Genomic DNA, 60,948 nt, shown 5'->3' with positions numbered 1-60,948 from the left:
TTCTTTTAGAAAGCCAGGAAGCATGTGCCTTTCCACTAGGTTGGTGACCAGTCAGTAACTGTTTAATTATGAATAGAAGGCTGAAATGCTTCAAGATATGTTAGCCTCTTCACATTCAAGTTCATGTATTTGTACCAAATACGTCTAATTTCTCGCAAGTTCACCACTCAGAAGTGAAAATTGGTGTTATATGTTACATTCTTGAATTTCTACCAGAAATAAAATAACTAAAGGCATAAAAGAAGATAATAAAACATTAAAATACAAACATGTTGTAAAAGGTGACATAAATTTGAAATGTAACCACATGGAATTTACATAAAGAAATATATAATCAATGAAATTAAAAAGTGGCTAGGTGATTTTTTGACTTCTGTGTAGAAAACTCCTCTGGAGTCATGTGCAGGAGGTGGGTTGATAACTGCATGATTTAGCATTCCTGGATTGTGTCAGTGATGTGCATGAGTATATCAAAGAAGTCTCATTCAGATAGGCAGATTTGTGAAGTTGTGATTTAAGAATTGATTTAATGAATAACAGAATTATGATTCACAAAGACTTCTAGAGGCTTGAATCATAAACATATTTCATGAGATTAAAATGGAAATAATGGATATAGCAGTCTGTACTTCTACAAAAATGAAGAGAAGGGAAATTCAATGATGAATTGAATTGAGAAGGGAAATTCAATGATTCATCAATTAGAGGGAATTGATGAATAGAAAACTGATCTAGCTAAATAACATAGTATGTGGCACAGGATTAAAAATACACAATGTGAAATAAACCTAAATGATCCAGAATATAGGTGTTTGATATAAGTCCAGAAAGAGATCCAGAAAATAATTGAGGAGTTGTACTCTCAGAATACTAGCTATTGAGAATTACTTAGAATTTTAAAAACATGAATTCTTATACATAGAATAAAAAACCTAAATGAACAGCTATAAAACAGTAAAATTTTAATATTAGCTATCTACATAAAAAGATATGTAATTAATAGAAAATTCTTCAATAGCAAAAAGAGAATGAAGTATTGGCATATTCCATTTCCAGTGCTGTGGGGGAAAATTATAAATATTAATCTATAATTCTGTATTCAACTAAGCTTTCATTTGTGAATGATGGTTAAATAAGAACTGGGACTAGAACCCAGGGTGCCGGCACCGCAGGCGGAGGATTAGCCTATTGAGCCATGGCACCAGCCTACAAAAATATATTTTATACTTGATTATGGCTGACCCTTTTTGGAGATTATCAAATAGCATGATTTTCTTTGGAAATATATTTGAGAAAAAGGTACTGACAGAAGGAGGACAAACATATAGCACAATTTATATTGAACAAATAAATTTTGAGAATGCTTGAGGACTAACATGTGAATTAAGGGCTGTCATTGAGATGGGATGATGCTAATTGGAAAATCAAAATTCCTGGAGGGCAGGATGAGGAGTGTCTTTAAATTTTTGACAGAAGGGGATGTTTTTGTCTAAATTCCAAATCCTGAGATATTGAGGATATTGAGATGGGGTTGTTAGGGATGTATTATAGTGAAGAACAAATCATAAGAGGGTAGAACAGTGGAAAGAGGAGAGTAGAGAAAGAAAGAAAGGAAGAGTGAGACCATTAGGTTTAAGTGGTGGGTTAAGATGGCAAAAACATAGGCTAATCTTATCAACAACTTACACACGTTCAGTTAAGATCACTAATAACCTCCCTGGAGTCTTGTATTCCCTACCTTTGGAGACCATTAATTAGCTGTGATTATACATTAAAAAGCCTGGCAAAATGTAGCTTCAATCTGGGGAGATGAATTCATTTTTATTTTGTATTAGAATAATTAATTTTAAATTTATTTATTTTGAAAGAGCTACAAAGAGACAGACACAGAGAGAGAGAGAGAGAGAGAGAGATCTTCTAACTGCTGGTTCACTCTCCAGATGGCTGTACCAGCCAGGCTGGGGTCAGGTTGAAGCTAGCAGTCAGTCATATGGGTTTCCCATGTGGGTGGCAGGGGCCATCTTCCGCCATTCTTCTCCAGCTTATAGCAGGAAATTGGATCAGAAGTGGAGTATCCAGGACATGACCTGGTGCCCAGATTAGATACTGGTATTGCAGGTGGCGATTTTACTGACTACACCACTATGCTGGCCCCTTAGAATAATAATTTTTAAAATATCAAGGTGTTTTTTTTTTCTCTCAGGAGTCTATATTACCTTTCTACTTCCTACAAAGATCCTGGTTCTCGAACACCCTGTGATTTGCCTCGATCCACCATTTTCCTGTGGTGGAACAGAAATGATCTATTTCCACCACGCTGGCACGTCATTTCAGGCAACAGATCACACAACTTCTGTGTAGAAAACTCCTCTGGAGTCATGTGCAGGAGGTGGGTTGATAACTGCATGATTTAGCATTCCTGGATTGTGTCAGTGATGTGCATGAGTATATCAAAGAAGTCTCATTCAGATAGGCAGATTTGTGAAGTTGTGATTTAAGAATTGATTTAATGAATAACAGAATTATGATTCACAAAGACTTCTAGAGGCTTGAATCATAAACATATTTCATGAGATTAAAATGGAAATAATGGATATAGCAGTCTGTACTTCTACAAAAATGAAGAGAAGGGAAATTCAATGATGAACTGCAGAGAATTAAGGGCTTTTGATGACAATGAAGTCAAAAATACATAAACAATATAACTACTAAAAACAGTCACATTTTCATGTCTGCATTAGAAACAGTTTAGTATTTAGAATAAGAATTATTCTAGCCATCATTTCCACTATAACAATTGGACCATTCTACTTGAATGTAGTTTATTTTGTGAATATCACTTTCCAATAGGTCATTGGCATTTTATTTATAGGTCATTGGCATATATTCTGAGGAGGGCAGTCATGAAAAGGAAGGGACTTGAAATCTTACATCTATTGATTTGTTCATTCATTTGATCCTTCTTTTAACAAATATTTTTCAAATCTCCAGTACATGCCTAGAAACGTTTCTCATTTTGGTTGATTAACAGAGGAGCAAAAATCACAAAGTCCTTGCCCTCATTCGATTTAGGTTTTAATCTCAAAGACAGACAATAAACACATACATATACAATCTAAGAAACATTTTCAAATGAAAATAAAGCAAGAGAAGAGAATAGAGACTGGTCATAGATATTGGAGGACGAGTAGCTTACACATGGAAGAGCTGGGGTTAATTATTGAAGTTGTAGTAGTCTTTGCTAAAGGCACAAATAAGTTGGGTGGGAGAAAGCTCCACAATGGCACATCTTTCCTCCAATAAGGAGCACTCTTCCGAAAATCAGAACCATCCAAGTAACAACCAAAATCTTAGCTAGTTTGTGAGCTATTCAGCAAGAAGGATTTGGGTAGAGACTAAATTGTCTATCTGTGACGTTTCTGAGGAACTTACATACTGACTGGGATTTGGCCAAGTTAATCCATTTGCTCAGTTCCAACGCTGAGGCTTTTGTGATCCATTCTGTCTCTCGTAGTCATCACTACTGATCCTTTTTGCTCCCTTCCTCTTAAGCGCTGTCTTAGGCCTCCCCTCCTTTCCCACAGCACTCACTCTCTTTCATTCCTTTCTTCTTTCTTCTTAGACTTCCAAGGCCCTGTAAGTGTAATTGCTTCTATTATTTTCCTCTTTATTGTCTTTAGCTGATAATAAGGAATATTTTTAAATAAGTTTTTTTTGAATATGAATGTTATTGAGGCCTTAGTTGAGTGCAATGTATAATAGTTATTTAAAGGTTTGTTTTTTTTGTTGTTGTTGTTTTTTTTTTTTTTTTTTTTTTTTTGGCCAGGCAGAGTTAGACAGTGAGAGAGATAGAGACAGATAGATTTGAGAGTAATAAACAGTAAGAGATACAGAGAGAAAGGTCTTCCTTCCGTTGGTTCACCCCCCAAATGGCTGCTATGGCCAGTGCTGCACTGATCCGAAGCCAGCAGCCGGGTACTTCTTCCTGGTCTCCCATGTGGGTGCAGGGACCCAAGCGCTTGGGCCATCGTCCGCTGCCCTCCCAGGCCACAGCAGAGAGCTGGACTGGAAGAGGAGCAACCTGGACTAGTACCCAGCGCCTTAGCTGGCACTAGAACCCGGTGTGCTGGCACCGCAGGCAGAGGATTAGCCAAGTGAACCATGGTGCCGGCCAGTTATTTAAAGGTTTAAGCAACAGTAGTTTATGTCCAGTATAATGAAGTATAAATGTTTGTGTTTTGACATTCTTATCATTCACTTTACTAAAATAACCAAAAGTTTAGATCATCTGTATCAAATAGTACAATTTGCATTATGTCCTGTGTGCCTTAAAAGAGTTTTACTTTATTTTATTTGAAATATTTATTTATTTATTTGAAAGGCAGAATTACAGATTGAGGGAGAGACATCAATCTTCCATCTGCAGGGTCACTCCCTGTATGGCCAGGACTGTCACTGGGCCAAGCCGAAGCAGACAGCCTAGAACTCCAGCTCAGTCTCCCATGTTGGTGGCAGAGACCCAAATGCCCAAACAGCATCATTTTCTGCTTTCCCAGGTGTACTAGCAGGGAGCTGGATAGGAAGTGGAACAGCTTAATGTGCTGAACCACAATGCCAACCCCTGCCTTCATAATTTTAGTTAACCAGGTTACGGTCAATACTCTTCTCCAAGATGCTCCTCATTATTCAGATCAGCATTGCTGATAAGCATTTCCTTCGCACAAGTTATGACCAACTCTGTATCCTGTGATAATCTAATTTAGGAGATGTTTTCATTGAGCACTTCATGTGCTATATTATGAGCTGGTTACATTGTATTTATTTATATATAATCTTTATAACAAATGCCTGTAATTTGGCTCCTTTATCTTCAGATCACTAATGAAAACATTGTCCTCAGAGTTTAAAGGGACTGCTCAAGTTCACATAGTTTGCAAGAGCCAGGACTTGAACTCAAATCTAGGGCAGCTTGATTCCAAATCCCTGCCTTTTCCATTGCATCAGCCTCCTGGCTTGTTAGGCTTACAAACTAACTACTTTTGCCTTGAGAAAGGAGAACCCTGGTATTTAATTAACAATGGTTTATTAATGAGATATTGAGTCTCCTCTGAGTAATTTAAATCCAATGAAACTGTCTGTATCATTTCTTTCACTTTATAATCTCTACACAAAATTCCTGATTTGAACACTTACTGAGGTTCAAAATGTAGCTTTTTATAAACTTAAGACATCATTTTTAAAAGGATTTATTTGAAAGTCAAAGTTACAGAGAGAGAGAGAGAGAGAGAGAGAGAGAGAGCAGGGGCTGCACTGGGCAGAAGCCAGGAGTCAGGAGCTTCTTCCTGAGCTCCCATGTGGAAGTTTGGGCCCAAGCACTTGGGCCATTTTCTGCTGCTTGAACCAGCACCCACATGGGATGCTTGTTTTGCAGGTGGAGGCTTTACCTGCTATGCCACAATGCTGATCCCAAGACAACATCATGTCAAAGAAGAAAAAGAAATTTGATTTTAATACAGCAATAAATATTTATGTTCCACATAATTCATTCATATTTGAAAAGTTTTTGTACATATAAAATAAACTTGTAATGTCATGTTATTTGGCATATGGATATTAATGTTACCTTCACTGAATTATTTCTTTTACATAATAATATTCCTTTCTTCTCTTATTTTATATTTGTAATGAGTTACACATTGTGTGATGTCAATACAGCCATCCTTGCTCTAAAAATAGTATATATGTATAAGTCTGTAATTTTGTGTGTGTGTGTGTGTGTATTAAGCAAATAAGGCAAAATGTTAGAAACTGTTAAATTTATGCAAGAGCACAGCAGGTTAAACCACCACTTGCAACACCTTCATCCCATGTGAGAGTGACAGTTTACGACTCGGCCCCTCTTCTGATCCTGTTTCTTTCTTTTTTTTTTTTTTTTTAAGATTTACTTATGTATTTGAAAAGCAGAGTTACAGAAAGAGAGATAGAGATAGAGAGAGAGAGAGAGAGAGAGAGAGATAGAAAGAGAGAGAATCTTCCATCCCTGGTTTGTGGGGAGCAACTCGGACTAGACTAAGTTACTGGAATTAAGACTTATTCTATGCATCTGCTCTCCCACAATATGGCGCTGGGAGAGGAGTAAACAACTTTTACGCAGCTGCCTCCAGTTCGACCTGCAGGAGCTGATCCTGCTCCTGATTGGAGGAGAGCAGCATACTCGGCGTGTGGGTAGCAGAGTTGGGATTGGTGGAAGAGGACTATAAAGGAGGAGAGAGACAACATGCACCAGGAACATCTAAGGGGAACATCCGTATAACATCTGAACAGCCCCCGGGAGAGCCGGCCGGCGGTGTGCCGCTCCCCCGTGGAAGTGGGGAAAGTGGCAGGGGGCACCGCCCTTCCACGGAGGTGGAAGGATCGGTAGCCAACCCGGGAAGGACCAGCAGCAAACCCGGGAAGGGCCGAGCAGACAAAAGAACAGCGCAGGGTCCTGTGTCGTTCCTCTGCGAAGAGGGGGAGCGACACTGGTTCACTTCCCAGATGGCTGCAATGGCCAAAGCTGGGCCTGGCTGAAGCTAGGAGCCTGTAACTAACTCCATCTGGGTCTTCCATGTGGCTGTCAGGGTCCAAGCACATGGGTCACCCTCTATTGCTTTCCCAGTCTCATTAGTAATGGAACTAGATCAAAAGTGGGGCAGTTAGTATTTTTACAAGCACTCATATGGGATGCTGGCATCTCAGGCAGCAGCTTAACCCACTGTACAACAATGCTGGTCCCTCCGATACGGTTTTTTGCTGTTGCATCCTGAGAGGCAGCAGATGATACTTCAAGTGCTTGGGCCCCTGCCACCCACCAGGGAGATGAAGATGAGTTCCGTGCTCCCAGTTTTTCCTGAACCAGTCTTGGCTATGCAGGCATTTGAGGAAGTGAATCGTCTTTGTCTCTTGTCTCTGTCTCTGTCTGTGTCCCTCTCTGTCTCTCTGTGAGTGTATGTGTGTGTGTCTGTCTCTCCTATCACTGTGCCCTTCAAGTATACCCTTCAAATGTTGTTAAATTTGTTCCATTATCATTTAAGTCTTCATTGTTTTTTCCTGTATTTTTTGAAATATTTATGATAAAAATTATATAATTATATATTTTATAATAAAAATTACCAAATCTTGATCCACTAAAAGGTTTTCCAGAATCCTCTCTCTTTTCCAGAGGGGATATTACATTGCATGGTAAGTCATAAAAATGTATGTTTTATGACAGTTATAATGAAATAAAATTGAACATCAAATTAATTCTGTGAGATTGGAAAGATATTTTCACCAGTATATTCTACCCTCTTTGGGGATAAGTTGATTATTTATGGTATCTTTGTCACTTATGGACCCAGGAGCCTCGATAACATTTTCATCTCAGAGGTGTAAGTGCTGAAGACTTGAATCTGCCATTCTTGGATTTATATGTGAATATATGTTGATATTAATAAGAATTGAGTTTGGTGATGAGAATTTCAAGTTCAGTGAATCCTTAAATCCATAATTTATTAGCATAAGTACTTGAATAGAAGAACTTCAATATGAGAAAATGAAACCATGGCTTGTAATGTTGACTCTGTACAGTAATAGGCTCTCTCTGAGACATGTGCAACTTACAGAATCAAAGATGTCTGCAAAAGACATCTTTATCATTGGCAGTAGCATACATGTTAAAATGTGATAATATTATATAGAAAAGGTTTACCAATGATGGTATTTTAAAAATTGAAAATGAAGAAGTAGAACCGAATCACAAAGTCTTCTAATAAAAAGTCTTAGTGTTTGGGTATGGTGTTGACAGAGAGATGATGAAGGACAGGTTGGCAATGAATTAGTACTTACATTTGTAAAGGTGTGAGTGCAGCACGGGTGAGAATATCGCACCCAAGTACAGCACGGCATAGATAATCCAGAAGCAATTGAAAAACAGGGGCTGAGCGCAAAGAATGTTTGCTGAGAGATGAAAGTGAGAGTTTGGGTCTGCTCTGTTGCATCTATTTTGACAGCTTCTTTAGCACTCTGCAGAAAAACCTGGACATGAATTTAGAAATAATGGAATATGCAGTATAGACTATTTGTTAGAAACCTCTAAGATATGCCATGTGAACCACTGAAAATGAACCATCCTGATCTGGCGTAACTAGTTAGCTCTGTGCTTAGAGAAAGAGGCAGAGAGGAAAAAAATAGGAGAGCCAGAAGCGTGGCAGCTTTTTTTAATACAAGATCATGAACAGCGAGGGGGAGAGAATACCATTTTTGTTCGCTGATTTCAAGGGAAAATGCCTTTGCTCACTTGTAAAGATTAGCACTGAGTAGCCTCTGATCAAGGGTCAGTTCCTTGTCACTTGGAAGAAAGTAGATGAGTAAAGCTGTGGAGAGAGAAGCTAAATGCCCCATCTCCACGCACCCCTGCTCACTCCCGTGCTGCGTTCTCGTCCGGTGGGTTACAAGCACAGTCTGTGAAACAGGCTTGGCTGACACTGGCGCTGGAGGCAAAGGGCAGGCTGTCCCAGTCTGTAGTTCCTGACAGTCTTCCTTAGCTATTGGCCACTACTCTGTGGATGTTCTTGTGATCAAAAAGACAATTTATCCGGTGTGCACAGAAATTTTCAAAACATGAAAAAAATGATAATAATTTAAAGTCTTTTTTACGTAAGCTGAAAAAGTCACCTCATATTCTATTTTCCATTCATGCTACACCCAAACACATTATGTAGCATCAAGCAACAGAAATTGTACAATGAGTCCCAAACTTTAACATTTAGTTACAAAGGACTTATTATGCAAGACATACTAAATAATCCACCAAATTTGAAAAGTTTAAATGGAAAATTTCCATTAAGAATTAAAATTATTAATTATGGAGAGAGGAACTGAATAAATATAGCCCCAGTAGTTTCAAGGGGAAATTCTGCAAATCGTTCATGGAAAAAAATAGTGCTAAGGCTTAAAAAATTTTGAGAATAAAAATAAGGAAAAGGTTTCAATCCTCTTACAATAATATACTAGGATAACTAAACCTGATAAAAGTAACACAAAAAAAAAAGTTGAATAACATCACCACTAAGAATATCAAATCAAAAATGCTAAACACAGTGTTGATCAATGAATTCAGCACTGAACTAATATAAGGCACCCATATTGAAAAGGACTTATCATTTGAATACAAGGCTTTTCAATATTAAGATACTATAATATAATATTAATAAATTTAAAGATAAAAGAAAAATCTAAAAATGTCTACAAGCGATGAAGAAGCCATTGACAAAAATCATATTTTATTCCTTCTCACTAATGTGCTCTATCAAATAGAAGATAGATAACACTATAAAGATGCCTCCTTAACTATATGCATGTGTGTGTGTGTGTAGAGAGAGAATGAGTGTATACATTATATTTTTGTATATATAGTATATTATAGTATATATTATATATACAGATAAGGAACAGAGTGGTTATTTCCTCCTCTACTTCTTATTTTGAACAACTTAAAACTTACAGAACTGTTTCAAAAATGAAACAATGATCATTCACATATTATTCAACTGAATTTACCAGTTATTACACTTTGCCACCTTGGTTTCAGCATTTTTGCTTATACTACACCAGATGCATGCACACATACACATGCTATATATATATGCTGTACCACGTGGGAGATGTCTATACATCGTGACACTTCATCTCTAAGATTTTCAACACCATCTAAGAGTGCAGATATTTTCCTTCAAAGCCACAATACAACTACCACACTTAGTAAGTTTAACATTGATTCAAATGTATTATTGAACATATAATCCACATTTAAATGTCATCAATGATCCCAATAATGTAGGTCATAGGTTCTTTTTCTTTTCTTCTTTTTTATTATTTTAAAGAATTTATTAATACATTGGATTCAGAGTCACAGTAAATGCATAATTACTACAGCACAGTTCTCATCAGTTCTAAAGTTAATGTGTTACTAATACAAAGAGACTAGATTCGGTGCAGTTCATAGACACAATTCTAAGACTATAATGATACTTTCATTCCTCTCTCCTTCTTTCCTCTCCTTCCATAATCCCTCTCCTTCCTTCTTTTCTTCCTCCCTCCCCCCTCTTCCACCCCTCATTTTTATTTACATCTAACTATCTGGACAATGACTATCAATTTTCTTTAGTATGCATTAACCTAGAATTTTTCCTCTGTCTTATAATATTTTTAAAGATTTAATTATTTATTTGAAAGTTAGAGTTACACACAAAAGAGAGAAGGAGAAGCAAAGAGAGAGAGGTCTTCCATCCGCTAGTTCATTTCCCAATTGACCATAACAACCAGAGCTGCACCAAACAGAAGCCAGGAGCCAGGAGCTTCTTCAAGGTCTCCCACGTAGGTGCAGGGACCCAAGGACTTGGACCATCTTCTGTTGCTTTCCCAGGCCACAGCAGAGAGCTGAATCTGAAGTAGAGCAGCCAGGACTTGAATGAGCATCCCTATGGGATGCTGGCACTGCAGGCAGTGGCTTTACCCACTACGCCACAAAGCCGGCCCAAATACTGGTATTTTTAAATAATCATGTTAATTATACAGATTACCTCTCAGTTTTTTCTCTTTTGTTAAAATAACTAATGTTTTTTTTAAGTTTCAGAATAATTTTAGATTTACAAAACAAAAGTTGTGAAGTTTTACAAAGGGTTCCCACATACTGCACCCCCAATTCCCATTGTTAGCATCTGCTTTAGCTTATTTGTTGCAATCTATAAGCCACGCCCAGTTTCCCTTATATTTTTTAATCCAGATTCCTTCTGTCTTTCCCATCCCACCAAGTCTCTGCTTATCAACATTCTGTGTTCATATTGAAGTTTTTTTTTTTTAATTAAGCTCCTACATATAAGGGAGAACATACAGTATTTGTCTTTCTATATCTGACATTTCATTCAACAGGGTGTCCTCTAGTCCCGTCCACTTTGCTGCAAATGATAAGATTTTATTCTTTTTATTGCTGACCAATATTCAGATTTGTATATTTATCACATTATCTTTATCCACTCAACTGATGATGGACACCTTTGTTGAGTCTATGTCTTGGTTACTGTGAAAAGTGCTGCAATAAACATGGAAGAGTAGGCATCTCTTTGATGCAATGATTTCGTGTATTTGGATATATATCTTATTTATCTACTTTTTTCCTCATGGTTAGATGTAGTTTGATATGATATGTTATGATATACTGTGATATGATATTTAATCTTTCTCTAGTGGATATAGGAGTATTCTGAGGAGAATGAGAGTGCTCTAGGTTGAGAGTAAGGCCCTCAATGAAGAAGTGAAGGTTACCAAAAATAAACCTTCAAACATCTTAATTTAATATGGAATTTATTTGAAACTAGCTACTCTTACAAACAGAAATGAAAGATAAATTCTGTTTTAAAAGTGCTAACCATTGAAAGTGTCATTTTTTACACAGACTCAGAAAATATTCTACTACTGAGAAATTTCTGTTGAGCTTCCTTGACATCCTTATTCCTAAGGCTATAGATAAGGGGGTTAATCATGGGAATCACTGTGGTGTAAAATACAGAGGCCACCTTCTCCTGGATTGTGTCGCTGGTAGATGGTTTAAAATACATGAAGATGATGGAGCCATAGAAAACCCCAACAGCTGCAAGATGGGAGCTGCATGTACTGAAGGCCTTGGACCTACCTTCAGCTGAACGAATTTGCAGAATGCTGGAAAGGATGAAGGTGTAAGAGATGAAGATGGGTAACACACATGCAAATACGTTAAATCCAACCAGAATCATCACTAAAAGCTCCTTAGTGTTGTCTCTTGAGCAAGATATATTCAGAAGAGGAAGGATGTCACAAAAGTAGTGATGGATGACATTAGTCCCACAGAAGGAACGGCTAGATATATAGCTGGTATGGACAAAAGCCCCCAAAGCTCCCATTGTATACACACTGGTGACCAGTAGAAAACAGATACGGGGGGACATGGTGACATTGTAGAGCAAGGGCTTACAGATGGCAACATAACGATCATATGCCATGGCTGTCAGCATGTAGGAGTATCAATGCCAAAGAAGCAAAAGAAAAAGAGCTGGGCCATGCACTCAGGAAAAGACAAGGAGTTCTTCTCTGAAACAAAGTTCATTAACATCTTGGGAATTATGACAGATGAATAACAGAGATCTATGAAGGACAAGTTACTGAGAAAATAGTACATAGGAGTGTGGAGCTGTGAACTGATCCTGATTAAAAAGACCAAGCCCAAGTTTCCCACAATGGAGACCATGTAAATCAGTAGAAAGAGTAGTAAGAGAGGGAGCTGGAGCCCTGGCTCATCTGTCAACCCCTCAAGGATAAAATAGGCTACTGAAGAATGATTTCCTGCATCCATTCATCTCCCAGTTGTGATAGTTAAATCATCTGGAGAAGTTCCCATTAGAAAAACATTGTCATCCTATAGGAATTGGTGGCTTAGGGTGATGAATGAAGTAATTTCCAACTGATCCAGAATTTGAATCATAAACCAAGTGACTCAAATATACTTTCGATTGAATCTTTATCAAGACGGTGTTAACTATTTTGGGTTCAGTGTTTATAACTCTCATGGAATTTAGAAGTGAAAATTATTTTGTTTCCAATAGATCAAGCTTTAGATTTTTACCATAAAAGAAAAATAACTCTTCTTATTTGATAACCTTCAAAGAGGATCTTACAGAGCTGCTATCTTCTTCTTTGGTTTTCTATCTGAACACTGCTCTCCTCTGACTTGGAACTTGAACACTTCCTCACTGATGTCCCTTCAGTTTCTCCCGACCTCAGTACCTTCAAGGAATTGATTTGGCTCTTGACTTCAATCACAGGAGATTTTGTCTCCCCAGCTTTGGTCCTTCCACTCCTCTCCGTTACTGGTTTTGAATTTGCTTTGAGAGGAATAAAGCTGTGCTCTAGATGGTAGAAAGAATGGAATACCAGAAAGGGAAGTCATTGTCCTGTACTGAAAGAATATGAGGAGAAGGAAAAGCAACAACAGAACAAGGTGCAACCATTATTGAGCCCCTATCAGTTTCCATGAACAATGTTAAGAACATTACATTTATGGCCTCATTACATCTCGTGTGATGCCATGATGATGATATATTTGCTATTCCTTTTTTTGTTTTTTAATCTTAATACAAGGAGAACAGACTTCATGTATTTATAGATATAATTCTGAGACGATAACCATATATCCCTTCCTCCTTCTCCCCCATCCTTTCTTTTTTCCCTTTGATTTTTGCAATAGCATAATTTCAATTTACTTTATAATTATAGGCTTAATGCACCACTTGCCATAATGTTACAGAAGTGATAATTAGAAAGACTACTGCACCACAGGAATATAGATAAGCAATAAAAACAAGAATCAAATCTTAAAATATCAGTTGCATTCTTATATGTTGTGTGGGTTTTTTTTTTATATTCTATATTAAGACTGAGATACAGAAAAGGTTAAGAAAACACATTCTCTGAGTTACAAATCTCAAAGCAAGATAATTTCCACTATCTTAAAAATGTTTATGTGAATATTCTTAGGGCATCCATTAAGATATAGAAATAGAACTCTTTTTTTTTTTTTTTTGACAGGCAGAGTGGACAGTGAGAGAGAGAGACAGAGAGAAAGGTCTTCCTTTGCCGTTGGTTCACCCTCCAATGGCCGCCGCGGCCGGCGCGCTGCGGCCAGCGCACCGCGCTGATCCGATGGCAGGAGCCAGGTGCTTTTCCTGTTCTCCCATGGGGTGCAGGGCCCAAGCACCTGGGCCATCCTCCACTGCACTCCCTGGCCACAGCAGAGAGCTGGCCTGGAAGAGGGGCAACCGGGAAAGAATCCGGTTCCCCGACCTGGACAAGAACCCGGTGTGCCGGCGCCGCTAGGCGGAGGACTAGCCTAGTGAGCCGCGGCGCCAGCCCGAAATAGAACTCTTAAATTTGACTGTTTAATCAAAAAAATAATGTCCCCTAAACATCAACATTTTTTATTGAACCTGAGCATTGAATAGTAACTTCTGCAGAGCTGTAGATATTATGCTACTCTTACTGTCACTTCAATATCATTTCCTCTATATTTTATTCTTGTTAGACAGAGTAGTTTTTATATACTTTTATAAGCACTGAAAACATATCTTGTGTCTAAGAAAGAGCATATTATCTCTTCAATAACCTTAAGGTGGAAAATAAACATAAGAGGAAGATATTAAGGTATATACATACACACATTTCTTCCTGTGAAAATAAATGAGCCTAAAATCTACATACACTACAACTGAGTATGCAAACCCTTACTTTGAGCTCTTTATTTATGGAGCAAGCAGTAAAATAAAACATTCTCTCTTTGCAGACAGTAAGAAAATTCATAAGAAAACAGGCTTCTTGTTCAAGATAGAATATACCAATACTAAGTGGATGAGGAGGTCAGTGAAATATTGTAGCAAGTTCACAGAATGCCTATCATGAATAATATTTTGTTTCCAGGTTCCTTGTATATTATCTAAATAGTCTTACCTAGAACATTTCCTAAATACAACTCTTCTTTGTCAAATCAAACCAGGATAACACATATTTCCTAGAAGTCCCATTTTTCTTTCTGTAAATTTTCCCTTATTCTTATGTCTACACTCATTTCTCCCGATAGTCCAACTTGTGTCTAACTATTTAAAATGTCTCTACCCAAGTAACTTCTCTTTCCACATGACCTCATTTGCTTTGATTTCTTCCCTTCTCCTAAAGACATTTTAATCCTTTAAGGACATATATAGTGCAATTTCTTATATTTGGGGTTTTTCTTTTCTTTTCTTTTTTTTTTACTGGTCATTGTGAGATGATAAACAGTTCAGTCTTTTATTTCAAATCAAAGTGGTTCATTTTCAGGCATGCATACTTTCTAGCTGTGTTAACCTGAAGGACTTACTTCTGTATAAACTCCAGTAACTTCACTAATGTAAGATGAATAATTCCTCCCATATGTCCTTATTTATCCCGGATGTTATTGGAAGTCAGTCTTCTGTTGCTGAGAATACAATATCGTAGAGACAAATTCATAAATTTTATGAGACAGTCTCATAAAACCTATATTCTAACAGGTGACATCAATAAACTAACAGATATATGTGGCATTTAGAATCAAATAGTGAGCAAAACTACAAGGAAAATAATGTAAAAGAAAGTGATTGATAATTAGCGATAGCAGTGGAAGGAGGACTGCATAGGGGGTGACCACTGAGGTGAGTTCTGAATGAACTGAGAGAGGAAGCCATGGAAGTACCAGGTTGAAAGATGGTTTCAGACAGACGGAGCACCAAGTTTATAGTCTGTGACATAAAGCATGCTTGGCACATTTTGAGCAGCATCCAATAGACCAAGATGGCTGTAGCAGACAGAGCAGGGAAGAGAATTATATAGGTGAAGGTTTTTGGTGGAACCAGGTGCCAGATGCTGGCCCATCCAGAAAATGGGACTGTTACTCTAGATGTGATGGGACAGCTTCATAGAGTTTGCAGAAAGTGGAATGTAAAGATTCAACCAGGCTCATTGTTCTGTAAGAATATTCATTAAAGAGTCACCTAGGAGTGCATTCAAGAAGTCACAGAGGAGGCAAAGTGTGCCAGTTGAGAAATGATGGCTTTTGTCATTCTGTCAATGACAGTAATATTGAAAAATGAATCAGGTTAATTTGGGATGGATGATACTTGTTGGATATGGGTGTATGAGATTAGGAATTTTGGGACCTAAGATATTGGATTGAGAAGTATCAATGGTATTATGAGGGTAGGTTGGGGATTTTTTCTGTTTGTTTTGTTTTACACATACATAATTTGATGCCTATATCATTACCAAGTGGGTATATTGAATAGGAAACTCAATGCATGACTCTGAAAGTCAGAGAAAAGGCATGACTGTGAAATGGTTTTCTGAGCCACCACTGTGTGGACTTATTTAGAGCCAGGAGGTCTGATGAGATCAACCAAGCATGATGTGTGCAAAGACTTAACATGAAAAGTTGTCAAAAATTTTAGGTATTGTCATTTTTACTGTTATTATCAGAAATTGTGTTAGATAGTATTTTGAAAATCTCCTTCCATTCTATTTTTGTATTCCTTTTCACTTCTTTATTAAAGTTAATTAATCTCCATTACCATATATCCAAGGCAGTAGTCCATCTGTGCATCTGTCATATGAATCAGAAGCGTCTAGCGCACAACCTAGGACCGAGTGGAGACCTTGCATCTATTCTCTTTCCTCCCTTTCTTCAGATTCTGTCTACACATTGACTCCTGCCCACTTCTCAATTCTACTTTTCCATAATATGCCAATAAAGCAACACATCCAGAGATACATAAAAACGTCTTATTTTTCCTTTCACTTCTTTTGCTTTTCTTGTGATTGTATTCACATGCTTTGCATATCTGTTTTTTTCAGAAAAATTTACATAATGAGCACCAGATTTAATTCAGTCATGCTTCCAACTTGATTCCCTTATGATAAATAGTCTTGCGTTGATTGGGTCATTAAAATTGACTTAACCTTTCTGTGTAGGGCAATGTATTAGATAAAATGATTCTTTAACATCTCCAAATACTGTATGAACCCTGGGGAACAGTGTCTCTCAAAAATATGGGTGTTTGAAGAAATTGGTTTGAAGACTGAGATTTTCAATCCTCAATAAATAATTATTAATGTTTTTATTAGAAATATTTGATTTAATTACATCTGGAATAGGTTTCTTCTCCAGAATTATAGCCAGGGGAGAAAGGAGCAGGCAGAAAGTTGATTATCTGGGATAAAAATGTCAGAGATAACATCAGGAGTTGCTTCCTTTCATTTTCAAGGTGGGTTTGAGAACAATTCTGAATTCACTGTTTGAAAAGCATAAAGTAGAGGAGGGCATAACTTTAAAAAATTGAAGATATATATATATATATCTTTATATATACATCAGTATTTATGTATACATGTATAGATATAAAGATAGATAGATAGATAGATAGATAGATAGATAGATAGAGACAGAGCTATTATCTGCTGCTTCACTTTCTAAATACTCATCAGCTGAGGTTGAGCCAGCCTGAAACCAGGAGCAAGGAATGCAATCCAGGTTTCCCACATGGGAGACAAATATCCAATCACTGGAGCCATCACCTGCTCCCTCTCAGGATGTGCATTTAGGACTTAACTCTGGCACTGTAATATGATTTACATACATATTAACCATGAAACTAAATGCCTGATTCAAGAAGGGCATAATTTTTGGCCCTAAACATAGCAGTTTTTGATGTGGGCTAGGAGAGAAGAGCTTGAGACATTTATATGAATATGGATGGATGGATGGATGGATGGATGGGAAGGTGGGACTATCACTTCCACAAGTTTATTTCCCAAATGCCCAGAATGATAGAAGCTGAGATCTAGGAGTTCAATCCGAGTTTCCCACATAGGTTTCAGGGAATTAGTTACATGAGTCATCACTTCTGCTCCCAGGGCCTGAGTCAGGAGCCCCGGACATTCATTGACACCAGACAATCCAATGTGTGACACAGGCGACTAAACTGTTAGGACACATACTTATTCCAGGAGCTCGAGTCTTTCTTCATATATTAGGTAATTATTTACTTAGCAATGTTGTATAAGTAGGCCAATGTTAGTATTCTTTCAATAAAAGGAATTTCTGACCTGATCAAATATTGCAATAATATGCTATTCAGTACAACTGAGAATGCTCTATAAACTGAAAAGTTCAGTACAAATGAGAGTTGTGATTGTGAATGGCCTTTCCATGGGAGGATAGACAAGAGTTTGAGGTCAGAGATAGAGGAAAGGGAAGGCTAATTGTTCTGTCCACATAACAAGTGTGCCCACAACAGGTCTGTCATGGAGCAGACCCTGCCAGCTTGGTGTGTCTCACCCAGTGGGTATAAAACACCAGCTCCATCAGCATAGCTATTAAAAAGGTTTAACCACCTCCCAAAGTTAAATTACTACAATATTTCATCAAAGCTAGGTAGGAATTTGTGACTTACCTGAGTATTATCATCAAGGAAAATGCTGTTGAGTTAGAACTTTAGTTTTCTAAATTACATGCATGTGCGCGCACACACACACAGAGTCACTCACAAGATACTTTTATCCTCAAACACTAACAGCCCAGCATCTTTCACACTCAGCCACAACAGTGGAGCTGATTCTGTATGAGAATTCAAGGAATATCTTTGAACAATAGCAGTTTAAGAGACACAAACAGAGCATGAAAAAGTAATCTCAGTGACCACTATTGTTCAACTGTTAAGGGGAAGTTTTATTTATAGAGGAGGGGCTGAACCTCAGAACTCACTAGGATCTTGAGGAAGTTGGTAGATGCTAGGCACTATGGAACCAAGTGCCACAGATGGCACCCTACACATGAGTCTGGCACAATTTCAGGTCCATCTTGGGCTTGGGTCACTTCAGGATGGGTGAATGAGACAGACACTGGGCATCCAGCTTGCTAGATCATCTGCCTTTTGGGAACCCCCAGGATGCACACATCTGCAGGTTGCAGGCTTGTTCTCTGGGACTCCTGACTGTTGCATCACTTCTTCAGCTAAGTGCTGAAGAAAGCAAATGGTGGGAAAATGGTGAAGGAAAAACTATGAGAGCGCAAAAAGTGGAAATTTAAAAAAAAAAAAAAAAGAAAGAAAAGAAGGCTCTGTATGATCTTGGCAAGAGAGTCAAATATTAATCAGGACAACAAAACTTCTTCCTTCTTCAGTTTCGTTCTGTACTCCTCCTTTGACAACTCTTAACTTGTAGCCTGAAGGCAAAGAAGAAATATTTTAAATCTTTGGCTTCATTTTCTAAAATCATTAAAAAAGGTGGGTAAAAGAGAACTGAGAGATGAAAAATCAAATATTGACAGAAGAAATACTCAGTGCTTGGCCACTAGACATGATGCTAGCCATTGACCTTACAAAATGACCTTTTACAGGTTGAGTAAGGGCTACTCTATTTTAAATTTCCTGAAAGTTTTTTTGTTTTTAAGATTTATTTATTTCACTTGAAAGTCACAGTTACAGGCCAGCGCCATGGCTCGCTAGGCTAATCCTCCGCCTTGTGGCGCCAGCACACCGGGTTCTAGTCCTGGTCGGGGCACCAGATTCTGTCCCCGTTGCCCCTCTTCCAGGCCAGCTCTCTGCTGTGGCCCAGGAAGGCAGTGGAGGATGGCCCGAGTGCTTAGACCCTGCACCCCATGGGAGACCAGGATAAGCACCTTGCTCCTGCCTTCGGATCAGTGCAGTGCGCTGGTTGCAGCGCGCCAGCGGCGGCCATTGGAGGGTGAACCAACAGTAAAAGGAAGACCTTTCTCTCAGTCTCTCTCTCTCACTGTCCACTCTGCCTGTCAAAAAAATAATAATAAAAAGTCACAGTTACACAGAGAGAGAAGGAGAGGCAGAGTGAAAGAGAGGGAGAGGGAGAGGGAGAGGGAGAGGGAGAGGGAGAGGGAGAGGGAGAGGGAGAGGGAGAGGGAGATTGTCCATCTGCTGGTTCACTCCCCAGATGGCCACAACGGTTGGAGCTGTGCCAATCCGAAGCCAGGAGCTAGGGGTTTCTTCCGGGTCATCTTCTACTATGGCCTGGAAAAGCCATAGCAGAGAGCTGGTTTGGAATTGCAGCTGCCAGGACTTGAACTGGCACCCACTGGCACCCAGTTCACCTGCTACACCACAGGGCCGGCACCCTGATTGAGTTTTATGGAATGCTTTCTTTTTTTTCTTTTTCTTTCATTTTTTTTTTTTTGACAGGCAGAGTGGACAGTGAGAGAGAGAGAGAGACAGAGAGAAAGGTCTTCCTTTTTCCATTGGTTCACCCCACAGTGGCCACTGCTGCCAGCGCACTGTGCTGATCTGAAGCCAGGAGCCAGGTGCTTCTCCTGGTCTCCCATGTGGGTGCAGGGCCCTCCACTGCCCTCCCGGGCCACAGCAGAGAGCTAGACTGGAAGAGGGGCAACCAGGACAGAATCCGGTGCCCCAAGCAGGACTAGAACCCGGGGTACCGCGCCGCAGGTGGAAGATTAGCCTATTGAGCCACGGCGCCGGCTGGAATGCTTTCTTGTCAGAAGACTACCTGAATTATTCTTGTTTATATGATAAATTATATGATTGACTTTTGAATCATAAATGAATATTATTTCTGGTATAATCCTGTTTCTAATGATATATTAGCTTTTTAAGTTATTGTGGGATTCAATTAACCAAAATTTTATTATGACTTCTCTACATATTTTTCATGGGAGATATTAGCCTTTAATTTTATATTCCTCCAGTATTCTAGCCTAGTGCTTGTCTAGTGCTTGTTTTAAGATAACGTTGGTCTTACTTTATGAATTGTGAAGTACTCTTCTTGTTTTATATTACATAAGAATTTGTGTTTTGTAAGGAACAGTAGAGACTATGCTAAATATTTGTGGACATATCTGTATATGACAATTGGCTTTACACATGTTAATTTTGATTTTTTTAAATTTAACTTTCCTATATTTTGGTACACTGATTTTTAAGATAATAATTATCACTCCATAGAATATTTAAATGAGATATTTAGAATATTCCATAGAATATTTAGATGAGAAAAACATTACATTAGATAGAGTGCTTAACGTTGATTGTCAGAGTATTAAATCAATTCCTCTTTTATTTAAAATTTTCTAACTGTAAAATAATATATATCTATCCAACTATCTATCTATCTATCTTCCTTATGCTCATCACCTAAGACACGGACTTACATAACACATAATTTATTTAATTTTATTTTGATATTGCCTATTCACTTCAGAACTCTTAAGAAGTTTGACTTTAGAGCCGGCTCTCTGACATAGTGTTTTAAGCCTCCAGCTGCAGCAGCAGTATCCCATATGGGCACTGTTTTGGGACCAGATACTCCACTTCTAATCCTGCTCCCTGCTAATGGCCTGGGAAAACAGTGGAAGATGGACCAAGTCCTTGGGCCCCTGCACCCATGTAACAGACCCAGAAAAAAGCTCCTGGATCCCGGCTTTGGATCAGCCCAGCTCCAGCCATTGTGGCCATTGCAGTAGTGAACCAGCAAATGGAAGACCTCTCTCTACGTCTCTCCCTCTGTCTGTGGCTCTGTCTCCCTGATGAAAAGGTTGACCTCATAGAATTATATAAATAAGAAATTGGTGAAAAGATTTATGACATTTATTCTGGCTTCAGTTTCATTTGATGCATGCATTAGTGTTTCAGATATAATCAGTAAATTCCTAAGAAGAAAAGCTTGAATTTGAATGAGAAAGATTCCATCTTTAATTATAGTTCCATTGACATAAGATTTTGGGGGACATTACTTAACATAGACTCAGCTGCCACATCTGGAAGAAATTTGGATTAAAATACACTTTTTGGTTATGTAGTGGTTTAATATGAAAGCGTATATGAAAGTCTGAGGGAGAACTTTTGGTACGTTTTCAGAAACTAAATAATAGGATTTATTTTGTCCCTGTCCTCTATAGAATTGGTTATAATAGTAATAATCATACCATTACTCTATTTTACATATTACTTTTTGAGTTTAACATGCCTCATTTAACAAATTCTGTTAACTACTTTATTTATTTATAACAAAATAAGCTCTCTTGATAGGTAAAATCAGTAAGAGAATAAGAGCGATCTACTAGTTTGGAGCAAGTATTTTAAATAATCTTAGGAGCGAGTACTAAGGAGATTTCAAATAGGTAGATGAGCAATGATAGTGATGGATGATGGGTTCAAATGGATGTCTGAGAAGACAGATGGCATTATGGCTACAAGAGTTTGGCTCCAAGAGTTAATTAATTAAGACTTCATGTCAAGGAAGAGAGTGAAGATAATGCCAACTAATGGAGTCTGGAGATAAGTGTTGGGAGTGTAGTCCCTTGAAGTTCTGGTGCAGAAGAAAGAATTCTAGTTTATAAAGAGTTGGAGCTGAAAATGAAGATAAACACTTAAGTCTAGGTATACAGTACAGAGTGGCCCTATCTACAAAGAAGAGGATAACAGGAAGTTGCTTTTGTCATAAGAAAGAAGACAAGAATGCAATTACAGAAATTTACATCTTTTTGGTGGCTTCTAAAAACAAAAAGCTAACACTACAGGTTCTCTAGGCACAGGAATAAGACAGGAGAAACTCCTATCTTGGGGCAAATGTGTTAGAGACACAAGCCACAAATAATTACACATACATAATAAATTTTCCACTAATGACAGGTATTAAAAACAAAAAAAAATGTATGGCAAGATAAATGGAAAAGGTGTGATGGAGGGTGGATGTTTTGACAGTATGGTTGGAGCAGGGATTAGACAGAGGAGCTTGATAGGTCAGGGTCTTTAGAATGTGCCTATTACTGATTGATTTATGCTGTTGCTCTACTTCCCTGCCTACTTCTCTTTACTGGATTTTACCTAAATCAGAGCTCCATCCAAAAGTTTTTGTTGAATGAATAGAGAACATGACTACTACTACATTTTCTTTATTTAAAATTTTCATTTATTTATTTTCAATTTATTTGAAAGGCAGAGAGACAGATGGAGAAAGATCTTCCATCCAGTGGTTTACTCCCCAAATGTGCACAACATTCAGGGCTGGAGTAGGCCACGTGTAGTAGCCCAGAACTTCATCTGGGTCTCCCATGTGGGTGGCAGGGACACAAGTACTTCAGCTATCATCTGCTGCCTCTCAGGGTGTTTGTTAACAGGAAGCTGGATCAGAAGCTGAGTACCCAGGACTGAAACACACACTCTTACATAGGATGTGAGACTCCCAAGAGTTGACTTACCAGCTTGTACCAAACACCTTCCACATGTTTTCTCTATTTCACAAATTCCCATTAAATGACATATATTGTGACTATTAAAGTAGTTTCACATGAATGGTTATAAGAAAAACATGCTCTCAAAATTCTGGAGATTTTTAAAAGGTACAAAATAACTGAAAGATACAAGGAGACTGAGGTTCTGCTTCATCAACTGCAACAACAACAACAAAGCATCTGGGTTCCAGACCTTCAGCTGTGCAGTAAAAGAACTGTCAACTCTACTTTCAGTCCCGGTTGAGTCTATTTTGTCCTTACCCTTCCTGAGTCTACCTAATTTTTGCTTTTGGAAAATGATTTGCCAAAACTAATTCTGCCACTGTGGAATGGAGGCTGTCAAGTCTTATTCAAAGGATAGAGAAGTGAGAACCTGACTGCTTGAAATAAGAAGTTTTCTCATAGAAATTTATATTTGATGTGGGTCTTGAATGTTAGGAATGCTGTTGTCTAGCTAAAAGAGAATGTAAACTGAGAGAATAAAAGGAACAGAGCTTAAGATTAGAGAGTAGGAAGCAGCGTTCTCTTCAGAAGTTTGCATGGCTCACTAGTCCAATCCGAGACTCAGACACAATATTGTCATCAGTTCAGTCTGGCAGATCCCCTGGCTGAACTCTGATTCTGCAAAGAACCAAGTGAGGGGACACTCACCTCTGACTGCCCCTTCCCTCCCTGTCTGCACCCTTTCTTCCTACCACTCTTTCCTTCCCCATCATGTCTTTTTCTCCCCATCATGCTCTTCTCATCAGCCTTTTTTCTTCCTGTCTTCACCTTTTCTTCCTAATCTCCTTCCTTGTCGTCACTCCCTTGTTTCTCATCATTCCCTTCTGACTCTGTGTTTTTTCCCATCAAATTGTGCTCTAGATTTTAATGGCACGCTTCTTATGGCAAACTCAAGTGGAAAAGACAAAGGAATGTGAAGGAGAAGAAACTAAAGTCAAAGTCTTTCTGTGAGCAGAACCCACAAAACTGTAAAATAGTAGCTTTGACTTCACCATGACACTTGGCTGTACTAGAGATCACAAAGCCAAACAAAATTTTCTAATACTGAAAGAAAGATAAAAACAGAGTAAGTCACCTCTTCACGTATTCTACATATCTACTTTCTCCACATTCTGCCTTTCTCTCGCTCTTTTTCTGTTGCCACAGTATCCAGCTGGACTTGCTTCCAGGTCCAAGACCAACAGACACCTTTTGTAGGTGACATAGAACACTAGCTCCTCTGATTCATTCATTAGAGATCTTAGCTTCCTTGCATAAATCCTTTTCGTTTACATAACTTTGTTGTGTTTCAGAAGTCACAGGATACAACCTGAAGCCATTTGCTTGTCACTCTATTAAGTAATTGCATGCCATCAAATGAGGACTCATTCAATGCAGACATTTGAGGGGATAATTCCTTAATACTGCCAGTGAAGATTAGGAAGTGAAACACTAAGGAGAAAGAAACAAAAGAGAGAATGTAGGAGTAGGAATATACATAAGGAAAATGAAGAGACGGTTCAGTATATTTCCACAACTGGGGAGAAATAATCATTCTTCTGTACAAGTATTTATTAGTTATGTGATTGTAATTTATGTCTTTAAGTCTTACCTTCCTCACTGTCAAAGGAGGCAGTGGTAATATCTGTGCTCTCTATTGCAAAAAGGAAACATCTTTTGTAAGCGAAATGGCATATTAATGTGTTAAGTACTGATCCTCTCTCCATCACTTGTCAGAAAAGGATGCCGCCTCCCGTAGCACCTTTCTCAGAGAATATTTTACTTCCTTGTTTCTTAAGCTATAGATCAAAGGGTTCAGCATGGGAGTAACCAGGTTATTCAGTATCTGAACAGTTGCATTAAGCCAGGGATTAGGAGTGGGTTGCAGGTAGATAAGGACCACTGGCATGAAGGAGAGAAGGATGGCGGTGAGGTGGGCACTGCAGGTGGAGAAGGCACGGCGTCGGCCCTCTTTAGATCGAATTCGAAGAATTGAGGCAACAATGCAGCTGTAGGAGGTGAGGATGAGAAGGAAGCAGCTGAGGGGCATGAGGCCCACGCTGATGAACCCCACCATCTCCAGGGATGAGGTATCTGCACAAGCCAGCTTCAGCATCACTGGGATATCACAGAAGTAATAGTCCACATCATTGGGGCCACAGTAGGGCAATTGGAAGGTGAGAGTGGTTAGAAAGGTGGCCTGAACACAGCCAAACAATGAGGTCCCAGTGGCCAGGATGGCACACACTCTGTGACTCATGATGATCGTGTATCGCAGAGGGTAACATATGGCAACAAAGCGGTCGTAGGCCATCACTGTGTACAGGAAACACTCGGTGCAGCCCAGGAAATGGTAGAAGAAGAGCTGGGACACACAGCCTGCATAGGAGATGGTGCGGCTGTTCCCTGAGAGGTAGAACAACATCTTGGGGGAACTCACAGAAGGGAAAAATATATCGCATACAGACAGTTTGCACAGGAAGAAGTACATAGGAGTGTGAAGCCGAGTGGAGGAAACAATTGCTAGTAGGATGAGCAAGTTCCCCAGAAGGGTGAAGATGTAGAAGGACAAAAACAGGACAAACAGCATGGTCTCCAGACCCTCTGTGTGTGGGATGCCCAGCAGGATAAACTCGGCCACCATCGAGACATTCCTCATTTTTGTCAGAATGTTGGACTTCAAAAGAGAGCACAAGATTCCGTAATGTGAGGCCTTATGTCATACTGAGGAGCAATCTGTTGGATGTGTTGGTTTCATATTTTAGCAATCAACAGTCAACCTTCTGATGTAGGGACAGATCTATATAAAAACACAAGGACAATGCAAACTTAACTAGATTCTGGAAATTTGATTTTGACCAAACTGGATAAGGATATAAAAATCTATCTTTCATGCACATTATAATTAACACACATTTTTCTCAAGGGAATCTGACAGAAGGTGCTTCTGTCATCAAAGAGTATGAGAGAATCTCTATTTTATTTCTATGTTTCTAAAATTCCAGATGTGCCTCAACAGTAGGACCCATTTAGGAACTATGTGATAGCTGTAAGATAAATGAAAATCTGGAGAAAAAGTTTCAGTTTTTGGAGAAAGAATTCATGCATGGAATGGTGTGTTTGTGTACAACTGTGTATTTTGAGAGTGTGTATATGTCTGTAGACTAAGGAGAGAGTTGTGGAAGGGAACAAAGCCAGGCTCACTGCTCGACTGTACATATGCAATGGACCCAAAGGCGTATCACAAAGCTTTTGAGCAATGAACTGAAATTCAAAATATCAAATAGGTCTTCTACTAACATCTGAGTGGCGCATTTGAAGGACAAAAACAGTGCAGGCTTTGGGAATTGAATTGACATTGGAAATGTTACCCACAGAAGGTAATAAAAACTACTTGTCTGATGCTAACTGAATTGACAGTTTGTTAAAGTAAACACAAACACAGACACACACATACACACACACACGCACACACATGTAAATAAAATCAAATTTCTCCCAGTAATTTTAACAGGATCCAAGGTCTAATATCATAACATGAAACATGTCCAGATTAAAATCTGAAATTATTCAACAAGTAACAAGAACACACAAGAAATATAATCCATTCTCAAGAGAAAAGATTCAACAGATACTAACTCTAAGAGGAGCCAGATATTGGAAATTGCCAAAAATTTTGTATCATCTACTACAACTACGTTCCATGAGGTATAGCTAAGTCCATTTGAAATGAATGGAAATATGGTAGTTTTTGGCAGAGAAATGTAAAGTTACGAAACATGAAGGAGATAGAAATTTTAGTGCTGAAAAATGTTGTTCATGCTTAGAAAAGTAGATATATTTAATACCACCTCCTGGGCATTTCTTGTGATTCAGTCACTGGTAGCTCTGAGGGAGCAATTAAAGTTAAACACATTTACCATGCAAAATACTATATCCCCTTTTTAAGTCTGCTTTCTAAAGAATGGACACTAATCCTGATCTCAATGCTTCATGTTAAGGACTATCTTTATTTTCCTATTGCTTACATGTTTAAGTCTTTTCAGGTGGGACATCCTAACACCTTCACTCGGTTATATAAACGTTTCAAGTACTATGTAGATATGAACAATGAGCATCATTATTTAAGAAGTTAATAACTATTACACTTAGTGAAATAAGCCAGTTCCAAAAAGACAACTACCCTATGTTTCCCCTGATCTCTGGCAACTAATAGAGAACCTAAAATGTAATGTATAGGAGTGAAATTGACATTTTGAAATTCAGTGATTGTTTACAGCCCTTGTTTCTATTTTCAGGAATAGTCTTTTTTTTATTTCACACTATTTGATCAACACATTGCTTAGTATAGGGGTAAACTTATGAATGTAAACTGAAAATAGATCTTTGTAAAAATTAGGAGTGGGAATGGGAGAGAGAGGGGAAGAGGGTGGGAGCATGAGTGAGAGGGAGGGTAGGGTGGGAAGAATCACTGTGTAAATCCATATATATGAAATTTGTATACCTTAAATAAAATTTTAAAATAATTTAACGAATAATAAATTATTCCTTAATTGTGTCCATATTGTAAATGCATCTTAAAAGTATCATTAATAAACTATGCTCATTAAAAGAAAGATTATAAATTGGCTAAGTAGCAAGACACCCCATGTGGAAATGATTTAATACAAATAATAGTTCATATTGACTGAATATATGCAAGGTACTATAAAAAAATTTAGAGTCTCTTTTTTTTTAAACCAGGTCTCAGAAAAATCTTGCTAATTAGGAGAGGAAACTCAGGCAGAAAGTGATTTAATAACTTGATCATACATCTGCAAAAAGACTGAGCTATGATTCCAATCCAGTTCTGATTCCAGGAACAATAATTCTAACACTTCTTCTGTAAGAGCACCATAGCAATTTTGTTTGGAGAGGCAAAGACATCATACCCAGTTTCTAATACTTGAAAAGCTATTATGTGGATTTGTTGTGTGCTTTTCCATGGTTAATGAACAGTGAAAAGTTGTGGGAGATAATTTTTTAAGAAACAGTTTTATATCAGTATAGGAAAAAATTTCTATGAGGTAAATTACCTTGCGAAGATTTCACAATGATACAGATATCTTTAAAACAATAAAAAATCATGACTATAGCTATAGTAACCACAATAATGGCAATTTGATACCATTTTTAATATTTTTCTTAAAAAAGAGAGGTGTATAGCATAGAGAAGTCCAGAATGTTGCTGAAGGAAACTGCCTTAGGATGGTAGGAACTTGTTGGGATGCTTCTATATAAAGTTCATAGTTAAGGAACATATATAAAAAAATTAAGTTATATTGAAAAATATGTCTAGATATTGAATGCTTTATGTACACTAATTCTTTTAATTCTCACTACAGCTCCATGAGACAAGTAGTCTTACTTTCCATTTTACATTGGGCCGGCAGTGTGGCGCAGTGGGTTAACACCCTGGCCTGAAGTGCTGGCATCCCATTTGGGTGCCTGTTCGAGTCCCAGCTGTTCCTCTTCCAATCCAGCTCTCTGCTATGGCCTGAGAAAGCAGTAGAAGATGGCCCAAGTCCTTGGGCCCCTGCAACCACTTGGGAGACCCAGAAGAAGATCCTGGCTCCTGGCTTCGGATTGGCACAGCTCTGGCCATTGTGGCCAATAGGGGAGTGAACCAAAATGGAAGATCTCTCTTTCTCTCTCTCTGCCTCTCCTCTTTCTGTGTAACTCTGATTTTCAAATAATTAAACAAATCTTTAAAAAAATAAAATTGAAAAAGAGAGGTGTATAGCATACAGAAGTCCAGAATGTTGCTGAAGGAAACTGCCTTAGGATGGTAGGAGCTTGTTGGGAGCTTTTATATAAAGTTCATAGTTAAGGAACATATATAAAAAATTGAGTTATATTGAAAAGTATATCCAGATATTGAATGATTTATGTACACTAATTCTTTTAGTTCTTACTACAGCTCCATATTTTCCATTTTACATTAGAAAACTAAGGCATTGTGGCTTAGAGGGCTTATCTGCCACTTTGGATGCCTATAACCACAGCATAGTGTTCGGGGTCAAGTCCCATCTCAGCATCCAATTAGGCTCCTGTTAACATGCTTGAGAGGCAGCAGATGATGGCCCAGGTACTTAGGTTCCTGTCACCTATGTGGGAGACCTGGATGGAGTTGCTGGTTCCTGGCTTTGACCTGGCCCAGCTTTGGTTCTTGTAGGCATTTGGAGAGTGAATCAAAGGAGGTTAGATTCTGTCACTCTCTCTCTCCCACTCTCTGTCACTCTACCTTTCAAATAACTCATAAAAATCAATCAATAAATAAAAAGTTTATAAAAGGAAACTAAGGCACAAAAATTTAAGTCAACTGATCGAATTCTTATACATCTTAGTGGTTGGAATTGGGTCCCAAACATAGAAAAGTAGGAGTGCTTTTCTGGTTAGTTATTAATTCTAACTCTTAGTACTTATAAATAATGTTGCATCAATTAATTTTTATAATGCCTTATTCTTACAATGGACTTTTGTGCTATTGTAATTCTCACAAAATCCTTATAGAATTATACTTACTGCCTCCATATTTCAGATGTGTATGCTGAAACTTAGTGTATTAAAAACTCCTTAAACAATATAGTGAAAAAGAAGTCATACCCAAATCTCCTGACTCCAAACTCAGCTTTCTTTACACTTCACTTTCACAGCTACCAAAAATTCTTCACACATGAAGGAATTATTCCTATGTGAGGGGAAAAATCACTTTCTCCAGATTTGGGGAAGTCTTTCTGGCACCATCACAGCCAAATAACTGTCTTTATTTTCTGTTTACTGAACAGTTTATGGCACCAAATTGTAACTCAAGAAAGGGAAGCAAATCTCCCAAGATCATATTACATTGGATTCAATAGGTCCCAGAGCCACAGAGTAATTTCACAGCATGAAGGTGATTCCCAAGAGCATATCTCAGAGTATGGTGTAATGTGAAGGAAAATTTCCATCATACCTGCTTCATTCAGAAGTAGAAGCGTCGACCCTTGTTTAATTTCAAATTTAGAGTTCTGACATTCATCAAGCTTGTAGACCAACATGGCTAGACCAAAACTTCACACCAAGTGATAGATTCCACTTCTTTAAAGGGAAGATGAAATTGTATTCCTTTAAGTCCATGTATGAGTATTTTTAGTAACATAAAAGCATTCATATAAAAATAGCTTTTCACAGACTACTTGTGCCTGTGTTGGTAGAGGACTGGAATAATAAATGATCATTTTCCTAAAGAAATCAAAGAGGAAAAGAGGTAAGCATGACCTTTAGAACTCCAATAGCAAACATGAAAGAATGGAATGTAAGTCAAGGTGGAAAGATAATTTTTACAAGATTCAGTAGATCCATAGGAAAATACTCCAAAAGCTTAGATTTAGATTAAGTGCTTAATTTAGGTATTGTGGTTGGTGGTAGATTTCCAAGTCATTCTGCATAAAGAAAGACCCTTTTAGATGCTGGACTCATACCCTGGTTCTCCTTTACTTGGGTTAATAAAGAATCTCTGAATAACAAAAAGAAGACTGAGACTGATTGGACATGATCATCTTAGGAGATACTATTTCATTCTGGATGCAATTTATAGTAGTTAAATGCAATATCTATTGCACAGTTCAGAAAAAAAACACATGTCAATTATTATTACATTAACCCATCTTTCCCAAATGCCTCCCGTTCTTTAATAATAAAAAATAAATAGCTAACATCATTGACAAAAGAAGGAGAAGAGACAACTTCTGGTGTTCACCCTTTTTCTACTTTTCACATTTCATAACCTGTAATACCTCACATTTAACAACATATCCAATAATTTCAAATATAATAGATCGATAATAATTTTAATATACAATCACTAGTACAACCTTTTAATAGAAAATGCTATCAATTATATTTTTCATATATGAATTAGAGGTCAATTAGTTTATTCTCAAAAGACTCAATATGTATTCCAAAAATTTTTGAAGTTCACAGAGATTTCATTACATAATAAAAATTTGCGATGAATATGATTGACCTAACACAATTCCTTTGTTGGAATGGGAAAATTGAAAAAATGTTCAAAATCTCACATCCACTAGTGCATTTTAGTTCACTTTTATCAGAATATTAAAGTTACCATCTCATCACATAAAATTTTGGGGGGCCCCTTCAATTTGTTAAGATTTATTTATTTCCTTAAAAGGCAGAGAGACACAGAGAAAGGGAGAGACATAGAGAGACAGATCTTTCATTTGCTTGTTCACTCCCTAAATGGCCATGACAGCTAGAGCTGGGCCAGGTAGAAGCCAGGAGCCAAGTACTCCATCTCGTATTCCATACAAGTGACAGGTACCAAGCACTCGGGCTTTCATCCCCTACCTTTCCAATGAAATTGTCCAGAAGGCAGGTGGGAATTGTAATAGCCAGGACTGTCACTCTGATATGCAATGCTGGTATCATAAATATCAGCTTAACCCATTGCACCACAATGCTGGTCCCATTCTTCATTGCTTTTGGATACCACTGAGTTATCAGTAAACAAAGAAATTACATATGTTAGTCTGCGTAACTTTCAGAGTTGTAACAGACTTCATGGAATCCATGATGATTTCTGCATCACAAGAAGTAAGAAAACACAAGCCCAGTATCAGGAAACACATTTTCAAAACATTTTATGTTAGTTAATCCTCTTCATATATCAAAACCCCCTTCAAAATTCACTTACAGTTCATCTCTTTCTCATAACAGCAAGTAATTAACCCTCAAAAGTCCAATGGAGACTTCTGATTCCTTGTCCAGCTCATAGAAAATTCAAGTAATTACTCTATCCTAACAACAGGTAAAAACTTAAATAAACTGAAAAATTAACAGCTTTTCTTTGATCCACCAGAGAGGTAAGATTACAGAGCAAATTGTTGCTCCTGAGATTAGAGATACAGACATGTGAATACACAGAATGTCAACTTACTGGAGCAGAAATCTGTAAGTAGAAACTTCCATAGGAACCAGTGCAAGAGTAGAAAAAGTAAGTAGTAATTGATAAATTGGTGAAAGCTCAGTGTGGACAAGTCTAAGAATAAAAACTCAAGAACCAGTTTTAGAAGGGTTCCCACACCTGTGAGTTTTGCTTTCAGGGTTTTCCTTAGCTTCAGAGAAAAATCTTCTCAGACTTCCATTAATTGGAGAGAAAAAGGAACCGATTAAAAACTACACCACAGCATTCTATTCTTAGTAAGTCTGTTCTCAGCAGATATTATTGAACCAGAACCCAACTTGCCACAGTTTACCAGAACCTAACTGACTTGGAGGAAAGAAAATACCCAATTCCAGTTGGCTTTAGACTTCTGTAATAGAAAGGAAAAAATCTCAGTTCTCATTGCCTTGATCCATTCCGTCCTTCCTGGGCAGAATCTCACTACAGATTCAGACTTAATCATAGGAATATGGAATGGTTCCCTTCCCCCTACATCAATGATTATTAATAGCCTGTTCCCAAAATGTTTCTTTTTTTCTATATCATTATGTCCAGCTATCAAGTAAATAAAATACCAGTCATATCAAAAATTATATTTAAAAAAGAGCCAGAATCAGTCCAGACTCAGATATGGCAGGGATGCCATTTGTTTATTTATTTTGACTATTACTCATTTTTATTGGCAGTGATTATATACAATCATGGGGTGCAGTGCAAAATTTCAGTACCTGTATATAATGTGTACTGATCAAATCATGGTGATCTATGTTTTATCTCTTCGACTTATATTGTGATTGAAGCATTGGAACTCCTCTCCATTTGCTCATAAAACACTCCGTAGGACATTTTGTGGGATAGGTAGCTTGCAAATATTTTTTCCCATTCTGTTGGGATGTCTCTTCATTTTATTGACCATTTCCTTTATGGTGCAGAAGCTTCTGAGTTTTATATAATTTCATGTATCTAGTTTGGTTTATTTGCCTGTACATTAGGGGTCTTATCCAAGAAGTCATCACCTACACCAATGTCTTGACGTGTTTCTCCTGCATTTTCTTTCAGTAACTTTATAGTCTCAAGTCTTAAATTCATGTCTTTGATCCATCTTGAGTTGATAGTATAGGTCTAATTTCATTCTTCTACAAATATACATGCAGTTTTGCCAGAACCATTTATTGAAGAGATTATCTTATTCCCATTTATTTTCTGGGCACTTTTGTCAACAATCAGTTGGCTGTATTTACACAGATCTGGGCTCTGTATTCTGTTCCATTGATCTATGTGTTGGTTTTTATGCCAGGACCATGTTGTTTTAATTAGAATAGCTTTGTAGTATGGTTTCAACTCAAATATTACGTTTTTTTCTTTCTTTCACCTTTCTCTTTCTTTTTTCTTTTGTATTCCTTTGGGTCATTTTGGCTATTCTTGGTCTTTTGTGGTTCCATATGAATCTTAACATTGTTTTTTTCTGATTCTGGAAAAAATGCCATTGCTACCTTGATAGAGACTGCATTCTATGCATAGAAAGCTTTGGGTCTCATGGGTTTTTAAACAATATTATTTTTTTCAAACCATGCATATGGAATTGATCCACTTTTGTAAACGCTTTGTGACTTCTTTTATCTGCATTTTGTAATTTTCATTGCAGAGATCTTTCACTTGTTTCATTAAGTTTATTCCCAAATATTTTATTTTTGTGGATATTGAAGCAATCATCTCTTTCTTGACTTCTCTTTCAGTAACTTCATAACTGGTGGATAAAAATGTTACCATTTCTCAAACATCAATTTTTTGATATTTAACTTTCTTTATCTGTTTTAAAAGCTTTTAAGTATAGTATTTAGACTTTTTCATGTATTTAATTATGTCATCAGCAAATATGAATATTTAGACTTCCTTCTTTTCAATTTGGGTATTGTTTATTTCTTTCTCTTCCCTAATTGTATAATAATACTTTTAATACTTTATTGAATAAAAATGGTGAAATGGACATCTGACTTGGTCCCTATCTTAGGGGAAATGCTCTTAGTTTTTGCCAATTCATTATGATTTTGACTATGGGCTTGTTGTATGTAGCCTTTTTATTTTGAGGTATGATCTTTCTATTCCTAATTTGCTGAGAGTTCTTTTACCATGGTGGGATATTGAATGTTAATCAGAGCTTTTTATGCATCTATTGAGATTTTCATATGCTTTTAGTCCTTCATTCTATTTGATTTATGCTTATGGATTTGAAAATGCCAAATCATTTTTGCATTCCTTGGATAAATCCCATTTTATCTTGGTGGGACTTGGTTTGATAATATTTTATTAAAAATTTTTACTAGAATGTTCATCAAGAATATTGGTCTATAGTTGCGTTTTTGTATAGTGTCTTCATTTGGTTTTGGAATCGTGTATTTCTAGCTCATAAAATGAATCTGGCAGAGTGCTATCCTTTTCCTGTTTCTGTTCAGATTAGTTCTTCCATAAGTATTTTTTAGAATTCAGTTTTAAAGTCATCAGACACTGGACTTTTCTTTGATGTGAATTATTTTAATTTTTAAAAATGTATATAAAGGAATTTTAAAAATCATATATACAGTTTTAAAAACATGCTAATTCTTACCCTAATTTCCATTCCTCCCTCACTTCCACCTTTCCTCCTCCTTCCTTCCTCATTTTTCTTTTAATTTTTATAATTACATACTTTAATTTACTTTATAATCACAAGCTTAATAAATGATTACTGCTTTATTGTGAATCCTTTTTTGATTTTTCATATCTTCTTGATTTAATCTTGGCAAATCGCATATGTTCAGGAATTTATCCATTTCTTAAGGATGTTCGAACTCATTAGCACATAATTCTTCATAGTAGTATCTTATGATTCTTTGAAATGTCTTTTCCATCTCTAAATTTATTTCTTTAATTTTTCTTCTCCTCTTCTTTGTTAGTTTGTTTAAAGGTTTGTCTATTCAATCCTTCCAAAAAATGAACCTCGTATTTTGTTGATCACATAGTTGATTTAGTTGAAATTTCATTTATTTCTGCTCTGTATATTTTACTGCATCCTGATAATTTGGGATTTGATTTGATCATGTTTTCTAAGTCTGTGAGTATGTAGTTAAATTTATTTAAAATATTACTTTTAAATGAATAACATTTTATGAAAGTCCCTCTTGTTACTGTTTTTCCTATATTCCACAATTTTGACATGTTGTGATTGTGTTTTCATTCAAGAATTTTTTTTTATTTCTGTTTAAATTTCTTCAATAGTTCACTGGACATCCTAGAGCATGTTGTTCAGTTTCCATGAATTTGTAAAGTTTCTAGTGGTCTTTTACTTTCATTCCACTGTGGTCTTAGAAGACATATGGTACTATTTTGATTTTTAAAATGTAGCCAGATTTGGCAGGTGCCACGGCTCACTAGGCTAATCCTCCTCCTTGCGGCGCTGGCACACCGGGTTCTAGTCCCAGTCGGGGCGCTGGATTCTTTTCCGGTTGCCCCTCTTCCAGGCCAGCTCTCTGCTGTGGCCAGGGAGTGCAATGGAGGATGGCCCAAGTCCTTGGGCCCTGCACCCCATGGGAGACCAGGATAAGTACCTGGCTCCTGCCATCGGATCAGCGCAGTGCTGTGGCCGCGCGCCGGCCACGGTGTCCATTGGAGGGTGAACCAACGGCAAAGGAAAACCTTTGTCTCTGTCTCTCTCTCTCACTGTCCACTCTGCCTGTCAAAAATAATAAATAAGTAAATAAAAAATAAAAATAAGTAAAAAAAATATGTAGCCGGATTTGATTTGTGGACTACCATCTGTTTTAAAAACTTTTTCATGTGCTGATGAGAAGATATGTATTCGTAACTGTTGGCTCAAATGCCTCCTAAACACCTTGTTTATTTTATGACATGGTTCCACATGATGTGTCTGTGCTGATTCACTGTGTGAATGATGTGTCTATTGATGATATTTGTGTTTTGAAGCTCTCAACTATCATTGTATTAGAGTTTATCTCTGCTTTTACTTTTTTTTTAACTGAATACAAAGACTTTATTAAGAAGGCTTTGAACTCAAAAAATAAAACTCTGAATACACTTTTAATCCTTAAATCTGATCAGCAAATATATAATCAGTAATTTAGCTGTGTAAGATTAAACGTCCATTATTTATTTAAAATAAAATATATTTTAGTTCTCAAAATTTATTCCTAAAGTACATATTTCCCTATAAATTTCCTACATATATACAAGAGGTAAAAAGTAAAAAAAAATTAATTTTTTTTAAAAATGACAACAGAAACCACAGCAGGAAAGGGAGGGTTAATTAAAAGATAAAAGGGGGGTCAGAAACCCCGAGTGGGCGCCCTAGCCTTGCGGCCCCCCGGGAGGAGCGGAATAAAAAGTGTACGCGAGGCTTTTCCTGCGGTTTATTGTCAGGGGCTCTCAGCTCTGCTGCTGGCCGCGCCCCGCGCTCCCGCCGGGCCTCCGCGCCGCGTCCACTCCTGGTAGTGAGTTAAAGCTCCTGACGGTGCGCGGCCCGACCCGGACCAGCCCTGGCCCCGGCCCCCGCCCGGCCCGGCCCGGCCCGCGCTAGGAAAAGATATGGATGGCCTGCGTGGCCGGCGTGGGGCACGCGGGCACTCGGGCGCGCTGGTGCCGCAGGTGCGCACGGCCCAGTCCCTGCAGAAGAGGTTGTGGCCGCAGGGCACCAACGTCGCCACGCCCTCGCCCTGGGCGCACACCTCGCAATCGCCCGCCGCAGCGGCGGGAGCCGGGGCCGCGGCCCCCGAGGACGAGGACGCGGACGCAGAGGAAGCCGGGCCGGCGCGGCAGGCTTGCGGCTGTTGTCGCAGGCGCCAGAGCCCGTCGTAGGGGCTGGCGGGGCCTGGGGCCGGCCCGGGAGCGCCCCCGCGGCTGCTCGTGTAGAACGGCTGGGAGGCGCCTTGGCCTAGAGGCTGGCCGCCGTCCCCAGCAGGTCCAGGCACAAGTCCAGGCGGTTGGCTTGGAAGTCGCTGTCGGCGCCCGCGTCCGGGAGCGCGCGCGTACGCAGCGTGATGTGCGCCTCGATCTCCTCGCACGAGCGGTCCACGTTCTCGGGCATGCCCGTGACAGTCAACACGGGCCCCTGTCGCACCCCGGCGTCACGATGTACGTGTGCGTCTGCTGTTGGATGCGCTTGATGGTGGCGCCCTTGGGCCCCACCACCAGCCCCACCACGCGGTAGGGCACGCGCACTTGGATGGTGGTCTGTCCCGGCAGGTGGGGCGGGCCCCGGGACAGCGCCATGCAGTCAGCCGGCCTTGCTGCGCGTGGCGCGGATCAGCGAGAAGTGCTCGGCGGCCGACAGGATCTCGCGCTTGGCAGTGTCCACGTCCTCCTTGCGGCCGGTCACGGTGAACCTGGGCTCCTCGCCGCGCACTGGCGTCTTGATGTACCTGTTGGGCTTGGCGTGCAGGGCCTTGAACTTACACCCTGCGGGGCGAGGGAAGACTGCAGGGGGGGGGGGGGTGTCGCAGGGGTGCCGGCCACTGCCCAGCCCCCGCGGGCCGCTCCTGGCCGTGGCCCCAGCTTCTTCTTCTGTGCCCCGAGCTGTGGTCAGCCTGCCATGCAAGGCCTCTGCTGTCCCTGCCTTACCTCCGCCCCCTCCAAACGCGGGGTCCAGTGCCCAAGGAGGGGAGGGACTAGGCTCCAGGGCCAGGCCTGGGGCCCAGCTGAGAGCCCCCGAGCCACCTGCGCCCTACCCGGGTTCCAGCCCAGCAGCTTCCTGCTAATGCAGGCCTCCAAGGCAGCAAAAGCAGGCGCCAGGGACCACTGGGGTGCCCAGGACCCTCCTCCGTAGCCGGGCGCGGGAGCACAGCCCTGCCCACACCCCTGCTCAGGTTCCCATGGTGCAGACCCCACAAGTCGCTCAGCCAGGGCGGCCCCAGGCCCATGCTCGGCACCCCCCACGCCAGATCAGGGTGCCCCGGCTCCCGCCCAGCTCCCCTCGGCCCGGCCCTCCCCACCTACTGCCGCTGGGGGAGGCAGACTGAGCTGGGACTGGGTGTACAGAGCCCCCTGGGGAGGGTAACACTGTTGCTAATGTTGGGGGGGGGGGGGACCAAATCAGCTGCCTCAGCACTTCTGACAGCCAGTCCCAGGGACTGGGGCCAGGCAGGAGGCTGGGGTGTGGCAGCCAAGGATCTGGGGGTGGCAGGTGCAGAATCCACCCCAGGAGGAGGCAGCGGCCCCCAGCTGGGCTCTGCACATCGCCAGTGGATCTCCTGGGAGGCAGCGAGGGTGCACCTGGCAGCCAACCACACCCCAGCCGCCGCTTCCTCCCAGCCTGGGGCTGCCCAGAGCCAGCCTGGCGAGGGTCCCGGTGGGGGTCTTCATCTACCTTGTCCCTGCTATGTGCGATGATCTCCCCGCCCCCCCCCCAACTCAGACCCCTCCGCATTCCCCTGTGCTGTGCTGCAGCCTGGTGCTGCCTCCTACAGGAAGCCCATCTTGACTGCAGAGCTGAGTCCACACTTCTCCAAGCTCCTCCTCACTCTCCTGCGCTGTGCTCTGGGGAGTTCCTGGACGGGCTCTCCTGTGCCTCAGTTTCTTCACCCATAGACAGGGAGCGGCCCCACAGGCTGGGGAGGGCCACTCACCCCACTGCAGCCCCAAGTGCTGGCTCTAGGCAGACCCTGCAGCGGGAGGTGGCACCAAGCCCTGGCTCCCATGGACCCCCAGGTCACAGGTGTCAGGGCGGGGGCGCCCCCTCCCCGGAATGGCTGCGGGACCTCAGGAGAGTGGGGGGTGTGCAGCCATTGCCCCTCGGCTGGGCGCTCCCGTCTCTGCCCCTGCTTGGGCTCTGACCTCAGAAGTCCACGTGGTGGGGGAGGGCAGGAGAGAGGCAGAGGCCCAGGAGCAGGTGGGTGGCCCACAGGTGCCGTCCCCAGAGGGACCCACGTAGGGGAGGGGCGCCAGACTGGGGTCCACTGTGTGGGCAAGACGAGGTCCTCCGCCCCCGACAGCAGCACAGTCACCCCCATCCACTCCATCACTCACTCACTCATCTCTTCCACCTGTCCATCTGTCCAGCTCTCTCCCCCTCCCTGCCTGGATCTTTCCTGAGAGCCAGCTGGGAGACGGCCCCTGGAGTGGCGCTGCAGTGCCCCCCCCCCCCCCCGGTGACCAAGCAAGCACTGGCCCTGGTCCCTGTTTCCGGGGGCCTGCAGGGTGTGGGAAGGGAGTGGCCGTGCAGTCACACCCACAGCACAGGAGCCTCGCAGTCCAGCTGGGGGACGCCCCTGCAGCCTTTCAGGGTTCAGATCCCAGCCCTGCTTCCCCAGGCTCTGGCCCTGTCCATCACATCCCAGGTTCCTCCTCCCCACCAGGACCCGGGAGCCAGAGGCCCAGCACACAGGAGCTGGGGGCCAGCACAACGGGGTGGGGCCCAGCACACAGTAGGGCTGCACTCCGGGAGGGGACGCCTGCCCCCCCCAGGACAGCTCCCAGGCCTCAGGAGAACACACAGGGCTGGTGAACCGCCAGGCCACGCCCCAGCACCCCAGAACCACTCTGGGCTGGAAGACGGAGGTGCAGGGGCCAGCTAGGGGTGCCAAGGACGGGGCTGGCACTGGGTCTGTGCAGCGTCAGTCGGGCGCGGGGCCCAGGCCAGGGTCTCTCTCCCACCCTCCCTGCACACACGGGGGAAGCTCAGGGGGACCCCAGGGTGGGGCGCAGGGTGCACGTCCCCAAGAAGACAGCAGGCAGGGCTGTGGCACATGGAAGCTGCCTGCCAGTTCTACAGCCGAGCCCCTACCATAGGCACCGGGGGCCAGCGGTGAGCCGTGACCCGGCCCCCCGAGACGGAGCCCACCTGTCCAGCCGCTCTCTGCCAGCCCCCACCACCAGGCAGTGCCGGGACCGCTGCCCTCACAGAGGTCTGGATGACCCCTGTGTCCCCATGCTGCCCTGGGACACAGGGTGGAGTCGCACCACAATCCAGGCCTGCCACTCCCACTGGAGAAGACAGGGCCCCCAGCCGCGCCACGCCTGCTCCGCCCTGTGACCAGGCAGAGGACACAGGGGCCAGTCAGGGCCCGAGAAGCCAGGGCGCTGGCGGCCGCTGCCCCTCCCACCAGAGCATCCCTGGGGCCTCACTTGGTGGCATGCAGGACAGCAACAGGTGACCTGGCCACTCTGGCCAACCACGCCTCTCTCTGCCTCCTGCTTCTGATCATTTTGTCCCCTCCTCCCTCTCTCTCCCTTTTTTTCTTTTACAACTTTCATACTGGGATGTATAACTAGGATTAGTATGCTAAGGTTTGTGGTGGCTAGAGTAGATGGGAAATGTGAACAGATGGGCAATGTTAGCAGAGAGATGCAAATTCGTAGAAAGAGTGAAACTGAAATGTTAAAAATAAAAATATCATTGTGCAAATAAACAGTGCCTATGATAGTGTATTCATAGATTGCACACAGCTGAGGTAAGAATCTCTGAGACTGAGTATATCTCAATAAAGACCTCCAAACTGAAAGCCACCAGGAATATAAAACAAATGCACAGAACAGAATATCCCAGAACTGTGGGACAATTTTGGAAGCTGCACAATGGAAATGCTAGGGAGAGAAGAATGAGATAAAGGAGCAGAGAAATGTTAAAATAGTAATGACTGAGAATTTCACAGAAATAATGTCATCCATGAAACCACAGATCTTGGAACTCAGTAAACTCTAAGCCAGATAAATTGTAAAAACAAACATCAAAACACATTAGTAAATGATTCACTGACATATCATAATCCAAAGTACTGAAAAATTAAATGCAAAGAAAAATTATGGGGGCAGGTGTTCATCTTAGACATTAAGTTACCAAGTTTTGGGTGTGAGGCTGCATTGTAGCATAATGATTAAAGCTGCCCTCTATGTGCCAGCACCCCATATGGGTGCCAGTGCCTGTTCCAGCTGCTCCACTTCAGATCCAGCTCCCTGTCAATAGTCTGGGAAAAGCCGCAGGAGCTGACCCAAGCGTTTGGGCCTCTGACTACCATGTGGGAGACTTAGATGAAGCTCCTGGCTCTTTGCTTCAGCCAGGCCCAGCACGGGCTGTTGTGGCCATCTGGAGAATGAAACAGCAGATGGAAGAAAGCAAATGTCTGTGAACACAAACTTTACACGCTTAACAAAAAATAACTCAAAATGGGTTATAAACCTGTATGCTAAGTGCAAAGCACGCCCAAACACCTTGATTTTGGTGTTTTCTTTTTAGATAAAACAACAAATTCATGATCCATGGAAGAATTAATTGATGAGCTGGATGTTTTAATCAAAACATTTCTGCCCTGCAAAAGATTGTGTTAAGGGTTTGACACTGTGGTGAAGTGGATTAAGCATTCCCCTGCGGCACCAGCATCCCATCTGGGCACCTATTTGAGCACCAGCTGCTCCACTTCCAATCCAGCTCCTTGCTGATGGCCTGGAAAAGCAGTGGAAGATGGATCACGTGCTCAGGCCCCTCCATCCTTGTGGGAGACCTGGAGGAAGCTCCTGGCTCCCAGCTTCAGATCAGTGCAGCTCTGGTCGTTGATGACATTTGAGAAGTGAACCAGTGGGTGGAAGACCTCTCCCTGTACCTCCCTCTGTCTGTAACTCTGCCTCTCAGTAAATAAATAAATAAAAATATTTAAAAAGAAAGTGTCAGGAGAATCAAACTACAAGCTACAGTCTTGGAGGAAATATTTGCAAAAGATAATATCTGATATCTGATAATGGACTGTTATCCAAAATATACCTAAAATTCTTAAATCTCAACAATAAGAAAATAAATGACACAGTTAAAAAGTGGACCAAAGAACTTAACATAAGACTCAGTAGAGGAAACATGCAGACATAAAGTAGCATGTGAACGATTCTGTTCATCTTATGTCATCAGAGAAATGCAAATAAAAACAGCAATAGGAAACCATTACATAGCTACTTGAGTAGTTACAATCCATAACATTAGCCAAAACGAAAGATAGGATGTGCAGCAACAGGAACTCTCATTGATTGCTGGTTGGGTGGTAAAACAGTACAACTACTTCGGAAGGCAGTTTGTCCCAAAACTAAAATATACTCACCATATGATCCAGCAATTGCACTCTTGATATTTACCCAAAGGAGTCAAAAACTGATGTCTATACCAAAACCTACACATGGACGTTTATAGCAGCTTTTTCCATAACTGCCAAAACTTGGAAACAAATGAAGAGATAAACAAACCATTTTACATGCCAACTGTGGGGTATTATTCAATACTAAAGATAAAATAAGCACTTTTGAATCTTATTCAACACTAAAGACGAAATGAACCATGAAGCCACAAAAAATGCAGGAAACTTAAATGTGTATAACTAAGTGAAATGAAGTAAATTGAAAAGGCTACATACAATATGATTCCAAATCTATGACATTATGGAAAAGGGAACATTATAAGGAAGTAAATAGATAAGTAATTGCCAAGGGTTAGAGAGGAGGAAGAGATGAAGTAGTGGAACATGGGATTTTTCAAGCAGTGAGATTATTCTTCATGGTACTAATGACGGATCTACCTCTTTGGACATTCCCTTAAGCCATGGAATGTACAACATCAAGAGTGAACCCTAATGTAAACTCCAGGCATTGGTGACAATGATGTATCAATGCTGTTTCATCAACTGTTACAAGTGTACCAGTCTTGTGGGGAGACTACCCATGTGCAGGGATAGAGGGTACATGGGAAATCATTGTACCTTCCACTGAATTGTGCTATGAGTCTGAAACTGATATAAAAAAGTAAAACCTCTTAAACACAAAAAGCAATTAGAGTTATTCTCAAGTGTCATATAATCAGTAAAATTAATGCTTCTCTCTCTTTTTTAAAATGAATTATTCATTTGAAAGTCAGTTACAGAGAGAGAGGAGACACAGAGAAAAATCTTCCATATACGGGTTCACTCCCTAGATGGCCACAAACAGGAGTCAAAAGCTTTTTCCTGGTCTCCCATGTCGTTAGCAGGGGCCCAAGAACTTGGGTCATCTCCCGCTGCTTTTCCAGCAGGAAACTGGATCAGAAGTGGAGCAGCTGGAGCATAAACCAGTGCCTATATGAGGTGCCAGCATCACAGATGGCAGCCTTACCTGATATGCCATAAGACCAGCCCTTTCATGTTCCCCTTTGGGGTCTAATGCCTTGATGGTGATAGCAACTTCATTGTGTAAGCCCTGAACCATACTTGGCTTGCCATACACACTAATGCAGCTTTGCTTTGGAACTTTGTTCTTTCATTATTTTTGGTGTTCAAAACTCAGATTACAATGATTCACATTTGTTTTTCTAGAATATACTGAAGTTGCCTGTAAAAATTAAGCAAATGCTTAATTTGGCTTAACAAAGCCCAAAACTGAGAAGGATGAAGGAAATCACTAAATTTGAGTGATGATAATAAAATAATTCTTGGTATTTATAAAAAATTCCACCCAGGAAACCAAAACAGGAGATATGAGCATAGGTATAGTTGTAATATTCTCTGAATATACTCTTACCCTGTAAGTTGGCACGCCACATATCTGATCCCAGTTTCATTTTTCACTCTTCTTTATAAAGGTTCAGAGTATGACATCCTTGAGAGAATGATTTAGAATGCAACTGACAGGTGGTTTGGAAGAGGCTAGGACAGTGGAGGAGATACACAGTGCTTGCATAGAGAAGAAAGGCTACTTGCACAGGCTGTGTCATGGAAACTAAGCAGGAGAAGGGCCTCTACGTGACATTGACATTTGAATTTTGGAAGCCATTAGGAAGGATATTTAACTAACTTTGGCTTCAAACCCAGCCCAAATGACTGCATAGATGCTGCACCACTAGGTGGAGAAATGAGGTAGCTGGAGAAAACTCCATGGCAATGATAATTTGGACCTGCGGACAAATGACCTAGAGGTCATCAGCACTTTATTTGTCATGGGTCCAATAGTCTTGTAGTTTATGAGCAAGAGCATCAGTCTTTTCCTGCTCATCATGAAGTTTCTCAGTCAAGTAGGTAAACTTCTTAATCAGTTCTTCCAGGATGGACTTGAGATGCATTTTTTCACTTTTCAAAATTTTAATTATTTTTAACATAGTCAATTTGTAGATACAAGTCTAAGAACATAATGATATTCTCCCCTCCCAGCCTCTTACCCTCCTTCCTTCTGTCTTCCTTTTTTTTTTTAATTTTTGAGATAACATAATTCAAATTTACATTACAGTAAAATAAGAAGGGAAACAAGTAAAAGCAAAAAGACCCTAGTTTAGTAGGAATGTGGCAATAGCCATAAATAATAATTGAATATATACATGATATGAGGCGTAAAGAGAAGATTTAGAACGGAGATAAGAGAAGACTTAGACACAAGGAATCTCCTCCCACTTTCTTGAACACTCACAGAAGTGGTAGAGATCCTAAATAATGTCTAGCTCAAACATGATGTTAAGTGGCCATTTGGACTGGTTGTCATGGTCAGACATGGGCCATGCCCGATTACGAAGAAATAAGAAGCAATAGCGTTTGAAATCTGGGGCCAATTTGAGAGCAATAAGATTATTTAGGGAGGGCTGGTGCTGTGGTTCAGTGGGTTAATGCCCTGGCCTGAAGTGCCGGCATCCCATATGGGTGCCGGTTCGAGACCTGGCTGCTCCACTTCTGATCCAACTCTCTGCTATGGCCTGGGAAAGCAGTGGAAGTTGGCCCAAGTCCTTGGGCCCCTGCACCTGGAAGAGGCTTTGGATCTGCACAGCTCCAGCCATTGCAGCCAATTGGGGAGTGAACCAGCAGATGGAAGACCTCTCTCTCTCTCTCTGCCTCACTTTTCTCTGTGTAACTCTGACTTTCAAATAAAAATTAAATAAATCTTTAAAACAAAAGATTATTTAGGTGATGCTCCAAGAGGAGTGTCAGACAGACCGCAGGAGGAGGAAGCTCCCATAGCGACCTGAGGGGTCAGACTGGCAGGTAGCAGGTATCCCTGAGATCATGGCAGTCTGATGAGGAGAGTAAGGGAGCAGGGAGTGAGATCATCACTGGCATCCACTATCATTTGAGGTGTAAAGCCCAAAGGAGTTGTGGTGCCTGGTACCAGGACTTCAAGACAAAGCAGAGTGAAACCACAACCCGAGTAGAGGCCTCAGTGGGAGAATTAGCCATTTCCGATCTTAGCTCAGGATTTGGAGGTTGATGTGTGAACAGGAATCATAGAGCATTTGTTGATGAAGAAGGAGGTCTGGGGGTGGTTTTGTGGTTGGTAGGAGTACAGGATCCCAAACCAGCTCAGATTCCCAAGGGGAGAGCAAGGTTGGTGGGAAAGCCTGGGTCCAAGTCACAGCACCAATGATAGGCCACCACAAAACACACCAAACTCCAGAGTAAAAGGAAAGGTTTTATCTGGAGGTGGAGCGACAAGCTGGAGAGAGAGGGTGAGGGAGAGAGCCTGTGTGGAAAAACAGGTCTTATTATAGCCTTGCAGAGAAAAGGAAGTGGGAGCAGTGAATCCTGTTAGGGTTGGAGTTGACACTTGTGGTTGGGCCATTTGGTCACCTGACTCTTAGTAAGCCAGGCTGGACTTAGGAACTGAAACTTATTCTGGAAGACCAAAACTTATTGGACAAGATGGCAGCTGGGTTATAGTCTGAAATGGTGCCCAAGGTTTAAGATGCCGCCTCAGAGAAGATGGTGTTTGTTTCAGGAACAGAAATTATATGCTATTATTAAATTTTTCAATACATGTAAAGCTGTGCAAAAATATAAAGTTAATTTAACAGTATGAAAAAATCACAGTACATACTTAAAGTTGAATTCCACTGATGCAAGTACAGAACTAACAAATGTATATGAGGCTGAAGTGAAAGATAGTCAGGGAATGTAAAGTGGAATATTGAAAGTATCAAGTACATTTGTCATTCAATATTATTTGAATTAATACTCTGCATTCTGTTAGAACACATGTCAATTCAGTAAAGCCATATTAAAAGAATAAATATTGACTTATGATCACAAGTAGTGCCTTCTATGAAGAAAAGGAAGCAGTATGTGAGAGACATACCAGAGGGATGGTGTATAAAGTAAACTAGTTGAATTCTTTTTCAGTTACTATAGTCATTAAATGGATATTTTCCTGATTACATTCTGGCACATTTTACATTGGTTATCCAGCGTTACATTTGTAATACCAAATTAGCCAATAATTGGGTTTATTTTAGAGAAATCATTTAACTCAGCTTCAAGTGAATCCACCATGGACTGTCACTAGAGTTTTTGGTGACTCAGAACAATCAAGTCCATGACTGATGTGGAAATCCTTACCATTTCTGTTTGGTACAATTACTGCACTATATTAATCATTTTTAGATATCCTGGGAACACTAGCTCATTCTTCCCTCTAGTTACAGGCTTAGATGATTTAGAAATTAAATAATCAGAGGTCAGTGAATAAACATAAAGGTAAAGTAAGTTGTATAAACTAGAAATCAACCAGAGAAAGTTAACCACTTCCATGGAAGGAAGGAGGAAGGGAAGCAAGGAAGAGAGGAAGCAAGAAAAAATACTCACTAGTGGCAGAACCGATCTAAATCTGTGTTTCAAAGATGTTTCCCATACAGCATTATGGGAGAAGTTATTTAATGCACTGGGTATGGATCTAGACCGCTTTTTGGAGCCCTAGTCATCACTGAAGTATATTACTTGTTATGTTGACCCATTATATTTCAAATCTCTGTTTAACATATTTTGTCTCTTATTCTCTTTTCCAGAATAAAATATGGATTAGACTTGCTTAAAGAGCCTTTTGGTTGCCAGATGTAATGATTTAGGTAATGCAATAGGCACAAGTGTATCATATCTGCACCAGGATTTTCATCTGAAGGAGCACAGTGATAATATTTCTAAACCTTTGTATAGAGGCAGTTAAGGATGCCATTAGTTATCTTATATATTTTAAAAGAATTCTCCAAGCACAGTATAATGGAATTGAACAGAAGGCAAGCAAAAGGCTGCATACACCATTTGAAGAAGTTGATGGGTGATAATTGTGTAGGATGCTTACTGGTTTTCATGTAAATATTTTAAAAAGGTGAGTAAATATTAAATAATTTTCAAAAGTCTACCAGAAAGCAAACGGTTGTCTAAGTGCTGGAGATGTGGCACTGAGCCTTATTTCAGAGGAAACTTCATGGGCATTATAGTCCAGCGCAAAAGTGGACAAGAAGCAGGCAATTAAAAGCTAAAAAGATAAATGGCAAAGCAGTGGTATTAGGTTGGCAAATCACAATGCATGCACAACTGTAGATCAGATTTTATAGTTATGATTAGGTTTTTAATGTAAGAAATACAGGAAATAGTCTAAAAATTAAAGTGTGCAAGGGTATATGGTGGAGTTTTTTTTTTCTAAATTAGAACTGTGTAAAATGCTAACGATTGCAGGCATGCTGTTGATATTTTATGCTGTTTTTGCAGTGTATAGAAGAAAATAAATTATTGATCATTGTTTGAAGTCAATATTTTTATTATGTTGCAGATTTTATGTAAGTCATTTGCATGGAAAAATGGGAAAGACAAAGGGGTTGGTGTTAGTGGGTTCATGTACATGTCTCATTATTATCATTTCAACTAATCTGTGTCGCAATGATACATGGGATAGAAAACCAAAAGGAGAATGGCATTAATGCTCTGGGAGGGGCTGGTGCTGTGGCGCAGTAGGTTAATCATCCACCTGCAGCACTGCCATCTTACATGGGCTCTGGTTTTACTCCTGGCTGCTCCTCTTCCGATCCATCTCTCTCTCTGCTGTAGCCTGGAAAAGCAATAGAAGGTGAGCCCAAGTCCTTGGGCCCCTGTACATGAGTGGGAGACCTGGAAGAAGCTCCTGGCTCCTGATTCATATCAGCTCAACTCCAGCAATTGCGGCCACTTAGGGAGTGAACCAACAGATGGAAGACCTTTCTCTCTGTCTCTCCCTCTCACTGTCTGTAACTCTACTTCTCTAACAAATAAATAAGATCTTTTAAAAAATGCTTTGGGAATAAGAAATGATGTCAACAGAATTCTACCAAATGAAGGGAAACATTGACTGGTAGACTAAAATGAAATACATTAATTCCTACAATGCAATCACCAATACTTAGATCTAAGGAAATAGTCACATGACTCCTTTCACAGGAATTTTCCTCTTTCTCGCATTTTTTTCAGGGCAATATGAACATCCTTATTTCTCAGGCTGTAGATCAGAGGGTTCAGCATGGGCACAACAACAGTATAAAATACAGATGACACTTTTCCTTGATCCATGGAGCTGAGAGATGATGGATTCAGATACATGAATGCAGCAGAACCAAAGAAAACAGCAACGGCTGAAATGTGGGAGCTGCAAGTGCTGAAGGCTTTGGTCCTGCCTTGAGTGGAACGAATACGAAGGATGCTCGCAATGATTAGGGTGTAGGAGATAAGGATGGCCAGGCTGGGGGTAAGGATGTTAATTCCACTAAAGATGAGAATCAGCAATTCATTGGCATAAGTACTAGAACAAGAGAGCTTTAGGATGGAGATAAGATCACAGAAATAATGGTTGACTACATTCAATTTGCAGAAATAGATTCTAAACATGCAGCCTGTATAAACTGATGCACAAACCACACTTATAGTATACACCCCTACAATCAGGGAAAAACAGACCTTATGGGACATGTTGACATTGTAAAGCAAGGGGCTACAGATGGCAACATAACGGTCATAGGCCATTGCAGCCAACATGTAACACTCTGCTACAGCAAAAACCAGGAAGAAATAGAGCTGAGTCATGCACTCAGGGTAGGAGATGGTGTTCTTCTGTGCCACAAAGTTCACCAGCATTTTGGGGGTAATGACAGTGGATTGACAGAGATCAATGAAGGACAGACTGCTGAGGAGATAGTACATGGGGGTGTGCAGGTGGCAACTGAGCCCAATGAGTATGATCATGCCCAGGTTGCCCACCACAGTGACCACATAGATTCCCAGGAATAGGAGCAAGAGGGGCAGCTGCAGCTCTGGCTGTTCTGTGAGCCCAGCCAGGATGAACTCTGTCACCGTGGAATGATTTCCTGCTGCCATTGTTTCTGGTCACTTCCTGATGGGGCGAGAGAAGAATATGGTTATTGGTGAGACTTTGTTGCTATTTTGTTTTTTTGTTTGTTTGTTTGTTTTTGACAGGCAGAGTGGACAGTGAGAGAGAGACAGAGAGAAAGGTCTTCCTTTGCCGGTGGTTCACCCTCCAATGGCCGCCGCGGCCGGCGCACCACGCTGATCCGATGGCAGGAGCCAGGAGCCAGGTGCTTTACCTGGTCTCCCATGGGGTGCAGGGCCCAAGCACCTGGGCCATCCTCCACTGCACTCCCTGGCCACAGCAGAGAGCTGGCCTGGAAGAGGGGCAACCGGGACAGAATCCGGTGCCCGGACCAGGACTAGAACCCGATGTGCCGGCGCCACTAGGCGGAGGATTAGCCTAGTGAGCCGCGGCGCCAGCCCTGTTGCTATTTTGTTTTAGAGAAGGGCATCCCTTTTCCCCAATCCTTATGATCATTTAATAATGGATCAATTTATCACAGTAGAAATGATGTCAGTTTAATAACAATTTAGCCTTATTTTTCAAACACAATAACTTTAACTTATATAAAAATATTTTGTCCATGTATTTAGTACTGTAATGATTTACTTTAAAGTGTATTTTTAATGATCACCAAAGCAATATTATTAACCTGAGATTTATATATTTAAATATATAGAGCAGCCAGGGTAAAATAGCATAATTGGATGATTAAGAACTTGTAGAGGGCAAGCCCAGTCTAAAGATAGCAAGCTTTGGGGTCTGGTGCTGTGGCATAGTCGGTGAAGCTGCAATCTGTGCCTCTGGACTCCAGTTTGAGTCCTGGCTGCTCTACTTCTGATCTAGCTCATGAATAATGTACTTGGGAAGCAACAGAGGATGGCCCAAGTGCTTGTGCCCTGCACACACATGAGAGACCCAGAAGAAGCTCCTGGCTCCTAGCTTCGTATCGGCTCAGCTCTGGTCATTGTGGCCTCTTGGGGAGTGAACCGCTGGTTGGTAAATCTCTCTCTGTCTCTCCCGCCCCTCTCTCTGTAACTGTACCTTAAAAAAAATAAAGGTAGAAACTTTTAACAACCTGAAACTAACTTATGGCAGGGACATTACTATTTCAGACTGTTTAATTATATGTAATTAAATCAAATATATTTAATGGAATATAAATTATTAATTTATATATAAATTCTATATAATATACTCTATATATTATGTATATATTAGAGAATATGAATTTCTGCACAAAATTTAAGATTTCTAAATGTTATCAAAATTAAGTATTATCTACAATTATTGATCATATCTTTCAGCTGGAGTGACCTACAGTTAGCTAGTTTGTGGTTTCTGAACCAAGCCCTTGTGCCTTCTCTGGAAGGAAGGAGATTGAGTAGTGGTTAAAGTGTCAAGCCATAAGTCAAAGGCCATGTGTTCACGCTTTGACACCATCACTAACTCACTGACTGCTGCAAGGAAAATACCACTTTGCTTTATGACTTTCAAACCAACAAGAAAATGACTTCACTTATTTTATAATGAAATTGGCAGAGTCTTATCAACCAGAGAGTGAACATGATTTTTGCATTGTTGATACCTAGTAACACCCTATCAATTGAAAAACAAGCAATAATTAATTATAGATTTAAAACTGCAGAAATGGCAACCTAAGTATTCTAATTTTATTTTCTTTTTTTTTAAATTTCTGTGAATTGGAAAGGAGCTTAAAGCAGAGGAATAGGCCTGGAAAACAGATTTATAAGCATGGTTTCCTATTCTGGTAGGCAATGACTACAATATTTTATTGCATAGAAGACATTCAAGTTTCAAATAGATGAATTGTGTTATAAACATAAATGTAAAATATAAAAATATCTAACATATCTTACATGAAAATAAATCTTAAAAATGTCAGATTAATATTTAAAAGCCATAGTATGAATTTCTGGAAAAACAAATCAAAGAAAATCTTTGAATGTTTATGATTTTATGAGACTTGCATATAAACAAAAGATAAAAGCAAAAATACAAACAAAACTCAAAAAATACAAACAAACTCATTCAATTGTATTTCACCAAATTTTAAAATAAAATTAAAGACATAATTAAGAAAATGCAATGGTAAATTCACAGTTTTATGTCTGGCAAAAGGCGTTAACCTAAAATATGTTAATAGAGACCAAGTGATTAAGGGGTCAGTTAATACACCAGCATTCCACATTAGAAAACCTGGGTTCAAATATCATATGTTCTCCCTGATAGGCGACAACTACTGAGCACCAAAGGGGAAACTTGTTGAAGTGAAATAGACACTATGAGAAACAGTGACTTGATCAGCTCTTGTCCTGACGGTTGATGTACAATGTAATACTTTATCCATTATAGTATTTTTTTTTTGTTCTAGTACCATTGGTTGAACTCTGTAATTAACACACAATTATTCTTAGGTGGTTAAATTTTAACTGAAAAGTGATCCCTGTTAGGAATTTGGAAAACATTATGCTGAGTAAAATAAGCCAATCCCAAAGGGACAAATACCACTTGTTCTCCCTGATGGGTGACAACTAACTGAGCACCAAAAAGGAAACCTGTTAAAGTGAAATGAACACTATGAGAAACGGTGACTTGATCAGCCCTCACCCTGACTGTTGATGAGCAACGTAGTATGTTATCCCTCTTAGTATTTTTTTTGTTTGTTCTACTTAATACTTTTGGTTGAATACTGTAATCAATACACAATTATTCTTAATTGCTGAAACTTAACTGAAAAGTGATCGCTGTTAAATAAAAGAGTGGGAGTAAGAGAGGGAAGAGATGTGCAATTTGGGACATGCTCAAGCTGACTTACCTCAAACGGTAGAGTTAGAAACATACCAGGGGATTCCAATTCAATCCCATCAAGGTGGCATGTACCAATGCCATCTCACTAGTCCCAGTGATCAATTTCTGTTCACAATTGATCATAATGTTAGGACTAAGAGCCAAAGGGATCACATAAACAAGAATAGTGTCTGCAAATACTAGCTGATAGAATAAAAAAGGGAGAGAACGATCCAACATGGGAAGTGAGATACACAGCAGACCCATAGAATGGCAGATTCCTAAACAGCACTCTGGCCTCAGAATCAGCCCTTAAGGCATGCGGATCCGGCTGAAATGCCCATGAGAGTATTTCAGGCATGGAAAGCTAAGACACTCTGGGAAAAAAAAAAAAAAACTAAATGAAGGATCTCCACGAGTGAGATCCCAGTGGAAAGAATGGGTCATCAAAGAAGGAGGTACCTTTCTCTGAAGGGAGGAGAGAACTTCCACTTTGACCATGGCCTTGTCTAAATATGATCAGAGTCAGTGAACTCAGGGGGCTTCCATAGCCTTGGCAGCTCATGACAAGAGCCTAGGGTGATTACTGATGCCATAAACAAGAGTGTCAATTTGTTAAGTCAACAATAGGAGTCACTGTGCACTTACTCCTCATGTAGGATCTTTGTCCTTAGTGTGCTGTACATTGAAATTTAATGCTATAACTAGTACTCAAACAGTATTTTTCACTTTATGTTTCTGTGTGGGAGCAAACTGTTGAAATCTTTACTTAATGTATGCTAAACTGATCTTCTGTATATAAAGAGAATCGAAAATGAATCATGATGTGAATGGAAGGGGAGAGGGAGTGGGAAAGGGGAGGGTTGCGGGTGGGAGGGACGTTATGGGGGGGAAGCCATTGTAATCCATAAACTGTACTTTGGAAATTTATATTCATTAAATAAAAGTTATAAAAAATTAAAAGAAAAAAAAACCTGGGTTCATACTTTTCTCAAAATATCATATTGTTCCTCTTAAGTATATACTATTATTATTTGCAAATTAAGAGAGTAAATAAATGCAATAACTGAATCCAGCTCCTGACTCCAGCTTCATGTTAGTATAGACCCTGGAAGGCAGTAGTGATAGCTCGGGCAATTGGTTTCCTACTACCCATCTGGGAGACCCATTAAAACCCACATCAACTATGTATTCCACATTTTGAATGTCACACAAAACACAGTGTAACTCAATTTAAAATATTTCCTGAGTTCTTTTTCATTGTGTCATTGATTATACATAATTGAATGGCTAACTTTCCAGAAACTGAGGGTTTTTTTCCATTCCTTTTTAAATTGTTTCTTTCAGCTTCATAGTGGTCAATGAATATACTGAGTTATTAAAGTTATTTCAAATTTCTGAAGTTTTCCTAATAAGTCACCAAATGCTCATTTTTATAACTGTTTCCAGGTCTTTCACATAGGTGCAGGGGCCCAACTACTTGGGTCACCTTTTTCTGCTTTTCCAGGCACATTTGCAGGGAGTTGGATCAGAAGAGGAGCAGCTCTCAAACCAGCGCCTATATGGGATGCCAGCATTGCTACACCAATGCTACACCACAATGCAGGCCCCTGGGTGTTGAATCGTTTAGTCAGCACTAACAAAAACCAGAAAAACTCATAATAAGTAGAGGAATTTATCCTATTTATGAAATAGAAGACTCCATATTAGAAAGGTGTTAAAATTCTCAAATGTATGACTAGACTTAATCAAATTCATGCATACAATATCTAAAGAAATAATCATTACTGTAAGGTATCAATAAAGTCCTAATAGAGCTGTTTCACTGTCTATTTTCATCTCTTAAGGTTTATAGAAGATATCAGCTTGGTGTGACATTGGAGTAGAGACAAAATATTGATTTGTAAAACTTACAATATTGGATACTAGAAACTCAAGTTCAATATTATAATATGTCATCTTTATTCTCTATATCTCTTTCTCCTTGAATCTGTCTCCATTCAGCATCCATTTATAGGATCAGTAAATGCTTCTTTTCTAGATTCTAGTTTGTGTCAAATGTCTAGCTTGGGGGCTAGTGCTGTGACGTAGTGGGTAAAGCTGCCACCTGCAGTGCCAGCATCCCATATGGGTGCTGGTTCGAGTCCTGGCTGCTCCACTTCTGATCCAGCTCTCTGCTGTGGCCTAGGAAAGCAGTGGAAGATGGTCCAAATCCTTGGGCCCCTGCACGCACATGGGAGACATGGAAAAAGCTCTTGGCTCCTGGCTTCAGATGGACGAAGCTCTGGCAGTTGTGGTCAATTGGGGAGTGAACCAGCGGATAAAGACCTCTCTCTTTTTCGGCCTCTCCTTCTCTCTCTGTGTAACTCTGACTTTCATATAAATAAATAAATCTTTAAAAAAATGTCTAGCTTGTGTCAAAGCTATATTCTTTACACAATATGGACATGACATGGAGAGACTTCATTTTTGATTCCCACAGGCAAATGCCGCAGGCACTAAACGTGCTTGTGGATAAGCTCATGTGGGCCGGTTGCTTGGCAGTCAGGCATAGACACAAACTTGAGCACAGACTGTTTATTACTACAGGGGTTTACCAACATGATTGATCTTCAGAGTCGCTTAGAGAGATCATAATGTTTGCCTAAGATGACAAATGTAAAACTGTAAACATGATTATAATGAAAGTCAAAAGTTCCTTAATCATCTCCCTATGCTCTCAGTCCTGTTCCCCAGAGACAATGTACTCTCTGTTGAGTAGTTCCAATAAACATTTCTGTTTCTTGTTCTTTGAAAGGTTCCCTCCATGGCTGGAAATAATTTGTACTGCGATTAACAGAATAAAAATTCATTAATGTTGTATGAACTTCCCATGTTACGTGGGGATTAGAGTTGGGCACTTGGTTCCATGATCTCCAGGATTTGAACATTTCATAATTGTGTTCTACAGGTATTTTCTTAGTATTTTCTAAAAAATTAACTATAATCTCAGAAGATTTATCCAACAACTTGCAAAATTCTCTGAACTTAAATGGAGAAATCTTCATTGTTTTATTTGTTTAATTTAGATTTGCTACTTCTATACCTGAGTTAATGAAACAGATTTCTGAGGGTGAGGTTCAGATATTTTTAAATCTCTAAAAAATAAAAATACAAACAAAATAAACAAAGCTAGCAAATCAGTTACATAAATATCAAGCTTTGTGGAAATAGTTGAAATACACAAGTGAAAAATTACCACGGCAAATATCTAACTTCAAAAATTAGTTTAAAATTAATTCTTTTTATAAAAGATATCTAGCTCCAGTGAAATTCAAATGAAAGAGTCTAAGCACAACTTTCAAAAAGTTAGTGAAGGCCATAGTACAATGTGTGATGAATAAAGCAATTAAATATTCTGGATTAATTTCTACAATATGATTAGAATGATCAGTAATAATTTCATTAAGTTTGATAAGCTTCACAACTCATGTATCGTGTTTCCGTGAGTTGTAATGCTGCTTAAGTACTAATTTGGTCTCTGGAGGTGATGGAGAGTAACCTGTAACATCCACATCTACTTAGTGGACACCAACAGCTATAAAATGTGCCAGTTATTTATCCCATATGCAGTATAGATCCCACCACATTCTGTATACACAGTGAGGTTTGTGAGCACTAGTCTGCACCTGTGGTATTGTACTTTGAGTTTTATGTTTAGTAATGGATATCCAATTTAAGTTGAAAGGTGTTGAGAATCTATGAAGATCTTTGTAAATACTTGAAAGTTTGGGATAATTAGCATGCATTTTTAAATATCCCAAGGGACGCATAAAAGGAAGAGAGTTTTATTTTGCATATATTATTTGACACATTTAAGAATATAAACTTTAGTGACTATGAGAAAAATATTCCTGCATTTCTGATTTTATAAATGCAATGATCTTGCCGGCGCTGTGGCTCAATAGGCTAATCCTCTGCCTGTGGTGCTGGCACCCAGGGTTCTAGTCCCAGTCGGGGCACTGGATTCTGTCCCATTGCTCCTCTTCCAGGCCGGCTCTCTGCTGTGGCCAGGGAGTGCAGTGGAGGATGGCCCAAGCTCTTGGGCCCTGCACGCGCATGGGAGACCAGGAGAAGCACCTGACTCCTGGCTTCAGATCAGCAAGGTGTGCTGGCTGCAGCGCACTGGCCACAGCGGCCATTGGGGGGTGAACCAACAGAAAAGGAAGACCTTTCTCTCTGTCTCTCTCTCTCACTGTCTACTCTGCCTGTCAAAAAAAAATGCAATGATCTTGGTCATTGAATATATTCAACCATAATCTTAATGATGATATACCTTCACAAAAACTAGGGGAAATTTTCCTAAATTTATCCTTTGATCTAGTATAACTATCTACTATCTCCTACCTCTCCACTCCCAGTTCCTGAAGTCCTATTTTGCAACAGAAATATTAGGCTTCTTGCAGATTCTGGAATATGTCACATAAATTTAGTTGTCTGCATTTTTATTTGTGCTCCTTCCACTTGAAAGAATCTCACCAAACAGTTTCTCTCTCTTGTTTTCTATTTGTGTTCATGTCACTACGGAACATTCTCCCATTTCTTTTTTTTTTTTTTTAACAGGCAGAGTGGACAGTGAGAGAGAGAGACAGAGAGAAAGGTCTTCCTTTGCCGTTGGTTCACCTTCCAATGGCCGCCCCGGCCAGCATGCTGCGGCCGGCGAACTGCACTGATCCAATGGCAGGAGCCAGGTATTTATCCTGGTCTCCCATGGGGTGCAGGGCCCAAGGACTTGGGCCATCCTCCACTGCACTCCCTGGCCACAGCAGAGAGCTGGCCTGGAAGAGGGGCAACCGGGACAGAATCCGGTGCCCCGACCAGGACTACAACCTGGTGTGCCGGCGCCGCAAGGTGGAGGATTAGCCTAGTGAGCCGCGGCGCCGGCTACTCCCATTTCTAATAATTGAGTAGACCTTCCTACTGCAAGCTTAGAAAGTTGTAATTCCTAAGCAGTACATATTTTGGCCGTGAACTACACTGTAAGCTGGATAATGCACCAAAGTTACTCTCATCTGTATCCTCAGTAACTAGCACAATATGACATTTAACAGAAAGTTAAAAAGCATTTTAGGAATAAATGAATACAATAATTAAATAAATACATGAAAGAATTTGTTAACATTTGTCTGAGTTTTCACACTGTTTACATGCAGCCTAGTAAGCACAAATCACAACTGTAAAAATGAAAACACTCACTTTTCTTCTCTCTTGAGTCTCAGTATCCAATTTTATGTGAAAGTTGCTCTCTCACTTGGAGAAGTACATTGATGCTGGTACTAGGAGCTGCAGGTACCCAGCGTTCTGTGAGCTGTAGTTCTGAGAGGGCAGGGTCCAGCTCTTAGTCTCAGAGTACCTTTTGAAGCTGGACTGCATCCCAGGTCAGCATCGTCAGTTCTTCAGTTTGTGTTTCCCCAGTCTCAGGGGAGCAAACATCCACATCTCTCACAGTCACCTGTGTGACTCCGATTGCTCTACTGTGAAGGTCTGTCCAGGTTTTGGATCTGATAGGTACTAAATATCACAGAGACAAATGCTCTCCAGGGATTTCCATTTCTCAGGGATCATACTCTTTAAATAAGCAGCAATTAAAGTAGACACTTCCCCAGTTGTTCTCCTGACAAGCTTAGTCATGTCAATCCATAATCAGGATTTGTGCATATACATCAAGAATTTCTTAAAATGTTTATCTTATTCATATGGAATATGATAATTATTATAGTAATCATTTAAATATACTTGTATGTTTATGTGCACTACACCTACCATTATATTCTTAGAATTGTATCAACAAACTATATGGAATCTGTTAAAAACTAAGTAATATTCAAAAAAAGAAAGTGAAAAAATTAAAACATAAAAATAGAAAATAAAGTGTTTTCAACTCAAACTATAGTAATGTGGTATTTTCATGTTGGACAACTTTCTTTTTATTTTTACTTCTGGGTGGGGTCTGAAAGTCTAGATTTTCATAAGCTATTTATTTATTATTTATTTACAACCACTGCTACTGGTTCACGACCCACACCACATGATTAGCATGGTTTAGAGGTCCACAGCATATCCTAACTAGTTATACCATTTCAACTATAGGATTAGAAATTATAAAATAAAATAAACTACTTGGCAGATCTCATACACCTATCTCAATAGTTTCTCAAACATGGAGGAAGTATATTACGTTGTTTCTAAGTTTAACAACACCAGAAATTCAGTTGAATGCCTTATATTCAATAGTGTATTCTACTACTGTCTCCAGAGAAGCTATGGACTGAAATTGTTCTACATTAATTGGACTTCATGGTTGAAGTGGCCAAAGTCAGAATTAATCAAGCTCTGAACATATGAGAATGGTCATACTGATCAAATTGTTGTAAAACATCATTTATAATGTATGCACTCTACTACAGAAGTTAGAGGGTAGAGATATGGATCATCAGAACTCAGGAAATACAAATCAGAAATTCTAGTCTGGTTCAATACTATTCAACAATGTATTATGGCTTTTTAAAGTATATCCTTAGTCCTCATTTTCAAAAAAATAATTGATCCTTACTTAGTACTTAGTAATTGGAGTTAGCAATTAGTGTGTTCAGTTTAAAGTATAACCATTTATACCGCATAAGAAAACTGGAAAAATTTTAAAAATGTGCCAGAAATCTTGTCTTTTAGAGGTTGATTGGAAGAGATTATATTCCAAGATGGATAAATAGAGGTGCCCACCACTTGCTTCCTCTTCAGAGAGGTACTTAGCAACAAATGAAATACAGAATTTTGAGCTGAGTGGTTGAGGTGAAGTGCTGGAACTAAGGGGATTACAAGAGGAACCCTGTAAGACATAGAGACTGGGATGACAGGACAGATAGAAAAGTTGAACACTAGTAACTGCATCCCAGGTACCCAGTTGGGAGAGCTCTCAGTTTACAGGCAAAGGATGGATGGATGATCTCCAATAGACCCATTAAGGATGCCAACCATCCTGTTATATGTGGGATTTGCAGTAATCACAGGCCTGGGGCTCAGGGGAGGAGGTACCTAGTGTCTGCATGTTAGCTTTGCTTCAGAGAAAGAAATCACATTGCCTACACTCAACTATCAGAGACCAGGCCACCACAGCATGCCACCATATTGAAAATAATGAAAATTATTGGAAGATATTCTGTCTTAGAGTATGGAAGACTAAGCATATTCCATCTCTAGGGCCCCATGACATTTTGTCACATTTGAACAAAAGTGCAGACTTGGAAAGCCAAGTATTCCTAGCATGCAACTGTGATACCAATAGTCACAGTCCTTGCACTGCAAGTGACAGATGGTTCAGAAATGGGGGAGACCCATAGAGTGCCCTCACTTCTATTATGCAGAGCTACCCATATCATCCATATCACCCAGCCATCCCACTGTTGTGTATATATTTCAGGGAAATGAAATTAAGGTGTCAAATAGGTATGTGTACTCTCCTGTTCATTGCAGTATTATCCACAGTAAGTAAGATATGGAATCATTGTAAGATTCCATCAATGGAAATATTGATAAAGAAAATTAGGATATAGATATAGATAGATATTATTAAATCTCAGAAGAGGATATTCTATCATTTGTGTCAATATGGATGAACCTGAAGGACACTGTGTTAAGTGAAATAAACTAGGCACAGGAAGACAAATGCTACATGAACTCACTTAATCAGAAACCCCAAAGTTGAAATAACAAGTAACTAAAAGACGACAGATGAACTAAAATTAAATATATTGAAACATCAATTCATACCATGTGATAATCAATGATATAGATAAAAACTCATCTTCCTATTATGATGTTCATAGTGATATTCTCACTAACATCTTCTTCAGAGCAACACTGACATCTTTATTACGAAGACTGTAGATCAGAGGGTTCAACATAGGCACGACTATAGTGTAAAACACAGATGATACTTTGCCTTGGTCCATGGAGCTGACAGATGATGGTTGTAGGTACATAAATGCTGCAGAACCAAAGAAGATCACAACTGCCAACATGTGGGAGCTGCAAGTGCTGAAGGCTTTGGTCCTGCCTTCAGTGGAGCGAATGCGGATGATGCTGCCAATAATGAAACTGTAGGAGCTAAGGATGGCCAGGGTTGGGATGAAAATGTTAAGTGAACCAATACCTAGAACTAACAATTCATTGACATAGGTACTAGAACAAGAAAGCTTTAGGAGTGGAAGAAGATCACAGAAGTAATGGTTGATCACGTTCAGTTTACAGAAATGAATTCTAACCATGCAGCCCGTATGAGCTGATGCATAAACCACAGCTATACCATATACCCCTAGAATCAGGGAAAAGCAGACCTTATGGGACATGATGACATTATAAAGCAAAGGCCTACAGATGGCAACGTAGCGGTCATACGCCATTGCAGCCAGAATGTAACACTCTGCTATAGCAAAAACAAGGAAGAAGTAGAGCTGAGTCATGCATTCAGGGTAGGAGATGGTGTTCTTCTGTGCCACAAAGTTGATCAGCATTTTTGGGGTAATGACAGTAGAGTGGCAAAGATCAATGAAGGACAGACTACAGAGGAAATAGTACATCGGGGTGTGTAGGTTAGAACTGAGCTCAATCAGTGTGATCATGCCCAGGTTGCCCACCACGGTGACCACATAGATTCCCAGGAAGAGGAGGAAGAGGGGCAGCTGCAGCTCTGGTTGTTCTGTGAGCCCAGCCAGGAGGAACTCCGTCAATATGGAATGATTTCCTGCTGTCATTGCTTTGGGTCTGTTTCTGAAGAGAAATGAGAAAAACAGGTTGTCAGAGGGATTTCATTGCTATCCTGTAGTATTTATGATCCCTGGTTTAAATACACCCTTGGTCTTTAACGTTATTACTTAACTTGTGTCAATGTGTGCAAGCAAAGTCTCAAGTTAAAATTTATTAAAGCTTGCTTTCAAGTATTAAAAATTTATCTTACATTAAACATTTTATAATCATTGAAGATGTTTGACTGTGTTTTGTTTTGAGCATTCCATTAATTTCAAAATAGTATTTCTAAGTTCAAATTCACAAACTAAATATGTAGAGAAACAGTTTTATATGAATAAAACTGGCTCAGTGACAACTTGGAGAGAGCAAATCCTGTCTACAGACAGTACCCTTTAATTACTTGAAATTCTATCCACAC

The 60,948-nt window shown here is 40.0% G+C and overlaps 3 protein-coding genes and 1 pseudogene across 4 annotated transcripts; all 4 read right to left on the bottom strand.

Annotated features, from left to right (window-relative positions):
• Window positions 1-11,465: 11,465 nt before the first annotated feature.
• On the bottom strand, window positions 11,466-12,406 carry LOC138846609 (olfactory receptor 8D1-like; annotated as a pseudogene).
• Window positions 12,407-24,596: 12,190 nt separating this feature from the next.
• Window positions 24,597-25,529, bottom strand: LOC100353645 (olfactory receptor 10D1B-like). Its single transcript, XM_008267120.2, has one exon. It carries the CDS (start codon window positions 25,527-25,529, stop codon window positions 24,597-24,599), a length of 933 nt encoding a protein of 310 aa, XP_008265342.2.
• A 22,478-nt stretch (window positions 25,530-48,007) lies between these two features.
• LOC100353893 (olfactory receptor 8G5-like) lies at window positions 48,008-49,012 on the bottom strand. The gene has a single exon (XM_008267132.5). The coding sequence runs from the start codon at window positions 48,941-48,943 to the stop codon at window positions 48,008-48,010; it is 936 nt and encodes a 311-aa protein (XP_008265354.4). The 5' UTR covers window positions 48,944-49,012.
• Window positions 49,013-58,315: 9,303 nt separating this feature from the next.
• LOC100337693 (olfactory receptor 8G1-like) lies at window positions 58,316-60,535 on the bottom strand. 2 transcript variants are annotated; one of them, XM_017349231.2, is made up of 2 exons: window positions 59,621-60,535; window positions 58,316-58,333 (listed from the first exon to the last, which is right to left on the bottom strand). In XM_017349231.2, exons 1-2 carry the CDS (start codon window positions 60,533-60,535, stop codon window positions 58,316-58,318), a joined length of 933 nt encoding a protein of 310 aa, XP_017204720.2. The 2 variants fall into 2 exon arrangements, with proteins under 2 accessions (XP_017204720.2, XP_002708345.2); XM_002708299.2 differs by lacking the exon at window positions 58,316-58,333 and having other exon boundaries at window positions 59,603-60,535.
• Between the last annotated feature and the right edge of the window lie 413 nt (window positions 60,536-60,948).

Source organism: Oryctolagus cuniculus, chromosome 1 (genome assembly GCF_051225735.1).
Source record: "Oryctolagus cuniculus isolate XC-2025 breed Fujian yellow rabbit chromosome 1, ASM5122573v1, whole genome shotgun sequence".
Lineage (NCBI taxonomy): Eukaryota > Metazoa > Chordata > Mammalia > Lagomorpha > Leporidae > Oryctolagus > Oryctolagus cuniculus.
Note: the sequence above shows the minus strand (reverse complement) of the source record. Positions and strands in the feature narration are given on the sequence as shown.

Excerpts from the sequence above, each read along its gene's own strand:
- LOC100353645 (XM_008267120.2), bottom strand. The coding sequence starts at position 25,529 with ATGAGGAATGTCTCGATGGTGGCCGAGTTTATCCTGCTGGGCATCCCA.
- LOC100353893 (XM_008267132.5), bottom strand. The coding sequence starts at position 48,943 with ATGGCAGCAGGAAATCATTCCACGGTGACAGAGTTCATCCTGGCTGGG.
- LOC100337693 (XM_017349231.2), bottom strand. The coding sequence starts at position 60,535 with ATGACAGCAGGAAATCATTCCATATTGACGGAGTTCCTCCTGGCTGGG.